The following is a 60949-nucleotide window of genomic DNA, read 5'->3' as shown; positions in this document are numbered from 1 at the left end:
ACTTTCACATTCGAGTAACTTTTACAGGAAAAAACAGACTAAGGTCATTATTCCTGCCATTTTCGAAAGCTATTTAACAAACATACTTTTCTTTGTGCTTTCAATACGCTCAGACCAGGCAGAAGATGAAATAGGGGCGGTACTAGGTATCTGAGCACTTTATCTTCAGGAGCGCACTTTCACTCTCATTCTAACCATGGAGTGCCGAGCAGCAGCCCTGGTTCTTCTCGTCCTGTGTGCCTTCATCTTCACATTCAGCGAAGGTAAGGGATTATTCTGCAATGTTTATCATGTTTATGTGTTAATAACCAGAAGAATTGGCCAGGGGAGCAGGACACCCCTAGAATGTATATTATAAATGCCTATAGTGCTTTTTTTATTTTATTTATTTTTTTAATAAGTCCTGTTAATGAAGCTGTTACAAACAGCTTTTATATTAAAAGTAATCCTTAAGCAACTCACTAGAAACAGACATATTAGATAAAACTATAAAAAATCCATAACCGAATAGAAAAGTTGTGGCATTTAGTAGCACAGCAAACATTTTGCTTATTTCAAACTCCTTTTAATATAGAAATCTGTATTCTGTTAATGCTCCATGTATTAAATCTTTAAAGACTGCATGTACTTGCTCTATTTATACATTAAATGCGCAATCACAACAGGTTGCACAGCTCTACTCATACAAAAGCACAAAAGACCAGGTGCTTCAATAATTGGGTACAGTAGCAAAACAGGTTATGTTACTGTCCTGTGCAGTTTCTCACAACTGGACAATCACCTGAACCTGCCTTACCCAAAGGTGTGTACCTTTGCATGAAAATTATAAAAGCATTCAAGCATTCATCTAACTAGCAATTATATATGTCTCAAGTTTATGTACTATTTTTAGTATTGTAAATTTCCATTATGCCATCTCTAATAAAGCCTACTGAAGAAACCTCACAGCAACAACAAGGGTCCGGCTAGGCTGGAAAGCTGTTTCCTGCTTTTACCCTATCTCAATAATGACACTATTAATACAATTTTTTTTTTTAAATAACAGAAATTAAGCAGTTTAAACACAACAGATGTAGGCAGCAATGGTCAGCTTATGACTCAATATAGAAGGCACACTCTTAGACACTCAGCATTTAAGATAAACAAGTAAGTAAATATAAAAAATGCATCTTAAAAAGAAGTGCTTAAGTTTGAAATACATCTAAAATAGATATTAAAAATGAATGCCTACACCTGCCAATCCCTAAGTGTTATTTGTTGAGACAAATCTGAGTGGCTATAGGAGATCAAAAATCAATTTAAATATATATAAATATGCTTTAAATAATGATCACAACGCAGAGGTTCTGAGGGAAAAAGCTTTGGACATCATGCATATCATGTTTCAGTCTGATCCTAAACTTAATAAAATGGAATGAAACTAGCTGCTGCATGTAAGCATTAATTATTTTTCCTTGATGGGGAAAATAACTGTATTCAGAATATTTGCAAAATGTATCACTCACTCACTCACTCACTCACTCTCTTAACTGCTTATCCAATTACGGTCTGCTGGAGCCTATCCCAGGTTTTCAATAGGCGCAAAGCACATATTAACACCCTGGACGGGGCGCCAGTCCATCGCAGGGCAGACACACACACACCCATTCACCTATAGGGCAATTCAGTGTTTCCAATTAACCTGACGTTCCAATTAACCTGATGTTTTTGGACTGTGGGAGGAAACCGGAGCTCCCGGAAGAAAACCCACGCAAACACAGGGAGAACATGCAAACTTCGCAAAGAAAGGATCCGGACCGCCTTGCTGTGAGGCGACAGTGCTACCCACCAAGCCACCATGCCGCCATAAAATGTATTTTGGACTGAATACTGCTTCTTTATTTTTATATTCTGAGTAAGTTTTTAAATACTTCCGATACTACTCAAGTCTTTGAGTCTCTTGACTGGTTCACCTGCAAAACAAATAGATAGTAAATAGTCCCTCCTATAAACAAAACTAGGAAGGTTAGTCTAGTCAATAGCTTCATGCTTGTTACTGATTATATTATTAAGACATGTGCTATTGTTTTCCAACAGGATACATCCCAAACTGCTGTCTGAACACTTCGAAAAGAATTTCCTATAGGGTATCGAAGAGAATTACACGATATGATGTTCAGACAGATACTGGATCTTGTGATATAAAGGCACTGATGTGAGTGATCTTGTTTTATTTGAGAATTTCTTATTATTTTTTACACTAGTGGATTTTCATATATTTAAATGGAGATCTGGATCCAGCTTTTCATTGTTCTACTGAACGTTTGCTTATTTTCAGCTTGCATGTGGGCAAGGAAAGACTCTGCATCGACCCGCAACTGGAAAAAAAGGTGCAACGAATATTAAAGTACAACAAAAAACGTGAAAGACTGCAGAGAATGCATGGAGGGATGCAGGATGAATAAAGATGGGATGAAGATGATGAGATGTGTTTATATCCAGCGTATCAGCTTTTTAAAATTTGTTTCTGAATAGCATGCTGTCTACATGTTATATAATATGCTGCACTTCTCTGTTTTACTCAGATCTGTCAGATTCCAGTCTATAATTGTTGATCTTTTATTGAATTGAATACAGTTTTACAGTTCTGTGTTTTATTAATTAACTGCCAAGGGTCAGAACTGTTGCCTTTACAAACAAAAATGTTGTAGCCTTTGTTTTATCATTTGTTCTATTAGACATGAGCTCATAATACTGTACAGGTTATATTCTGAATTAATAAAGCAGTAAAATAAACAACTATAAAAAGACCTGCTTGACCTTGTTTATAACTATTTTTGTATTTTAAAAATATTAAAAATAAAATGTTGTCAATTTAAAACATTTCAATACATTTCTTAAATATGTATAAAAAATATATAAAGACAAAATAATAAAAACCCACTATGTAACCATATAAACATTTATATATAATATAAAACAATTTTATTTAAACATTTAAAAAATAATCTATATCTTATAAACTACAGGTAGCACATCTTGATAGATCTGTATCTTATTATAAACTATAGGTAGCACATCTTTATAGATCTGTATCTTATTATAAACTATAGGTAGCACATCTCTATAGATCTGTATCTTATTATAAACTATAGGAGGCACATCTCTATAGATCTGTATCTTATTATAAACTATAGGTAGCCTGTTAGTGGGGGGGGGGGGTATATTAGGCAGCAAGTGAACATTTTATCCTCAAAGTTGATGTTAGAAGCAGGTAAAATGGACAAGTGTGAGGATTTGAGCGACTCTGACAAGGAACAAATTGTGATGGCTAGACGACTGGGTCAGAGCATCTCCAAACCTGCAGCTCTTGTGGGGTGTTCCCAGGCTTCAGTGGTCAGTATCTATCAAAAGTGGTCCAAGGAAGGAACAGTGTTAAAACGGCAACAGGGTCATGGGCAGCCAAGACTCATTGATGCACGTGGGGAGCAAAGGCTGGCCCAACAGACGAGCTACTGTAGCTTAAATTGCTGAAGAAGTTAATGCTGGTTCTGATAGAAAGGTGTCAGAATACACAGTGCATCACAGTTTGTTGTGTATGAGGCTGCACAGCCGCAGACCACTCAGGATGCCCATGCTGACCCCTGTCCACTGCTGAAAGCGCCAACAGTGGGCATTTGAGCATCGGAACTGGACCACGCAGCAATGGAAGAAGGTCTTTTACGTCACGTGGATGGCCGGGTGCGTGTGCGTCGCTTACCTGGGGAACACACGGCACCAGGATACACTATGGGAAGAAGGCAAGCCGGCGGAGGCAGTGTGATGCTTTGGGCAACGTTCTGCTGGGAAACCTCAGGTCCTGCCATCCATGTGGATGTTACTTTGACACGTAGCACCTACCTAAGCATTGTTGCAGACCATGTGCACCCTTTCATGTAAATGGTATCCCTGATGGTTGTGGCCTCTTTCAGCAGGATGATGCGCCCTGACACAGAGCTAAAATGCTTCAGGAACGGTTTGAGGAGCACAACAACCAGTTTGAGGTGTTGACTTGGCCTCCAAATTCCCCAGATCTCAATCCAATCGAGCATCTGTGGGATGTGCTGGACAAACAAGTCCGATTCATGAAGGCCCCACCTCACAACTTACAGGAGTTAAAGTAATCTGCTGCTGACATCCTGGTGCAAGCAGGGGCAAAACTACAGGAGGGGCAGGGGTGGGCAGGTGCACTGGGGCCCATGGCGGGGGGAGGGGGGGATTCTCCAGGACATGAACTCAACCACTCACCTCACTGCCCCCCATTGGCTGCACTCACCAGGTTTTTATTATTATATTACAATATTTTTGTTGTTACAATATTTTCGTTAAGTAAAATTAAAATAACTAAAATTGTGCATTCAAAATACCAGAGCCAGGAATTTGGACTTGAAGTCTATTGTAGATTGACTTCTAGCCATAGCCTAGTGGTTAAGGTACTGGACTAGTAATCAGAAGGTAGCTGGTTCAAGCCCCACCACTGCCAGGTTGCTGCTGTTGGGCCCTTAACCCTCAATTGCTCAGACTGTATACTGTAACTGTACTGTAAGTCGCTTTGGATAAAGGCGTCTGCTAAATGCCGAAAATGTAAATGTAGATGATTTGATATATGTATTTTTTGAGCTCTTAGTTATGCCACTGTGTTGCCAACTGTCCCGTAAAATACAGAATCGTTCCTAATTTAAAAACTAAACGACTGATACGGGACGCACTTTGTTCCGTATTTTTAAAAATGAGAAAGAAATGCTGCAGATTAGACTGAGACAGGGCAAGATGTATGAAACAGAAGGAAACTGCTGCTGTCGTGGGAATTAGAAAGCATTTGGTTATCATTTTAAGTAGTGTTCAGCATAACAATCTGTTTATTATTCCAATGTTTGAGTAGCGCAGTGGGCAGAGCACATCACGCATATATTTCAGCCCTAGGTTCAAATCCGACTTAGGGTGAAAATAAAGTAACACGAGCAGGGCTGGCGTTATGGGGGTGCTGGATTTTATAACTGCCCCCTAAGCAACGCAGTCCAGAACCGGGGCTGCATGTCAGTGTGAAGATGGATTATTTAAAAATGTTGTTTTCATTATTAAGAAAAAATGTTAAATGATGTTCTTTATGCATGTTGTTTTACCTACAATATGGTTCTGATTTATTATTATAAAGAATAAAATAATAAATGTTAAACAGCCTAAATAAAACATTTTGATAATGTTCCTATGACGGTGTAAGACCTGTTATATTTTTTTATAGGTGCAACCCTAACCGCCTGGACCCCAATGCTCAGGTAAACACCTGCCATCCCACCCCCCCACCCTATGCCTTACGCCAACCCGCCAGCCCAGGGTGTTCCTTATTTCCAGTTCTGAAAGTTGGCAACCCTAAGTGGAGTCCATGCCTCTACGGGTCAGAGCTGTTCTGGCAGCAAAAGGGGGACCAACACAATATTAGGAAGGTGGTCATAATGTTATGCCTCATCGGTGCATATGCTGACAGAATCGAGGAGTTAGTGAAACCTGAGAATGAGTAAAAGCATTTGGGGGAGGATTGAATTTTGTAGCCGTGGTAGGCTGCCACCTAGAGGCAGACTGGAATATTGCAATGTGTGTGATGAGGAAACGGCAGTAAGAGACATAGGGTGCTTACACAGTGAACGCTAAAACGGACAAGCGTTTATTATCAACAGACACTTCGTGTGTGTGTGTGTGTGTGTGTGTGTGTGTGTGTGGGTGTGGGTGTGGGTGTGTGTGTGTGTGTGTGTGTGTGTGTGTGTGTGTGTGGGGGACAGAGATTGGATGCAGTCGGATCAATGACACCAACATGTTAAGAAGAAGCTCCACTTTTAGTTCTTCCGCGCTGTCACCTGCTGCATCTTCACATTTGAGTTCTGTACAGAAGCAGAAGCAGCAGCAGATAATGAAGCTCTTCTCCGCTCTGTTTTACGCCACCAGCTCTTTTTTTATAGTGGCTGTCAACAAAACAGTTTTAACAACCTACCGGTAAGTGCAATATTCTGTTTTATTTATCACTTCCGTATTACCCAAGCCATGGCGGGGTCCTGATATGAATTCAGAGTGCACTAGGTGGGCTGTAGTGGAGATAGCTTATATATGTTCCCATCTAGTGCACTTGAGCAAAATAGAGAGAGATTTGGGATTTAGCCTGAATTCAGCTCATAGGCGAAATAAAATGCAATACATTAAAGGTTTTACTATTATACATATTGCAAATCTTTATTGTTTTACTGCTATACACTATAGTTATACTGCAAATCATTATTGTTTTAGTGTTATACACTATAGCCGTGCTGCAAATCTTTATGGGTTTACTGTTATACACTTTAGCTATGCTAAAAATTATTATTGTTTTAGTGATATACACTAGCTATACTGCAAATCATTATTGTTTAAGTGTTACACATTATAGCTATGCTGCAAATCATTATTGTTTTATTGTCATACACTATAGCTATACTGCAAATTATTATGGGTTTACTTTTATACACTATAGCTATGCTGCAAATTATTATTGTTTTAGTGTTATACACTATAGCTATGCTGAAAATTATTATTGTTTTAGTGATATACACTAGCTATACTGCAAATCATTATTGTTTAAGTGTTACACATTATAGCTATGCTGCAAATCATTATTGTTTTATTGTCATACACTATAGCTATACTGCAAATTATTATGGGTTTACTTTTATACACTATAGCTATGCTGCAAATTATTATTGTTTTAGTGTTATACACTATAGCTATGCTGAAAATTATTATTGTTTTAGTGTTATACACTATAGCTATGCTGAAAATTATTGTTTTAGTGATATACACTAGCTATACTGCAGTTCTCGTCAACTAGCGATACTCGTCATTCTTACAACAGACAAACTATTCATTCTTTTGACCACACAGTTTTAGTTTTGATTCATTACTCCATAGCACTTTGTCCCAGAACACAACTGGTCTATTCAAATCACTTTTGACATATTCCAGTCAATTCTTACTGTGCTTCTTAAGTCCGGCCACAAAGTCCTTGCTAATTAAGTGATCTTTGGTTGCCACAGAGACTTTTGTCCCAACCTTCATCAGATTATCTTGTGTTTTGTTGTCCCCTATGTCTGCTGCTTGACCTTGCTCTAATAAATTGCCTACTATAAAATTTTTAGGATAAAAGCAACCTGACGCTCAGTGTGTCGCTTTGTAAATAAATCCAGAATTTTTTACTCACTTTTTTACTCACTCTTTACTCTTCTTCATGTGGAGTTGCTGATTTAAAAACACTAAAGTGATTTCTTTTTTCCAGACCTTTATCAGCTCTTAGGAAACAAATATGAATGTAACACAGTTCTTTTGCTGACTTGTTGTTACAATTGCATTCATTTGACAGGTTTTTTTAATGTCCTGCTGCTTCTGTATAATTGTGTATTTGTGTGTATTGGGAGAAAGATAGATTGAAACTGAAGTGCTTTAGCAACAGTGCAATCAGCTAAATTAAGCTGATTACAGTGCTACTTTACTAACACGCTGGTGCTACACTGTAATGTGCATGTGGGTGTGAAGAGGCTATGTCCCATACAGCACCTCGACCACCCTGATTTTCTTTCCTGAGATGATATTTTCTTATTAAAAAGAGTGGTGTCCTACAAGTTCAAGGACGGTAAAACTGTAAAGCAACAATTTTTCAAGTTTCCTAAAGTATTTGTACACCTGCAGTAAATGTTTTTGTTATATATGCAGAGGTTGTGTTTACTTGTTGTGTGGCCAATAATTTCCCTTGGGATTAATCAAGTATCCATCCATAATTTCCCTTGGGATAAATCAAGTATCCATCCATCCATCCATCCATCCATCCATCCATCCATCCATCCATCCATCCATCCATCCATCCATCCATCCATCCATCCATCCATCCATCCATCCATCCATCCATCCATCCATCCATCCATCCATCCATCCATCCATCCATCCATCCATCCATCCATCCATCCATCCATCCATCCATCCATCCATCCATCCATCCATCCATCCATCCATCCATCCATCCATCCATCCATCCATCCATCCTACATTTCTTTCAGGATTTAATGAAAATAGTAAATCATAGTATGTACAGAATACACAATATGCTTATACTAAATAGTAATTCTAACAGTGTTAAAGCTCTAGTGCAACAAACCATGCTCACACCACAGCAGCAGTAACACTATTTACTGTGGATTCATTTGTAAATTACTTAAAACATTATATGTTTTTTCACACAGGTTTCCCTCGTACGCATTCCTTGGAATTGGACAGGTCAGTTTAAATCGCTGTTGTTTTTGTGGGTTTGATTTACTGTTAAAATCATGGCAGCCTTTTTAAATCCCGTTTTTTATGGTTGTTGTTTTTTTTTTTTATGTGCATCTTAGATGGCGTGTACAATCATCATTCTCTACATAGCCAAAATGTGCAAAGTCGTCACCTTTCAGGACTTTGATATGAGCTTGCACAGAAAGGTGATTTTTCACATGATTATTATACATTGAAAGTGACCCAAATAATTATACATTTTTATAGAGTTGTGTAAAATGTATACACCGACCAGGCATAACATTATGACTACTGACGGGTGAAATGAATAACATTGATTATCTCTTTATCACGGCACCTGTTAGTGGGTGGGAAATATTAGGCAGCGAGTGAACATTTTATCCTCAAAGTTGATGGAAAATTGGGCGAGCGTGAGGATCTGAGCGAGTTTGTCAAGGGCCCAATTGTGATGGCTTAGACGACTGGGTCAGAGCATCTCCAAAACTGTAGCTCTTGTGGGGTGTTCCCGGTCTGCAGTGGTCAGTATCTATCAAAAGTGGTCCAAGGAAGGAACAGGGGCAAACCAGCGACAGGGTCATGGGTGGCCAAGGTTTATTGATGCACATGGGAAGCGAAGGCTGGACCGTGTGGTTTGATCCAACAGACGAGCTGCTGTCTGCTTAAATTGCTGAAGAAGTTAGTTCTAGTTCTGACAGAAAGGTGTCAGACTCGACAGGTCAGGACTGTTTTGGCAGCAAAAGGGGGACAAACACAACTAGAGAGTGCATTTCCGGAGAAAATGCGAGTGTGATTGCCGTGTGGCGGTCGGCGGGCGTGCGCAGGTCGGGGGTGCGCATGTGTTTAGAAGTGGTGCGGTGCGTGGGGTGTGAATACTTTCTCCCAGACAGGCCACTGTATGTGTGCACAAGCTGTGGTATGAGCACAACTTCACTCTGGGTGTGTTTGAAATGCCAAACCTGTAAAAAAATGCAGTTCTGCACGTTTCTACTGCTTACAAATCAGTGCTCATTCATTTATATGTGATTATCACTGTAGGGGCCATGGTATTGCGCAATCTATGATCGGCTGTGTCTTATTTACAACTTTCAGGCACAGTGCACTTACACAGTGCTCACACTTCGGTACCTACTTTAGCATTTAGCCATTGCCATTGATTTCAATGCATTCGTTAGCCTTGAAGCTAACGGATATAAATATCTTTTTTTCTGTTGGTAATAATATATTGAAAACGAAAATAAGAATAACAATAGTGTGCTTGCATTCTGCAATCACACTAATATTAGAAAGGCGGTCATAATGTTATGCCTGATCAGTGTATGATGAAGTATTGGATTCTTGCATGACCCATCGATTTTAGATCATGCCACAACATACTTGGTACATTAACATCATCTTATCATTGGAATGGGGTTTTGGTGGTGTTGTGCAGTATTTTGCTTCAGCGTTGCACATTTTTGCTGTAAATGTTCAGTTTTCTTTAATCTATTAACATGCAATAACCTGTAGGTGTTTTTATAACCTTTATCTATGAGTGCAAACTTGACACATCTCAAACAGAAGTGTCACAAATTGTGGTTTTACACATTATTTAATACATTACACATTTTTCTGTGTAGTACCCATTTTCCAGTAATATACTGATTTAAAAATTCTATTTTTCTGGATTTCTTTGGGTCACTTTCCTAATATTTATGTTGTAATTATTTTTTTTAAGTTAAACTCTCTGTGATGACTTACTTTGTTTTAATGTTGTAATGTGCTGCTTTCCCCAGATTTTTCCTTTGCCATTACTCTATGTTGGCAATCACATAACAGGTCTAGGAAGCACAAAGAAATTAAGGTAAATTTTTAATGTTTAATATTTGGAGCCTTATCATGGAAGCAACCCATAAAAAGAAAATAAAAGATTTTTAAGATTTAATCCAATAGCAAAGTCATTTATTAGTGTGATTGCAGAATGCAAGCACACTATTGTTATTCTTATTTTCGTTTTCAATATATTATTACCATTCCGCCCGTTTTTTGTCTCCCTTTCTTCGTCCGCAATTTTCGAGATATCGACCCCGTTCCAGTGCCAAATCGTCCGGCCCATACGGGAATGGACTGCTTGTATACAGCTTTTGGATCGAACCAACACTGTGCCCACAGTGCCCGTTTTAAGGTGCCCGTTTTGCCCCATTGACTCCCATTCATTTTGAAAAAAATTTCGAGCTATCAACGCCGTTCCAACCCTTGATCGACCGGGTCATTAATTAGCGCCCAAATCCAAAAAATCATCCGGATATGCCCATCCGTGTGGCATTTATGCCCGTTTTTGCCCGAATTTTTGGACAAAAATGTTGACACCTTTGGCTTTCCATAGAACGTCAACGTGATGACGTAGGCGACATCTTCAGGCCGTTCTGAGAGCAGAAAATGGCCGCCGACAAAAAATCTGACTTATTTTGGTCTGTAACTAAAGTATTAGTGATTTTTAAGGTGAAAACGCTGCACAGAATGAAATTATAGACCGTTTCAAATGAATATTCATGAGTCCAGGAAGTGACGTTGATGTTCCTAAGACGCTTCCGCTTGGTGGTAAACAGCGCTCAGAACAACAGCGATTGACCACAACTGCTTCAATTCTTTTGCGCTAGTTCAGTTGTGATTTACTGACAGTATGTCTAAATTAAAGTTAGGACCATGTTGTTCGGTTGTCGGATGTTCCCTCAGGCCAGGTACAAACTTGCTTTCAGAAATTAAGGTGAACAGATTTCCAAAAGACAACGCACAGCGAAACGCTTGGATTGCTGCTGTAAATAGAGCCGGCTGGATACCCACCATCAACTCTTATAATAAATGTAATATATATTATTTCATAATAAAATATTGTGAACAAATGTACTCACTTAAACGCTGTTCTCTTGGTGTCTTGTCCCTGACGTTTAGCTTAAGTGTATTAAAATATGCAGGCGCTTAATATTTGTATTAATAGAACAGAATAAACATAAACCTAACATAAGCCTTAAAAAGTTTACATTTTCCTGAGAATACGATGTAAAAGCCATAACTTTATAGGACTATATTTTGGGGAAATGTCACTATATGGAATTATATTAACGGCTTAATTAGCTGTAATAATTAGCTTAGCTTAATTATTAAATGACACACAGACCTGTAAAGAAACATGGTTCTACTTTTGTAATACAAAAAGTAAACATTCTATTTATGAGTACATTGTGCTTACTGTAATATATTTCATGTATTTCCAGTTAGGCTATAAAAAAATCGTTTTAGCATTAGCTAATATGTTCTAATTCAGATGAGAAGTAATTCACTGTGGTTTGTCATATTTTTATCATATTATAACGGCTCTTAACTCAACAGACACAAAAGGGGAGATGACACAATAATGATTTTAATAAATAATTGTATGCGTCCAAACTGCGGTATGCTTTCACTGCCTCTCTGGTGTAAACACACTCCGTTTCAACAGGGTAGTGATACACGTCTGGGTATGTTACCTCAGGCAAACGTTTTAGGTCAGCGGAAAAACACTTCTTAAATTCTCCTCAAAAGGGTCCGGTACAGATACTTGATGATCTATCATTCATTTCTGCTAATATCGCGTTTGTTCCGCGTTCGGGAGACTCGCAAAGTACGAGCTCGTCATGTTGACAGCTGGATGGATGTTTAAAAGTGGCGCTACCGGAAAGGCGAAAGGAACAGACATGTGCAGTAGCGTTGTTATTGTTTACCCTCATTGAAACGGTCTATAGTGCAGTTACACTTAGCAGTGAGCGTCATATTGTTCGCGTTGCAACTGAAAAAAAGATATTTATATCCGTTAGCTTCAAGGCTAACGAATGCATTGAAATCAATGGCAATGGCTAAATGCTAAAGTAGGTACCGAAGTGTGAGCACTGTGTAAGTGCACTGTGCCTGAAAGCTGTAAATAAGACACAGCCGATCATAGATTGCGCAATACCATGGCCCCTACAGTGATAATCACATATAAATGAATGAGTACTGATTTGTAAGCAGTAGAAACGTGCAGAACTGCATTTTTTTACAGGTTTGGCGTCTCAAACACACCCAGAGTGAACTTGTGCTCATACCACAGCTTGTGCACACATACAGTGGCCTGTCTGGGAGAAAGTATTCACACCCCACGCACCGCACCACTTCTAAACACATGCGCACCCCCGACCTGCGCACGCCCGCCGACCGCCACACGGCAATCACACTCGCATTTTCTCCGGAAATGCACTCTCTAGTTAAATATTGCAATCTCATGCACAAAGGCTTTACAGACCTTTGTTTGGCGCTACAGGAAGTTAAGTTAGTTTATATTCCACTTGGGGCAATTTGAAGTAGCCATCTTTGGCATTTGTTTCGGAATATGGGAGCAAATTAAGAGATCCATGTAAACCAACAGCACAGACAATAACTACTGCACCTACTGTCACCCATTTTATAATTAAACACATACAATTTATTCAAAAATGGAGATAAAATTACAATTACAACTTTAAAGAGATTAAATTAACAACTCCTTCAGTGACACATGAGTGATGGGTAACATCTTAAGGATCTGTGACTTAATGGTTCAGTTAATTAATTAATGAATTTGCATTGACCTCATCTTAAATTGTGAAATAACGTTTTTTTCCGAGATAATAAACCCCTGATGAAATTTTTGGCCGCATTTTTTTACATAATGAATGTAGCTAAGAAATAGTTTGAGTCAGTTCTTTACAATCTGGTACCCTTGGGTCTTGTGCAGCTCTTAAAACACAAAAGGGCAGCCCACACTTCTCTGATATCATACTGCCTGATGTATGCGGCTCTTTAGATTTGCCTTTGATCACTGATGCATCCCTGTTAACAACCACATAGGCAGATGGTCAGTGAAATAAAAACAATGTTCTGAAAACCTTTAAGGAAAAAAAACTGACAACATGGTTTACACTGGAACAGAGTAATTCAAGCAATACTGTGGAAATAACTTTTCCAGCTATACTGGACAATAACATTACTGATATCTCTGTTAGCGTTGCAAGTTTTTATTATAAGCAGTAGTGTGGAAATTGTAAAATATTAATTCACAATGTTACAGCTTTAAAAACACAGAGAATAAATATCATCCACTAGTATGATTTTAATTTGGTGTTACTTTCTGTAGCTCCAAAACGTCATTGCTTTACATATTATAAAATCTGTTGTTCCAAAAAAACCTCCTGTTTCTTCATAAACGTTGTGTACAGTGTTCCCTCAGGTGTATCAGCTCTCTTGTATTTAATTCTATTTTATTTACTAATTCCTGTAATAAGAGCATTTTAAATTGAAACAAGCTTATAATTGCACACAATTCATTACAATCCAGTTATATTAGCTGGGTCTTGTGGTTAGCCAACTTGAATGTAATGTGATAATAACATCACTCTATAATTAGATTTAATTCAAAAACTCTTAGTAAATGTATTCTTGGTCTTTGTACCCCTATAGTGTTTTTTGTTTGTCTGTACAGTACCGAACTTTATGTTCTGTTTTTTGCAGTTTGCCCATGTTCACTGTGCTCCGAAAATTCACTATTTTGCTGACCATGATTTTGGAGACAAAAATATTAAGGTATGTGTCATATTCTGGCTGTTATATGAAAATGTATTTAGACCTAAATAAATAGTCATATCCATTTCATAAATAGTCAATAGTGTATTTAAAAATGCAACTTTTTATTCCACAAGAATTTTGGAAGACATAGTGTATTTAGAAAGTATTCAGACCCCTTTTATCACACTTACTGTGTTGTGGATTTTGGATGAATATAATTACCGTGTTTACCCATAAATATACACTTAATCACTGATAATGACAAATTGAAAACTTGTTCTTAAAGTTTTTCGAAAATGTATGAAAACAAACTGAAATCTCTTATTCAGAAAAGTATTCAGACCCTTCATTCAGTATTTGTAGAAGCCCCTTTAGGAGCTATTACAGCTGCAAGTCTTCTGGGAATACTTCTTCACAAGTTTTACATTACTGGATTTGCCCAGCGTACCCCACTGTTCATGGAAGTATCTTTTAAGCGCCATCAGATTGGATGGTGAGAATCTGTGAACAGCCATCTTTAGGTCTCTCTCGAATTTGCCGGCATTTATCTATCCCTCAGTTCCTACCAGTGTCCCTTATTATTCCTGCCTGAGAAACACCTGAATAGCTTAATGCTGCCACCACCATGTTTCACTGTCATTACATTTACATTTACATTTTCGGCATTTAGCAGACGTTTTTTATCCAAAGCAACTTACAGTACTGTGGCAGTATACAGTCTAAGCAATTGAGGGTTAAGGGTCTTGCTCAAGGGCCCAACAGTGGCAACCTGGCAGTGGTGGGGCTTGAACCGGCAACCTTTCGGTTACTAGTCCAGTACCTTAACCGCTAGGCTACAACTGCCCATCACTGCCATTACGGCATTAAGTTTTTGGGTGCCAAGAAATGATTGATGTTATTGTGGTCGTACAATACTCAAAGCATTATATATGGTTTTTTATACAACAGTTAGTTCCGACCTTACAATCTGATTGGTTGAGAAGTGTTTTAACTAGAGATGGGACGATCGATCGGCTACGAATCGGTATCGGCCGATTTTTAATCAAAATATGCTATCGGCGATCGGCGATATTTCCTAAAAGTGGATCAGCTCAGTGGATTGATCCAGACTTTGAGCTACGAAGCGCCAACCATCACATCACCATTCATCAACAATCGTACAGAAACCATCGTGAAAGCTCTTACGATGTAATTTTGCTGATTGTAATATTTACTTTAAAAAGATAATTCAACCCGGTCACATCTGAGTCGATTCTATCAGCACGTTATATAAACTCCTGGTTCACTTTGGTAAATCGTGAGCGGTTCTTACTTGTGATGTAGATGAGAACAGAAAACGTTACAGAGCCAATCAGAGGCAAAAGTTTATTTATTACCAAATTTGTTAGTTCAGGATCATCTGCTGAACTTTTAGAAAACTTTTAGCTCCTTAGACGGAACGAGTCTGACTCGGTTACAGATCTGTGGTAACAGCAGTTTAATTAAGCTTTTTAATTAAGCTTTTTAATGTAAGAGAGTCACACAAAATGTTCTGTAGTAGCTGGTGTTTATTTAAAACCACGACATTTAATTAATAACAGTAAACACGGAGAGATAACTGAGAAGAGAAACTTACGCTTCACATAAAAACGAATCAACTCATGAATCAATGAATCACTTATAGCGATACTGTGAACAAAGCGTCTCTTCTAAAGGCACAAACACACACACACACGCTGCTCCGGTTTATCTTTACTGTGAGGCTCTTTTTAAGTTTATTTACTGCTAATCTCCCCCCCCCCCCCCCCCCCCCCGATCAGAATCGGCTATCGGCCGATGTCCCTGAAAGGAGATCGGAGATCGGAATCGGTGCCAAAAACCCCGATCGGTCCATCTCTAGTTTTAACTGTGCTGATATTCATGATAACAGCACGGCCTTTTCACACCACAACTGTATTATTCCGCTGACGCGTTGCCAGTAACGACAAGCTTCATGCACACAAACGCGCACGCAGGCGACACACACCTGTTTTAAATCCGTTATCTGATATACAATCTAGCGCACTGTGTAGGGAACATAAATCTGCGATCTGATGCACAGTCTAGTGCACTGTGTAGGGAACATAAATCCGCGATCTGATGCACAATCTAGTGCACTATGTAGGGAACATAAATCCGCGATCTGATACACAATCTAGTGCACTATGTAGGGAACATAAATCCGCGATCTGATACACAAGCTAGTGCACTATGTAGGGAACCTAAATCCGCGATCTGATACACAATCTAGTGCACTATGTAGGGAACCTAAATCCGCGATCTGATACACAATCTAGTGCACTATGTAGGGAACATTAATGTGTTTGTGACGCGAACAGTTAGCTTAATAGCCCAGTTAGCCTAAGAGTTCTGTTATCACCAATATCCTTTGGTGTGTGCAAGAGGTTTTTTATTTCTTTTTTTCCCTTCGGAGGTTCTTGCCTTCTTCTTCTTCATCTTGTTCTTACCTCCCTAAAATGAGTTTTTGCAACTTGGGATGTCTACTTTGTAGTGTTAAACTTTATATTCGTTGTGGAACTACTTTTTGGCGGAAGGTATTGTCAATATTAAAGCATATTTAATATGAAATTCAGGGCTTCTTTGATTTATTTTCTTTCTTTATTTTGTAAAAACTGTTGTATAAAAGCAATAGAACACTCGAGGTCGTGTGTTATCGCGTGTCTGATCCACTCATACCAGCACAACACACACTAACACACCACCACCATGTCAGTGTCACTGCAGTGCTGAGAATGATCCACCACTTAAATAATATCTTCTCTGTGGTGGTCCTGTGGGGGTCCTGACCATTAAAGAACAGCATGAAAGGGGGTTAACAAAGCATGCAGAGAAACAGATGGACTACAGTCAGTAATTGTAGAACTAAAAAAGTGCTTTTGTATGGTAAGTGGGGCTGATAAAATGGACAGTTAGTGTAGAAACAAGGAGGTGGTTTTAATGTTATGACTGATTGGTGTATGTAGACACTCTTTTGTATAAGCATACTAGTTATATCTGTTAAAACTGACAACAGGTTCATCTTCCAGAAAATCCTTTTCACCTCAGCTGGTGTGCAGTGTGATGGCTATTGTGTTTGGAGCGCTGATTGCTGCAAGGTACAGTCATCCAATCATTGTAAATCATAATATGAGTCTACATGTTATTATTGCTATTATTATAATTATAATTGTTATTATTAGCATTAACATCATGGGGTGTTTCACTGGAGATCAGACAATCTACAGCAATGTACTTTTTGCTGAGGATCTTGTGGGTTTTATATATAATTATATACTATACGTATATATAATCCACCTCCTAATTGTATTGACCATTTTTGGTTTGAAATTTACATTCATAGAAGATTAGAAACACTTAAATATTCACTATTTCTGGACTAATCTATCATGTAGTATTTAGTTTCTGTACCATGTTAATAGAAGCCTATCCAAAATTGAAATGACCCTTACTCTAAAAGGACATGTAAACCTAAACCCTAAACTATGGCACCTGAATGCTTTCCACATCAACATAACAGAACCACCAGGCCGTGTTATCAGCCTGCATTGTTCTCTTGTTGTACTCCGCACACACCCTTGTTTACTTGTCTAAAACATGACCTGTTAAATCTAAACATCACTTAAATAGAACCTGTTCGTCAATGTGAAGCAGTGAATCAGGCTAAAAGGTCTCAAAAAGCAGCACATTATGCCACGTTCTAAACAGAATTTAAATACAGATGCAAAACAAAGTCATTCAAATCTACCAGCCTGGAAAGGGTTACAGAGCCATTGCTAAAGCTCGGGGACAAACCACTGCTGGCTAAAAAGAACAGAAATGTTTGACTCATGTTTGCCAAACAACATCTAGATGTTTCTCAAGACTTTTGGGATAATATTCTGTGGACTAATGAGCCAAAAGTGGAACTTTTTGAAAGACCTAAAATCCTGTCACATCAAGCATAACGCTGGTCAAACATGGTGCTAATGTGTTGGTCTGGGGGTGCTATGCTTTCACAAGACCTTGACGACTTGTCACAATTTATGGAACCATGAATTCTGCTCTTTATTAGAAAAACCTGAAGGAGAATGTTTGCTGTTGGATTATGCAGCAGGACAATGATTTGAAGTACACAAGTAAAACCACCTCTGATTGTCTCAAAAAAAAAAAAAAGATAAAAATAAGGTTTTCGAGTGGCCGAGTCAAAGTCCTGACTTGAATCCTATTGAGATGCCATAGCAAGGCCTCAAAAAGGCAGTTCATGCTCAAACACCTCCAATGTAACCAAATAAAAAAGAAAAGTAAACCAAAAATCCTTTACAGTGATGTAAAAGACTCATCGCAAGTTCATGCAAACGTTTGATTGCAGTTGTTACTGCCAAGAGCGGCAAAACCAGTTATCAAGTTATGGGGGCAATTACTTGTTCTCATGGGTGATAGACATTATGAATATGTGATAGACATTATGAATATCACCTCGTATGTGTAACATACCTGGCGAAATAAAGTGATTCTGATTCTAAATAAATTATGTGGAATGATCATTTAAAGCTACATTTTGTGTTTACTGGTCTCACCTTTATCTTAAATTAATATTAGAAGATCTGAAACTAATAAAAGTGACAAATTAGGCACATCTAAATGTGACAAAAAAAACGGGTAGGGGGCGCATACATTTTATAGCATCTTTTTAATTTGTCACTCATCTATAAATTGCCCTTCAAACATGAACATAAATGTAATTTCTTAGCTCTGTCTTATCTGATTTAGCTCTGACCTAGCCTTCGATGCAGAAGGATACGTTTTTGTTCTGCTCAATGACGTCTTCACAGCTGCCAACGGCGTCTTCACCAAGCAGAAAATTGGAATTGAGGTATGTGCCTAACGTGTTATTAATTTACATTATGCTGTTTACTGATTATGATTATTATTATTATCATCATCATCTAATGTTATGTGGCCACAGTGCTGTGCATAAAATGTTAGACATCGTTCAGAGCTACAGCTAACATTCAAATCAACCATCAGAATTAGGAAAATTTAATCTAATACCTTAACTATGTTACTAACAGCTTGTAAAATATAGGACTCAAAATGTATTCACATTCAGCAAATGTTCAAAGGGCAGGGGTAGCTCAGCGGTTAAGGTACAGGACTAGTAATCAGAAGGTTGCTGGTTCAGGCCCCACATCTGCCAGCTTGTCACTGTCGGGTTCTTGACCCTCAATTGCTTGCAATGTACAGTATACTGTCTCAATTGTAAGACACTTTGGATAAAAGGTATCTGTTAAATGCTGAAAATGTAAAAATGAATTAATATCTGATGACTAAGGAGGCCATAAAGTATACTTAACTAATGTTATTTAATCTAGCTTGAGATGACTGGTGCTTTTAGTCATGACACAAGGAAAATAGTGGCCATAAAGTGATTACATGGTCATTAAAACTGATCTTAATTGGTATTAGGAAGCTAATACTATTACACCACCAACCTGAAACGTTAAAACAAAGCAGCTTGGGTTCATGAATTAATGAATCTTCAAGTTGCAGCTTCTCCAAGATTTCGACCAAGGGAAATTTTCCAATCTTATACTAATACTGTCTAAACCGGTGATCCTGTAGCCTTAGATTCCACTTCTTAGATGACACAAATAAAGTAGTGTTTGACTTGGCACCTCAGGGTTTGACATGTTTTGCATTTTGCACATACTTTTCATGCAGAACTTAAACTCATATGATTTTCTTTATTATCCTGCTACTCTAAAATACTACACCATTAATTTGGTTTGTTCATTTGCTGCATCATTCAACTGATACATTAATTCATTTTCTTATCCGCTTATCCAGTTAGGGTCGTGGGGGGGGGGGGGTGCTGGAGCCTATCCCAGCTTTTCAATGGGCGCAAGGCACACAGTAACACCCTGGACTTCCCGTCAGTAACGCCAGTCCATCGCAGGGCAGACACACACACACATACACACACCCATCCACCTATAGGGCAATTCAGTGTCTCTAATGAACCTGACTGCATGTTTTTGGACTGTGGGAGGAAACCGGAGCCCCCGGAGTAAACCCACACAGACACAGGGAGAACGTGCAAACTCCACACAGAAAGGAACCCGGACCGCCCAGCTTGGGGATCGAACCCAGGACCTTCTTGCTGTGAGGTGACAGTGCTACTCACTGAGCCACCGTGCCGCCCTGCCACCCTAAACTGATACAGACTTCATTTAAAGCAAAAGCTAGGTCTGCAGAAAGGTTTAGATTTATAAATCCCTTTATCTTGGTTATATATTTTAGTTATAACTGTTAATGTCTTTTCCCTAGAGTTTTATTTTTTTACAGATTGTTAAAAATGTATTTCTCTTTTCCTCCTGCTAATGATTTATTTCTGTTTTTAAACAGAGCCTTGGCAAGTATGGAGTTTTGTTCTACAATGCATTAATCATTATAATACCCACTACTTTAGGAAGTGCCTACACAGGAGATTTAGAAAAGGTAAATGACTGAAGTTTTATGAATGAATGACTGAATTGGTAATTAAATAATAAGTAAATGTAAATCAGTGATAAAGTACACTGATCAGCCATAACATTAAAACCACCTCCTTGTTTCTACCCTCACTGTCCATTTTATCAGCTCCACTTACCATATAGAAGCACTTTGGAGTTCTACAATTACTGACTGTAGTCCATCTGTTTCTCTACATGCTTTTTTAACCTGCTTTCACCCTGTTCTTCAGTGGTCAGGACCACCACTGGACCACCACAAAGCAGGTATTATTTAGGTGGTGGATCATTCTCAGCACTGCAGTGACACTGACATGGTGGTGGTGTGTTAGTGTGTGTTGTGCTGGTATGAGTGGATCAGACACAGCAGCGCTGCTGGAGTTTTTAAATACCGTGTCCACTCACTGTCCACTCTATTAGACACTCCTACCTAGTTGGTCCACCTTGTAGATGTAAAGTCAGAGACGATCGCTCATCTATTGCTGCTGTTTGAGTCGGTCATCTTCTTGACCTTCAGCAGTGGTCACAGGACGCTGCCCATGGGGCAATGTTGGCTGGCTATGTTTTTGGTTGGTGGACTATTCTCAGTCCAGCAGGGACAGTGAGGTGTTTAGTGAGTGTCAATTTCACTGCAGTGTTGAGAATGATCCACCACCTAAATAATACCTGCTCTGTAGTGGTCCTGTGGGGGTCCTGACCATTGAAGAACAGCATGAATGGGGGCTAACAAAGTGTGCAGAGAAACAGATGGACTACAGTCAGTAATTGTAGAACTACAAAGTGCTTCTATGGTAAGTGCAGCTGATAAATTGGACAGTGAGTGTAAAAACAAGGAGGTGGTTTTTATTTTATGGCTGATCTGTGTACATTGGTAATTAAAAGTCATAATGTCAGTGTATTTGCTGTGTTTTAAATTTAGGCTATTAACTTTGAAGGCTGGACATCATTTAGTTTTATTTTCTATTTTCTGCTGTCATCTGTAATGGGGTAAGTCACACCTGATTTTGTCACTTTTCAACATTCATTCATTGTTTGTTTACCACTGTTTTATCCTTGTTACCCTGGTTTGTCATTTCATCGGCCAAAAAACCGGATTGACTACTCTAGATTGCTCTTAAGTTTAAGGAAGTGAATGCATACAGTGTATCACAAAAGTGAGTACACCCCTCACATTTCTGCAAATATTTCATTATATCTTTTCATGGGACAACACTATAGACATGAAACTTGGATATAACTTAGAGTAGTCAGTGTACAACTTGTATAGCAGTGTAGATTTACTGTCTTCTGAAAATAACTCAACACACAGCCATTAATGTCTAAATAGCTGGCAACATAAGTGAGTACACCCCACAGTGAACATGTCCAAATTGTGCCCAAATGTGTCGTTGTCCCTCCCTGGTGTCATGTGTCAAGGTCCCAGGTGTAAATGGGGAGCAGGGCTGTTAAATTTGGTGTTTTGGGTACAATTCTCTCATACTGGCCACTGGATATTCAACATGGCACCTCATGGCAAAGAACTCTCTGAGGATGTGAGAAATAGAATTGTTGCTCTCCACAAAGATGGCCTGGGCTATAAGAAGATTGCTAACACCCTGAAACTGAGCTACAGCATGGTGGCCAAGGTCATACAGCGGTTTTCCAGGACAGGTTCCACTCGGAACAGGCTTCGCCAGGGTCGACCAAAGAAGTTGAGTCCACGTGTTCGGCGTCATATCCAGAGGTTGGCTTTAAAAAATAGACACATGAGTGCTGCCAGCATTGCTGCAGAGGTTGAAGACGTGGGAGGTCAGCCTGTCAGTGCTCAGACCATACGCCGCACACTGCATCAACTCGGTCTGCATGGTCGTCATCCCAGAAGGAAGCTGACGCACAAGAAAGCCCGCAAACAGTTTGCTGAAAACAAGCTGTCCAAGAACATGGATTACTGGAATGCCCTGTGGTCTGACGAGACCAAGATAAACTTGTTTGGCTCAGATGGTGTCCAGCATGTGTGGCGGCGCCCTGGTGAGAAGTACCAAGACAACTGTATCTTGCCTACAGTCAAGCATGGTGGTGGTAGCATCATGGTCTTGGGCTGCATGAGTGTTGCTGGCACTGGGGAGCTGCAGTTCATTGAGGGAAACATGAATTCCAACATGTACTGTGACATTCTGAAACAGAGCATGATCCCCTCCCTTCGAAAACTGGGCCTCATGGCAGTTTTCCAACAGGATAACGACCCCAAACACAACCTCCAAGATGACAACTGCCTTGCTGAGGAAGCTGAAGGTAAAGGTGATGGACTAAACCCAACTGAGCACCTGTGGCGCATCCTCAAGTGGAAGGTGGAGGAGTTCAAGGTGTCTAACATCCACCAGCTCCATGATGTCATCATGGAGGAGTGGAAGAGGATTCCAGTAGCAACCTGTGCAGCTCTGGTGAATTCCATGCCCAGGAGGGTTAAGGCAGTGCTGGATAATAATGGTGGTCACACAAAATATTGACACTTTGGGCACAATTTGGACATGTTCACTGTGGGGTGTACTCACTTATGTTGCCAGCCATTTAGACATTAATGGCTGTGTGTTGAGTTATTTTCAGAAGACAGTAAATCTACACTGCTATACAAGTTGTACACTGACTACTCTAAGTTATATCCAAGTTTTATTTCTATAGTGTTGTCCCATGAAAAGATATAATAAAATATCTGCAGAAATGTGAGGGGTGTACTCACTTTTGTGATACACTGTATATTTGCAGAGTGTTGCCCTGCAGTGAATTGTAACCCTGTCCAGGGTGGGTCCACATGTGTGTTTCCGCATGCTTTCAGACTCACCATGACTTTGACCAGAATGAAGCTTTTCTGATTATTAATCTTTAATTTGTTTCTTGTTGTGACAGATTTATTTTGATGTACTCCATTGTTCTGTGCAGTCATTACAACAGTGCCTTAACCACCACAGTTATTGGGGCCATTAAGGTTTGTAGGCTTTTATTTATATCTTTATTTATTTTTATAGGGTGTTTTCAATCAAATAAAATTTTTGCAAAAAATGATCAATTTGCCTGTTAGTATCTGTGTGACGTCTGACAAATATACACTGCCTGGCCAAAAAAAAGGTCACCACCTGAATTTAACTAAGCAAATAGGTAAGAGCCTCCCATTGGATAATTACTGCATGGGTGATTATGTTTCAGCTGGCAACAAGTTATTTAATCCTAACTGATGCAGTGAGTAGCTTCTCATTTGTTAAACGACCATGTCAAAAGACACATCCTGTGGTCGTGGAAAAGATGTTAATCTGTTTCAGAAGGGTCAAATTATTGGCATGCATCAAGCAGAGTAAACATCTAAGGAGAAGCTGAAACTACTAAAATCAGGTTAAGAACTGTCCAACGCATTATTAAAAAGTGGAAGGACGGTGGGAAATTATCATCTTCGAGGAAGGAATGTGGTCGGAAAAAAATCTTAAATGATCGTGATCGCGATCACTTAAACGTTTGGTAAAATCAAATGGTAGAAAAACTTCAGTAGAACTCAGGGATGTTTAATAGTGAAAGTAGGAGCATTTCCACATGCACAGTGTGAAGGGAACTCAAGGGATTGGGACTAGACAGCTGTGTAGCCTTAAGAAAACCACTTGTCAGTGAGGCTAACCGGCAAAAACGGCTTCAATTTGCTAGGGAGCATAAAGATTGGACTCTGGAGCAATGGAAGAAGGTCATGTGGTCTGATGAGTCCAGATTTTCCCTGTTCCAGAGTGATGGGCTCATCAGGGTAAGAAGAGAGGCAGCTGAAGTGATGCACCCATCATGCCTAGTGCCTACCGTACAAGCCTGTGGGGGCAGTGCTGTGATCTGGGGTCGCTGCAGTCGGTCAGGTCTAGGTTCAGCAAAGTTATGTGCCCAAGTAAAGAGGTCAGCTGACTACCTGAATATACTGAACCACCAGGTTATTCCATCCATGGATTTTTTCTTCCCTGATGGCACGGTCATATTCCAAGATGACAATGCCAGGATTCATTGGGCTCAGATTGTGAAAGAGTGGTTCAGGGAGCATGAGGCATCATTTTCACACATGGATTGGCCACCACAGAGTCCAGACCTGAACCCTATTGAGAATCGTTGGGATGTGCTGGAGAAGACTTTGTGCAGTGGTCCAAATCTCCCATCATCAATACAAGATCTTGGGGAAAAATAAATGCAACTCTGTACAGAAATAAATGTTGTGACATTGCAGAAGCTTGTGGAAACGATGCCACAGCGAATGCGTGCCGTAATCAAAGCTAAAGGCGGTCCAACCAAATATTAGAGTGTGTGACCTTTTTTTTGGCCAGGCAGTATATGTGTGTCATTAATTTAGTTAGCAACTATAAATTGCCTATTTGTTTTTGGTAAGTACAAAAATTGTATACGTGGCCGCTCAGGTGGCGCAGCGGTAAAAACACACACTGGAACCAGAGCTGGGCTCTTGAATACATCGTATCGAAACTCAGCTCTGCCTGCCGGCTAAGGCTGAGCGGCCACATGATTGGCCTGTTGTTCAGATATGGGCGGGACTAAGCCGGGTCTCTCTCTCATAACTAATGCAATTACGACCTCTGCTGGCTGATTAATGATGCCTGCACAGAGATGAGAAAAGAGTGCTCTTAGGGTGTGTCTCTCCGTACACAACGCTGAGCTGCACTGCACTCGTCAAAGTGTAGGTGATAAGATGCATATGGCTGCTGCCCACATGTCGGAGGCCCCCTGGGTTAGCTTCGTTCTCCTCAAACGGAGTGGGGATCGGCATTGGTGGAGAGGAAGCATGACGCAATCGGGCAATTGGATGCTCTAAAAAGGGGAGAAAAGCATAAAGAAAATATGAAAAAAAAAATTTGTATATGTGATGACCTGCAATGAAATAGACCCTGTGCTGCTCTGCGTTCTTTGTTTTTCATATTGTCACATACACATCATGTATAACTAAGGCCCTACCTATTTCACGGCCGTGTAAATCACGTCAATGAGCCGTTTCCCGTGTAATATGCAATTTGCTGTAAAAGTCAAAATTTAAGGTTTGTGCTTAGCGATTTAACATTTTAATTCATTTTAACATTTTAATTCATGTAACGTATGGATTATGAGGTGCAATATGAGGCGGTCCTAGCATTCATATGGTAATTAAGTAAGTGTAGTGTGCTGACAGTGTTTGATGTATGTGTTTACGTATTGAATGCATTTTGTTCCTTTGTGGATTCCATAGTTATTGGTCTGCTTCTCTACACACGTGATCATCTCTGTGCTGTGATAGTTTGTGTACAGTTTATTTATTTCTTTATAAACGCAACAAACTCTAAAGATGCTCAGTACACTAGAAATCGGTTTGACAAAATGTTCAAGATGTCAAAGTCTAAAGCCCCAAACGATTCTGTAGACGTCAAAACACGGACGAGACGGACATCTTTGAGAGGGAGCTACTAAGGGAGCTGTGCTGTGTATTGTAGCTTCCATTGATTCTATAATTTAATTTCTGACTGTTATTTAATGACTGCCGTGAAAAATTGCACTTTTGGTTAAAGAAATCAGTAAATCCTGTGCTTTCTGTAAAACTAGGTTCGTGAAATTAAGCACATTTTGCCGTGAATTTAGTAGAGCCTTATGTATAATGTATGACCTACACTGCCTGCGGTTCCGATCTCTCTCCTGTTTAAAATTTTTGGCACATTATGCAGAGGAGAATCAGACAGATTGTACTTGCTAAACTTCAACAATTCATATTCTCAGTTCCCAAACTATTAAAAAGTGTAATTAATAGGAAAGGTGATGTAATACAGTGGTAAACACACCTATGTGTCAACCTTTTGAGTGTGTTGCAGCATCATATTCTACATTTGTTTTTATGTATTTACAAAATGCAGTGAGGTTTTTCAGTGAAAACACAGGGAATCTTTTCTTCGTACCTTTGTTAGTAAAATAAAGATTTAAGAGATTAAACAAATCACAGATTCTTGTTTTTATTGTGTATTACAAAATGTCCTTACTGACGTGATGAGCAAATGTCTGAAAAATGTACCCATCTTAAAGAGTCGATTTGAATATGTGACATTTGCCTCAATATTTTTTGGGCTGACTTAGATTTCATCCTATTGTTTTCCTGCAGAGATTTTGTGGTTGGTTGTGATTTTAAGAGATTAGGAATGTCTTCTTTTTGTAAGTTTCTTATCCCTAAACGGGACTGATTTTGTTATTTATTATTTTGGCAGAATGTTGCTGTAGCCTACATTGGCATGTTCATCGGGGGAGATTATATATTCTCCTGGCCAAACTTTATAGGGCTAAACATATGGTAAGATTATCATTACAAACCCTTCTTTACTAAAACTGTTACATGTGATGCCTTTCATCTTTCATGTTTGATTAATTTTATTTCTTTTACTCTTCTATTTCATTGTTTTAGTATCACAGGTGGCCTGTTGTATTCTTACCTGACATTTCGCAGCAGCAGCAGCAGCAGCAGCAGCTCCTCCACATGCACAACAAAACAAGATGAAGAACTGAGACATGTGGTCGAGGAGCCCCATCAGATGCCTGAAAAAAGACCTCTTTAATGTACGAGCAACCTTAAAAGTAAATCTGCACTTTTTATATTCCATTGTTTGCAAGTTTTGGATAATAGTGCATTAATAATAATAATAATAATAGTGTATTAATAATAAAAATAGTGCATTATTAACAATAATAATAATAATAATAGAGTATTAATAATAAAAATAGTGCATTATTAACAATAATAATAATAGTGTAATAATAATAATAGTAATAATAATAGTGCATTCTTAATAATAATATTATTAATAGTAATAGTGCATTATTATTAATAATAAAAATAATAGTGTAATAATAGTAATAATAATAGTGCATTATTAACAATAATAATAGTGTAATAATAATAGTAATAATAATAGTGCATTATTAATAATAATAATAATAATAATAGTAGTGTATTAATAATAAATTAATAATAATGTGTAATAATAATAAAAAATAGTGCATTATTAATAATAATAATAATAAAAGTGTAATAATAGTAATAATAATAGTGCATTATTAATAATAATATTATTAATAATAATAATGTATTATTATTATCATTAGTGTCATCGTCAATTTAAACTGGAAATTATGCATTTATAGTTACGCTGTATTTACATTCCATATAATAAAACAAGACGACACATTTTCTACAGGAAACACCTAAATATGGCCTTATTTTCAAATTGATCAAAATTGTTGTTTATTAATTAAATATAAAACATTAATTCAGTAAATTACCAGTTAGTTGAAATGTGCGGAAGTTTAACAGGAGACTGTATTTATCTTTTAACTACAACACAGTGAGCCTTAAGCATTTTACTTTGTTTGGAATAGTTTTAGAAACATGTTCCCTGGTATTTTTTAAACATTTTATAATTCATATTTTAATATTTTATTTAAAAGTTACCCTGACTGCTCATGGGTCTGATTTTAAGTTTTTAACAAAACCCACCATATTCAAAACCCAACAACCAGAGATGCTGTAACCATGAAAGATATAGGTGAATAATGACTGTCTATTTTTTCATTCCATTCCAAGGCCTGGAATATGAGTTCATGTTAGCATTATCTGTTCTTTAGTTTTATTATGGCAGCAGTAGTGTTCTGTGTAAAAGACAGGTTTAGATTAACAGATTTCTTGCACAGGAATGTGGAAGCTTATCCAAGGACAGTGTAGCTGAAGGCTTTTATTCTGCACAAGCTGCATCTAGATCATTCAGTGATTTTTCACTGCTTTTTCAATACTACAAACAAACAGTTTCCAAAAGTTAGAATAGCAGGAACAATAAAGCCGTTTGTTGAGAAATTTGTACCCTTATACTCAAAGTGTTCAGTTTGTTTTTAAAAAATATATTTATTTAATTTTAAATTAACAATGAACAGTCGCTTTGTTTAGGGCTCGGCTTGAACGGTAAAACGTCATCGAAGTGCGAATATGAGATGAATCTGCATTTGTGTGGAATAACCATCAGATCCAGTCTGAAAGCTCCGCATGTATCTGTGTTTATCTGGATTTTCCTCCCTGTTTCACTTTTAAACTTGTGTTACAACTCAAGGTTCTGAGAAATCAGAATCAGCTTTTTATTTCAGTGTTTTTATATTATATTCGTGTTATTGTCAGTGTATAAGTGTCAAAAACAACCCCATTATTTACATTAGCCTAAAATATATGCAAGTCCACGGGACCATGGAACGCATTAACAGGTTTCCCAAACATCCTTATGGGAAAAAATCTTGAAACTCAACGCCTTTTAAACTCAGCGCCAGTCCCAGAACTAATTGACGTTGAGTTTCAAGGTACCACAAATAATAATAAATGTGGGGAAAACTCCAAACAAAGATTTAAAACAGCCAACCAACCAAACCAGGAGGGAGGCAAATACGTTTTTACAGCACAGTACTGTTTGGTATAGGGTGTGATATTTCTGCTCCATATGCACAGTATGTTTAGGTGAATGTTTAATGCTAGAATCTGCATGAACTGTGTTGCATTTCATACTTACATTTTTATCTGCATATTTACTGGGGTTTTTTTGTTCTCTTTTTGACTGTTTGTGATTGTTTAGGTTGCCATTAGATTCTGGAAAGTGCACTTCATGACTGTTGGGGATTTTAAACATGCTGGACGACATCTTTGGCTTACTGACTGGTCAGTGACCGGAGAAATCCTCAGTGGGGTTTAACCAGTGACTTATGCAACTTTTTTACTGCTCCGTACCCTCTGGTATGGTATGTTTTTAAATCACTTATCCCACATTTTGTGGTTGTTTTTATTGCCTAGTGAACCATACTGGACCTTAGTACCCGTGGTAAATTTGGTTATCCTTCTTGATTAGGAGCCAAGCGTACCGAAGCAGGTAGTACAGTGACAATCGTCACTGGAGTCAGACAATACCAGTGCCATATTTACAACCCAACTGCAATAGATTTTACTACAAACAGAAACAGGGCTAAAGAGCAGAACACCCACAATGGGGCAAACCCAAAAACATCTGGTTTTTGCTACTGCCATTGTTTACACTTACTGCGGCGTATTTGCTCTTAGCGTATGGTGGAGAATGCCATCACAGCCTCACCCTCAGCAAACTCTTCCTACTTTCATGACTACCTTTATGCAAAAGGACAATAGCACATTAAGTACAGTAGGAATAGAGCTGGACTTGCACGTGTATCTTACTGTTCTGTAGGGAATCGTGCAATGACAAAGGGGTTTCAGTAGTAGGTGGAGGCTGGCGAATTATTTAGGTTTATTAAACCAAAACCTCGGGCAGCTACAGATCTAATTTTATTATTTTCAGTTTGTTAAAACTTTTGATTGTTTAAAATTTCTATGGATGATATACACTGATCACCTCCTTGTTTCTACACACGTTGTCCATTTTATCAGCTCCACTTACCATATAGAAGCACTTTGTAGTTCTACAATTACTGACTGTAGTCCATCTGTTTCTCTGCATGCTTTGTTAGCCCCCTTTCATGCTGTTCTTCAATGGTCAGGACCACCACAGAGCAGGTATTATTTAGGTGGTGGATCATTCTCAGCACTGCAGTGACACTGATATGGTGGTGGTGTGTTAGTGTGTGTTGTGCTGGTATGAGTGGATCAGACACAGCAGCGCTGCTGGAGTTTTTTAAATACCGTGTCCACTCACTGTCCACTCTATTAGACACTCCTACCTAGTTGGTCCACCTTGTAGATGTAAAGTCAGAGACGATCACTCATCTATTGCTGCTGTTTGAGTTGGTCATCTTCTAGACCTTCACAGCCACAGAGCGCTGTTGGCTGGATATTTTTGTGGGTGGACTATTCTCAGTCCAGCAGTGACAGTGAGGTGTTTAAAAACTCCAGCAGCGCTGCTGTGTCTGATCCACTCATACCAGCACAACACACACTAACACACCACCACCATGTCAGTGTCACTGCAGTGCTGAGAATGATCCACCACCTAAATAATACCTGCTCTGTGGTGGTCCTGTGGGGGTCCTGACCATTGAAGAACAGGGTGAAAGGAGGCTAACAAAGCATGCAGAGAAACAGATGGACTACAGTCAGTAATTGTAGAACTTCAAAGTGCTTCTATATGGTAAGTGGAGCTGATAAAATGGACAGTGAGTGTAGAAAGAAGGAGGTGGTTTTAATGTTATGGCTGATCAGTGTATATGAAGATGTAAATTAACTCTTAAAACCTGAGCTGCTAAAACAGTGGACATTCATTGATTAGTGGTTTAACAGGATGGGGAACGGGAAATTAATATTTTATGATGTTTGATTGACATTTATATATTTTAAACATACAGTGTGTGGAAACAGTAATCAGTAAAGTGGAGGGCAGGGATCTTCAAATAATGTACAATTGTCTATTTTTCTGATACTGACTGATCTGTCGAGAGGCTGAGCCAAATGTATAAAAAAAAAATTTTTTAATGCATTTTCTCCCCATTTTCCTCCTGATTACTGCACTTAATTTTGTCTTCCGCTGCTACCAGAGATACCAGATTGCATCCGAGGAGAGCACGTCACTGTACACGCCTCTTCCAACACCGAGTCTCGAACCGAGGAGTTCAGAAACTCGGTGCTGGTGTGCAAGCGGAATATCCCGCTGCGCCACCTGGGCGCCATATGAATATTAATATGAACATGCTTGAATGTATTTATAATAAAGCATTTGTATAAGGTAGTTCAGTATGTGTGAAGGTTTACATGCTGTACGTTTACAAATTCGGTATATAAATACAAATACAAAAAACATAAACCATAAAGCCAATTACTTTTTGAATGGGGATAATTGGGGTTTAATTACATGTAGTGTTGGGTATTTTATTGTGAGTTTTATTGTATGAATTGAAGCATTGAATTGTGGATCATGGTTAAGTGATCAAGTGTTATTGCGGTTGTTTTCGTGGTTAACGCTGGATTGTTTATGTCTGCAGTTTATTTTATGTTTGGAACTAATGTCATGTTTGATTCTGATGTGTTGAGTTTATCTACGTCCAATGATGTACGTGTTTATAGCTTATGTGGGTTTAGTTTTTAATAGAGAATAAATTTTACTGAAGATTTTTGTTGATTGTGTTATTTATGCCTTCTTTAAGCCAATACTGAAAATACTTGTGAACTTTTATGCTGTAATGTTTTTAATGAGGTCAAAATGCTATGCACAATCTGTTAATTTATCACTATCCTAAACTGGATGGATTTTCTTTGAGTTTATATTGCTAATTTAACGTCATGTTTTACACTTTGGTTACATTCATGACAGGAGCGTTAGTTACTCATTACACAAGATTCATCAGTTCTATTCATCAAGGTTATATCGAACAGTTATGGACAATTTTGTATCTCCAATTCACCTCACTTGCACATCTTTGGACTGTGGGAGGAAACCGGAGCACCCGGAGGAAACCCACGCAGACACGGGGAGAGCGTGCAAACTCCACACAGAAAGGACCCGGACCGCCCCACCTGGGGATCGAACCCAGGACCTTCTTTGTGAGGCGACAGTGCTACCCACATAGCCACCGTGCCGCCCTGTTGTGTATATTGTTATCGATAGTGTTTTATTTATAATAATTTTAAATTGTTGTTGGTTTTTTGGTTTTATTGTGTTTTTTGTTTGATTGTGTCTATAACATCAATTTCTGTCATTGAACTTAAAATCATTTTTCATCTTGGGTTTATGGTGTTTGTCCAACACCAAATTAGACAATTACAAAAAAATTTGCCAATTTTGGACCATAGTCTTCTTTCTTGTACATTGGCCTCTAGGAATATTGCACTGTAAAGCCTGCGTGACCATGAACAGTGGTAGCCATGTTCCAAAAGCTTATTGGTGATTCTTAAATTTCATTTGACCATCCAGACAAATTTAATCTCAGCAAAGGTGAAAGTTTTGGTTTTCTTTCTGACCTTGGCAGGAGACCACTTGTACACCCATGTACTTTTAATAGGTGCAGGCAAACTAAGAGTTACATGAGCACAGAGACGTCACCAGCTATAGTTAATCATTAATAAAGAGCAGTTATGCTGCTAAATTCAGTGACATTTTAGAACTTTCTACTCCAGCAACATTTAAAAAAAATATGATATATGTTTTAGTCATTTAGAAAGAAGTGATTTGTAAATTCTTTTTAACCTATATTAAACTGAAAATGCTGAAAAACAATATTTGATGTTTTACCTGAATACATCAATTAATTTAATTTTAAAAGCAAAACTATTTAAGAGTTTTCAGCTATGCAAGTGTACATGGCTTTGTTGTCGTGTTTTGGACTTGTTTTGAAATAACATGCAACTAACTGCAGGCAGGCCATTCTAGCGGCTGCACTCTCATTATACCTCCATTATGATTTTACAATAAGCATAGGCATCCCTAAAAAAGACATCCAAGTCAGTATTTGTTCTCCCCATTGTGTCAGGGCTGCACCTTTTCTGATTGCTTTTGTGTATTCAAATGTGTGATTGATTTTCCTGCCTAAAAGTACAAAGAGGCACAAAGCAATTACTTTTGATGTTTTGACTGACCAACGTATTTGTATTTTGTAAATAAACAAAGTTTAAATTTGATGCATGTGACAAACTCAAACAAAAAGTTGGGACAGGGAAAAATAAAAGTGAAACATTTTTAGAATTTTCACATTACACAATAAACTGTTTGTTTATTAGGATTTTAACGTCATGTTTTACACTCTTTAGTTACATTCATGACAGGAACGGTAGTTACTCATTACACAAGGTTAATCAGTTCTCAAGGTTATATCGAACACAGTCATGGACAGTTTAGTGTCTCCAATTCACTTCACTTGCACATCTTTGGACTGTGGGAGGAAACCGGAGCACCCGGAGTAAACCCACACAGACACAGGGAGAACATGCAAACTCCACACAGAAAGGACCCGGACCACTCCACCTGGGGATCGAACCCAGGACCTCCTTGCTGTGAGGCGAACACAATAAGCAAATGAATTGGTAAAACCTTAATGACAGTATGATGTTTGATCTTGAACTGTTTAATCGACAGAATATTATCTCAAAAGTATAGCCAGGTGGCGCAGCGGTAATATACGCTAGCACACCAGACCTGGGATTTCGAATACATCGTATCGAATCTCAGCTCTGTTGTTCATCCAGGGAGGGAGCCGGATAGGATTCCTCATAACTGATGCAATTACGACCTCTGCTGGCTGATTGATGTGGTGCCATGGTACATGGTAGTCTATGTTATACAGGTAAGTGTGTATCAGGTGGAGCAGTGTTGTTTTCGATTGATGAATGTTGTATTTTGGAGGGGTTGACAAAGTGTACAGAGCAAAACACGAACTACAGTCAGTAACTAAAAACCCACAAAGTTTATCTGTATGACTGGTGTAGCTTATAAAATAATCAATGTATATTCATATCAGATCGGTGTATCTAGTGCCTAAGTGCTTGGTAGGTGAATAAAACAAGCCTGTACAGCTCTGAGTCCAAGATTTGTAGGCAAATAAAATGTAAAAGAGCACAATAAAATAATGGGAGTGTCCTGAATGTTTTGGGGACTAAACACACTAGATGCTGTGATAGATAGAAAATGTGAAAGATACTTTACATGAAATGCATTTCAAAGAACTCTTTTAAATATAAGTAAATGATTACACTTAATGAATTGTAATAGAGGGATATTTTAACATTATTTTTACACCAATCAGCCATAACATTAAAACCACCTCCTTGTTTCTACACTCACTGTCCATTTTATCAGCTCCACTTACCATATAGAAGCACTTTGTAGTTCTACAATTACTGACTGTAGTCCATGCTTTTCTTGCTGTTCTTCAATGGTCAGGACCCCCACAGGACCACTACAGAGCAGGTATTATTTAGGTGGTGGATGATTCTCAGCACTGCAGTGACACTGACATGGTGGTGGTGTGTTAGTGTGTGTTGTGCTGGTATGAGTGGATCAGACACAGCAATGCTGATGGGGTTTTAAACACCTCACTGTCGCTGCTGGACTGAGAATAGTCCACCAACCAAAAATATCCAGCCAGCAGTGCCCCGTGGGCAGCGTCCTGTGACCACTGATGAAGGTCTAGAAGATGACCGACTCAAACAGCAGCAATAGATGAGCGATCGTCTCTGACTTTACATCTACAAGGTGGACCAACTAGGTAGGAGTGTCTAATAGAGTGGACAGTGAGTGGACACGGTATTTAAAAACTCCAGCAGCGCTGCTGTGTCTGATCCACTCATGCCAGCACAACACACACTAACACACCACCACCATGTCAGTGTCACTGCAGTGCTGAGAATGACCCACCACCCAAATAATACCTGCTCTGTGGTGGTCCTGTGGGGGTCCTGACCACTAAAGAACAGAGTGAAAGCAGGCTAAAAGGTATGTAGAGAAATAGATAGACTACAGTCAGTAATTGTAGAACTACAAAGTGCTACTATATGGTAAGTGGAGCTGATAAAATGGACAGTGAGTGTAGAAACAAGGTGGTTTTAATGTTATGGCTGATCAGTGTACTGTATATTGTTTATTATAATTAAACATTCACTATTTGGTCTAAGGTATGTGGACGGCCTTTTACTAATTAGTAAGTTCAGATCTTTCAGCCACACCCATTGCTAACAGATGTACAAAAACAATTAGATGAAAAACATCATATTCATCTGGAATAGATCTGTAAATGTATGGCAGTCCTTCAAATATCGTGGAAATTCAACACAGGCTTGAGTAAGGCACTAATTATACAGTCACCTTAACAAGGAAAGGTCTATAAACCTCTGCTGTGGTCGCCACTATCCACTTGCAATAGGACCAGCTGGATGGTAAAAACAATGCTAGGAGTAACTCAAAAGTAGCTGGAATAGAAAAATAACCTTTGGCCATGCTAAAAGAGTGGAATTCAAATGTTTGGAATCAGGAAAAGAAGGATTCAATTCAGGTTTTACTGGAAGAGTGATACAGTGACATAACACTGAAGCACTGAGTACAACAAAGCTACAGATCAGAAGAGAGTTAAAACAACACTCCTGTGTTCGGGATATTTGCCAACTCATTTAAATGTCAGCCATTAATCATAATTTGACATCAAACGACCTATATTTTATATTTTATTATGTTTACACACACCGAGACCTGAGTAACTGCATTTCGTTCTAATCATGTACATGGTTTTGAATGACAATAAAGCTGAGTCTGAGTCTGAGTCTGAAAAGGAATGACAAAGGGCAGCTGGGGTAAAGGGCAAAGCAAGGGTGGTTCATAACAGGCTCTTGGGGGCGGGGCTGAAGTCGAGCAAAGCTGTAATGATCAATGAGAAGCCGAGAAAAGCCAGGCTGAAGTTTGCAGAAGAATAAAAACAGGAATAAGGTCATTTCTGGTCTGTCTATTTTTCAGCTTGGCCCAGCACCTTGTCTAATGGTTTGACAGAGATCTGGTGAGGCCTACAAGCCACAGTGTTTCGCACCCACTGTGAAATTTGGTGCAGGATTGGTGATGATCTGCGGTTTCCTTCAGCAATGCTGTAATAAGGCAGATTTGTCTTCATATGGCATGAATTAAGCCACGTGTAAGATCATCCCAAGAAACTTACAATGTTTTCCAACTCTGAGGATTTTTTTTCTCCATGCCGCATAGCCAGATCAATCAAGGTGTAGAGAACCATGACTACCCCAATCTACAGACTTGAACCCCATTGAAAATGTGATCAAAAGGAAGCTGGATGGTCACAAACCATCAAACAAAGCCAAGAATTGCTTGAATTTTTGTACTAGGAGTGTCCATGACACAAGCTGTGATTTAAAATTGGGATTAGTCTACCGAATATTGATTTCTGAACCCGTCCTAAGTTAAAACATTAGTTTTGTGTTCTTGATAAACAAACATCAACTTGTGTTTCTTTGCATTATTTTAGGCCTCCATCGTTTTCATTATTTTTTACCAGCTCTGCATTCTTTGCAAACAAATTCTCTCAGTGACCTTGGAATACTTGGAATTTGTGAAAAACATATTCAGTAGTTTACGTAATAGAATTAACATGTTCATTTTACTTAAATACTTTTGCTAACACCAGAGAAACTGGTCATTTCGCTGTGGTCTCTTATTTTTTTCCTAAAGATGTATATACTGTATATCATTATCATTAAAAGCTATAGAACATAAAAATGCAGATTAAAAACCTTAAAACTGAACATTTTAAACGTTTTTTCAAAACAATTCTAAAACAGGTACCTTAAAACAAGTACTAACACAAGTATGTTGTACTATCTGTAATGGCCAATCTGCATGGCAAAAAATACCAAAACTACCAGAAAATGCCAATTACAGTAATTTAATGTACATTTTTGGTGGTCAACAAGTATGTGTTGGAGGGTTAAAAATAATTTAAAAATACAAGATTGATTTTCCACATTATTGACCATATTTTTAAACGAATACAGCAGGTGCCACACAGCTTCTGCAACTATGCTTAATTTCCATCTCCAGTAACCTGTCAGTGTGAAGTTTGGCATGTTTTTTTTTCCTGTACCCCTTTTATAAGGGTACTTGACGGCACGGTGGCTCAGTGGGTAGCACTGTTGCCTCACAGCAAAAAGGTTCCAGATTTGATCCCCAGGTGGGAGTTTGCATGTTCTCCTCATGTCTGTGTGGGTTTCCTACCACAGCACAAATACGTGCAAGTGAGGTGAATTGGAGGTGAAATTGTCCATGACTGTGTTTGACATGTGTAACCAGTAACTACCGTTCCTGTCCAGACTGTAAACAGTGTGTAAAACATGACGTTAAAATCCTAATAAATAAAAATAATTATAAGGGTACTTGTTTTCCTTCACATCTTAAAAGGTTGCCAGATGGATCTGCTTTTCTACAAAGCCATGAAGTAGAAATGTAAACAAATTTTGTTTTTTTAGGATTTACTTTGATTCCATTCATGACAGGACAGGTAGTTACAGGTTACCCATGATTCATCAGTTCTGTGGACAGTGGTGGCCTAGTGGGTAGGGCTATCAACTGAAAGGTTGAGAGTTCGAATCCCGGATTTATTTATTTATTTATTTATTTATTTATTTATTTAACAGGGACAATGTACATTAATCAACATTTTTGTTTCCACATCAATGTAAATGTACCAGAGTTAGCTATAAAGCTAATTTCCATCTGTAGTCCCTAGGCAGGTTATTGTTGTAGGGTTGGAAGCAGTGTCAATAGCTCAGTAAAACATTATACACAGAAGAAGCTATTAAAATACACACATACAGTATATACACATAAACGTACAGTACATACATATAACATCACAAACAGTAGATAAAAATATATGTGATTATCAATGATAACAGGTTTGATTTGCTTTCAGCCATGTCTTCAATTTATATTTAACAGTCTGATAATTTGTGCTCGCTCTTAACTCGATTGGTAAGCTGTTCCAGTATTGAGTGGCTCTAACTGAGAAGACTGCTTGCCCAAATTTGCTTTGTCTGTATTGTACAATACAGTCCCCTCTAGTAATTGCTCTTGTTATCCTACTACCTCTACTATCTTTTTGTGCTATAAACTGATTCAAGGGAGGAGGAGCAAGCCCATTTAAAATCTTGAAAATGAGACAAGCATCTGCAAAATGTTTGAAGTTATCAAAACTAAATAAATTATGCTTTTTTACAATATGACAGTGATGATAGCTATTGGGCTTCCGGTCTAATACCTTTAGTGCCTGTTTATAAAGAGACTCAATAGGTTTTAAGATTGTAGAGCTTGTTTGTGACCAACTTGTAAAGCAGTACGATATATGAGAAAAAATCATTGCGTGCATGAAGAGTTTGGCTGTAGCAGCTGTTAGATATGGTCGTATGTGTCTAAAATTAGCTAAGTTCAGTTTAACAGTACTTTTTACCTTTTTAACATGCTTTTTAAATGACATGTTTGAGTCTAAGATGATTCCAAGATATTTAGTATCAGACACTACTTTGAGTTTTTCTCCTCTGACCAGAACATCATCTTGAAACGTTTCTGTCAGTTTTTGCGAGAAAAACATACAAACAGTTTTATTTACATTCAAGTGTAAGCATGAATTAGTCAACCAATTAGATACAGGGATCATGGCTGCAGTTAACTCACTTGCAGCTTGCTGTTTATTTTTAGCATGTACATAAATAACGGTATCATCAGCATACATCTGTATGTTGGCAGATGAACAGACCGATGGCAGGTCATTAATGTACAGGCTAAACAGAATAGGGCCTAATACTGACCCTTGTGGGACACCTGTATTACAATTTAAATATGTTGACTGAGTTTTCCCAATACGTACACTTTGTGTCCTATTTGATAGATATGAATTCATCCATTTAATAGCATCAATAGAAAAGTTAAAATTAGATAATTTAGACAAAAGTACCTCATGGTTTACAGTGTCAAACGCCCGCTTTAAATCCAGGAATACCGCTCCAATTACTCCACCTTTATCTAGTTTTGATTTTACGCTTTCAAGAAAATAGCAAATAGCTGTTTCTGTTGAGTGCTTAGCACGAAATCCAAACTGCATCGGGTGCAGAGGAGCATAACCCTTGTTCAAGTGAGCAGTCAGCTGCTCTACCACCCATTTTTCAGCCACCTTGGAAACCACAGGTAAAATACTAATAGGTCTGTAGTTTTCCACAGCTGTTTGATCACCTGCCTTGAAAATGGGTGTTATAACAGCCGACTTCCATGCTCTTGGAAAAACTCCTTGCTTAATTGAGTGATTAATCAAATTAGCAATGGGGCTAGCCAAGATATCCTTATATGATTTTATAAAATTTGTGTCCAAACCATAAGCATCTTTTGCTTTAGAGTCTCTTATCGAACTCATAATGTTTAATACTGTAGATTCAGATATTTCTGCTATTCTAAAAATGGGTTTGGCATCATCAATAAGAGTATGTAAAGAAATCTGCGTGGAATAATTCTTGCTCAGTTGCTCAACTGAGTTTATGAAGAAATTGTTAAAAGTATTTGCTATCATTTCATGATCCTGAGTTAAGATACCGTTCACTTTAAGTTCATGTTCCTTTATTCGCTGGTTATCATTCCTTCCAGTTAATTTATTAAGATTTTTCCAAATGAGTTTTCCGTTTCCCCTTGCATCATCAATTATCTTAATAAAGAACTCAGCTTTAGCCTTTCTTATATTACTTACTACCTTATTTCGAAGAGAGGTAAAGATTAGCCTGTCGGTACTCAAACCTGACTTCAGTGTTCTTTTTAGTGCAGAATCTCGATCTTTCATTTGTTGCAAAAGAGCATCGTTAAGCCATGGCAAGGTACTCCTTTGTCTAGGTTTAGACTGCACCAACCTAGCAAAGGAGGACATTACCTTGTTAATAGTTGCCAGAAAGATGTCACAGTTGTTCTCAATATCTTCACAAGACAAAATATTAAGCCAATCAATTTGTTTTAAAGCAGATTCGAGATTACACATTTCACTTTTGGGGATTCTCTGATGATAATGTTTTATTTTAATTTGCCATGCAGCCACTGTTGGGCCCTTGAGCAAGGCCTCTAACCCTCACTGCTCCAGGGGCGCCGTAAGGTGACTGACCCTGCGCTCTGACCCCAGCTTCCAAACAAGCTGGGATACACGAAGAAAGAATTTCATTCTACTGTACAACTGTATATGTATATATGATAAATAAAGACATTCTTCTTCTTCTTCAAGTTCAATGTCAAACATCATCACTGCCAATTTTGTATCCCCAATTACTGTGACTGTGAGAGAAAACCCACACTGACACGGAGAGAACATGCAAACTCCACACAGAAAGGACCTGGGAATTAAACCCAGGACCTTATCACTGTGAATAAAATGTATGATACCGTGTATATTGAAATGAATGAACTGAAGCAAGAAGCGCATGTCAGTCATTTATGGTGTTTATTGAAAACCAGCCGTGCTAACACAGGGTTATCTATGAGAAAATGCCTGCTTCATACATTACAATGTCCTTTTCACACAACAAACTGTCCACATCGGAAACGGAACAACCTAATTTACATTCAGTTGTCACAAAAAGAAGGAATTAAAAAAAAAAAGGACACTTCTTAAAATTGAACTTGTAGGTATAACTCGTGCAGCTTTCCAAACGACTTAATGGAATATTATATTAATTTACATTTATATATATTACACACATATAAGGAAACAATACAATAATTAGGTGTATTTTGTATAAACCAGTTTCCAGTTTTGCACATTTTCTCCACATTGGGCATCTGAGTTCATACAAGGTAGCACGGTTTTCTGTACGAATTATGCAATCCTATCAACCAGATTAGAAAAGTGTTTACGTTTTGGGGGGAAAAAATAAAAAAATAAGTAAAATAATTAACATTTAATGTAGTGTCAGACTGTAATTATTTAATCAGCGCAACTTTTCAACATTAAACTCTTTTCATTGTTAAAACAAGTGCTGTTTGTTGAAAACCTTCTTTGAAAGCTGACCCAACCATTACCAAAGACCCGCTCTTAAACTGCTTCTGTAGAAGTAACAATAAAAGCAAATGTGATTTATTTTTGTTAGTCATGTGACCATGAATGCTGTAAGCTATAAGCTAATATAGTATTGCATGTTGTAAAGCATAAAATCCTTTATATGTTCTCCAAGCTTGTTAGTTGACGTTACTAAGCTAAAACCTTACATTTATGACTGAACAGTGTACTGAATATACGTCGCAAATGCTAGCGCTTTGTTAACTCAGGCGCAGCTTATCAAAGAGTGTCCTCTCATCTGTCACCTCCTGCTTTTAGCTTTGTGGCCTACATACAGAGCCCATGCTGGTTTTATCTCGACCGAACTGGTTTCATCACCAAATGAGTGCTGCATGTGAACGCACCCTAAAACTCAACCCGAATCCATTCATTTACATGATACAAACACACGCGGATAAAACTCGTTACCGTAAAAAAAAGTGCACAGCAAAACCCAAAACATTAAAACGATCATCTGTCTTTGATAAGCCGAAGAAAAACAAACATTCTTCATATAGAACAAATCTACCACAGTAGCAGCCTAACGTTAAAACTGGAAGCAAATAAGGTGCTTTTAGCTTATATCGACCTTTGCAGGCCAGAAATCCTAAGATTGCAAATGTGAGGAAAGAAATCTCTTAGTAATGTCAACTATTGACCAAAAATCTCTCAGCTGTTTAAAGATTTTGCTCATCATTTTCCCCAGCATAATGCAATCCTAAGCTCTAGTTTATGCAGACAAGTTGTTGGCCAGCTCAATAAGAGCCATGGCTCCATGGAGCCGCTCTCTCTGCTCCTGGAGGCGCCGACGAGACGTCCCTTCTCCTGCACTGCTGCTCTTCCCCTCGTCGAGCTCCTCCTCTTCACCCTCATCAGATGGCAGAAAGTCCATGGGGTCTTGCTGCTCCTGGTCCACTGCGACTTTGTTCAGGGTCTTGCCTTTACTCGGGACGGGGGCACGCTGCTCACGCGTCTGCCAGTATCTGCGAGAATAAAATATTGATTTATTTCCATATCTTCGTTTGTTTACTAAGTTGTGTAGTAGTTATTTACTGATGATTTCTACTTGTATTTTATTACTGGTTTATAATTGTTTCCATCATGTTAAATGAGTATGATACACAGACAAATGTGGGCTGGTGTTGGACGCTGCAGAATTATGTGCAATTTTACATTCAGCCACCAGATGCCGCCACAAATTCACTTTTTTCAGTAATATTTAAAACGTTCTGTATAAAATCCTTAAATGTTTTGAACTGTACATTTGAGATTGGACAAAGATGAGGCAAAGAGTCAATAACTAATAGTAATTGGGTTATATTCCTAGTTTAAAATAAAGCAAAATAAAGTCAAAACTTTTATTTGAAGCAGTGTTCGTGTTCAACTCTGCATTCAAGCATTGCTGGCATAATTTAATAATAATAATAATAATAATAATAATAATCATTGTCCTCTTGATATTATAATATAGACATAAGGATATTTTCCCCTAGGAATTCCAACTGCTTTGTCAAACGGGCAACAAACAATTTCCAGAGCATTTAATTAAAACTTGAGTATGTTCTCTATGAACTAAGCATCTGTATTTTCTAAAGTTTTAAAAAAATATAAATTTCTGTGTGCAAACTAAACACAGAAAGGTCCCTGGCCGCCCAGCTGGGGAATCGAACCCAGGCCCTTCTTGCTGTGAAGCGACATTCCAATAAGGCATGGTTTTATAATGTAGAAATTATTTTATATGCATAGATCATTAAATTCTAATTTATTTAAATTGTCCTCCAGGCCACCCAAGGAGGTTAGTTCCCTGTTGAGTCAGGGTCCTCTCTTTCTTTTCCTCTTCCTTGCAATTTTAAGGAAGTTTTTCTTGCCACTGTTGCCCTCCGCTTGCTCAATAAGGGGGTTTTTGGTTTTCGGGCATGGATTCTGTAAAGCTGCTTTGAGACAATGTCTATTATAAAAAGCGCTATATAAATAAAAACAATTGAATTTAAAATTTTTGTCTGAAATCTTTAAAACTAAGAACATAAAGCTGGACATTATAAAGATATTTACCTACTGACTTTATAAATTAAAATTACATAAATAGTTGCCAAATGTATTACATAAAAATGTATTTATAAATTACTGTATGTACTGTCCTCCTAGGAAAGATTAACTGCTCTGAACAACCCTGTGTTTTATAGCTAAGTAAGTAGGTGAGTATGTAAACAAAGCTTCTTTAATACTGTCCAGGTCAATTCATAGAAATTAAAAGCAAAAAATAATTAATTGCTAATTGTTGAAATCCTTTTTTTGCAAGTGCTTGTCACAGAAAACATGATTTTGCTTACTTTGCTAACCACTCAGCCACAGCCTTGTTGTCAACACCCTGTGATTTGCCAGGTTCACCAGTAGGCTCCTCTCTCTTCAGTCGGGCATATGGGTGTTTGGGGCAGTGTCTGTTGGCATGAGTGAAGCGGCTACCACAGCCTAGGAGGAAAGGAGAAATAAAAGACATTAACTGCTGTTTTCTTTTTAAATAAAACTAAAACTAGATCATTTTATAAACATTTACCTGTCTGTATTATTCTAAAAACATTATCAGATTGGATCAATAAGCAACAAACAGTCAAAACTAGTAATAAAACAGTTATAAATACAAGCTAAATTACTTATCAACGATATGTTAATGACTATTCAATAGGTTCTAGTTCCTGTACCATACTGGTACAGCTGTTTATCTCAGACATTCTTTTATTTGCCAGAAATTCCTCCCCACCTTTTTCTGAGCAAACAAACGGCTTCTCTCCGGTGTGGAGACGCTGATGGGTTTTCAGCTGGCCACTCTGGACGAAAGCCTTTCCGCAGTCTGGATAATCACACAGGTATGGCCTCTCCCCTGAGACAGGAAGTATTATACAGCGTTATCATTCTGCTCTGTGCACAGGTTAACGCGGTGGACGTTGATGTAGCGGGATTTACCTGTGTGTGTGCGTTTGTGGGCCTGCAGCGACTTCTCTCGGGGGAACACGCGATTGCAGACGTTGCAGCGAATGCGGCTGGTGGAATTCTCACCCTCGTTGATGAGCTCTCGCACGGTCGCAGCACGCGGGCGGCCACGCCGGATGCCGTCCTACACGAATTAGAAACAATGAGAGTTTAAATATCTGTACAGCATATTACTGTGCGGATACTGTGTCAGTGCTAAGTAAACATAATTACATGTAAATATATTTTCTACCAACTTTTACCCCAAATTCACTTCATTTTCTGGAAAAGATTGTTTTAGCACAAACTGACTTAAAAAATCTACATACTTTTATACACATTGTTCATCTGTAACACTTCTTTTAGTGTTTTTGGTGTCGTCTATTTGTTCTACTACAGACCATGAGCACATACGTAGGTGGTAGAAGAGATAACATTATTTACTGTTGATTCTAACAAGTAATTATATTTTATACAATTGTAAATTCAATTGTAAGTTGCAAATTTAGCAGTAAATAAAGTACATCAAACAATTATTTTTTTACCCACAGGAGACATATTTCATTAGTCTAACTGACCACACACACACGCAGGTTTAATGTTATCCAGTTCAGTCTGAAAAAACCTTAAAAAGAGCCTCACAGTGAAGATAAACCGGAGCAGCGTGTGTGTGTGTGTGTGTGTGTGTGTGTGTGTGTGTGTGTGTTTGTGCCTTTAAGAGAAATGATCTGTTCACTGTATCGCTTAAAGTGATTCACGAGTCGATTCATTTTTCGCGAAGCGTAAGTTTCTCTTCTCGGTTATCTCTCCGTGTTTACTGTTATTAATTAAATGTCGTGGTTTTAAATAAACACCAGCTACTACAGAACATTCTGTGTGACTCTCTTACATTAAAAAGCTTCATTAAACTGCTATTACCACAGATCTGTAACCGAGTCAGACTCGTTCCATCTAAGGAGCTAAAAGTTTTCTGATCCTAAAAGTTCAGCAGATGATCCTGAACTAACGAATTTGGTAATGAATAAACTTTTGCCTCTGATTGGCTCTGTAACGTTTTCTGTTCTCATCTACATCACAAGTAAGAACCGCTCACGATTTACCAAAGTGAACCAGGAGTTTATATAACGTGCTGATAGAATCCACTCAGATGTGACCGGGTTGAATTATCTTTTTAAAGTAAATATTACAAACAGCAAAATTACATCGTATGTATGATGCACAACGTTAATGATGTTATTTTAGGTCATGAAGAGCTTTCACGATGGTTTCTGTACGATGGTTGATGAATGGTGATGTGATGGTTGGTGCTTCGTAGCTCAAAGTCTGGATCGATCCACAGAGCTGTTAACTTAACGTGATCTTTATATATCACACGATCGGATCGGCTACTTTTAGGAGATATCGGCCGATCGCCGATAGCATATTTTGATTAAAAATCGGCCGATACCGATTCGTAGCCGATCGATCGTCCCATCTCTAAAATAAATACATTTGAATTTGAAATATATGTCTAAAACCTTTAAAACTAAGAAACTAAAGCTGGACATTATATAAATATATACCTCCTGACTATATAAATGAGTCTACTTTAAAAGATTCAGCTATTCTATTTACATTAACAACATTTAGCAGATGCTTTTAATCAAAGCAACTTGCTTTGTACCTCTCATAGTTAACATTTCCTAACATATTCCAGCTCAAATAGACAACATTCTTTGAATGCAGATCTGAAAACATATACCTTGGTACAGATTTTAGCTAAATTGAACGGAGTAGATTATATATACAGGATTTCCTACTCAGTTTGAGTATAAATGTGTATATATTTGGTTTATTTTAAAAAGCACAGCTACTGTTTCCCCTCCCAAACACCCCATGTCGGGTGTATCTTAAATATTCCAGAATAATTGTAAACGATTGTATTATTAGTACTCCGGGTTGCCCAGATGTTGCCCAGCATGTATTTAGGTTGTTATCTGATTGGCACACATTCACACGTGTCACAACATAACAGTGTTTACTTGATATGAACTCCTGTATCATGCAACCTGGTGCCAACATAGCCAAATACGTTCTGACGTTCTGACTACATGGCACAGATTCAGTCATGTGCCCACCTTTCTGGAACGTTCTGGAGCAGTGACAACAACAAACTGGCTGCTCGTCTTATATTAAAAACTATAAAAGGACTTGAAACATAGATGCATGTAATGGTACATTTAAAAAAAAAGTTAAATTACGTTATCATTAACAAAAGTTGATGCTGGCATGCACGTCATGAAATCGGCATGGGTGATTAGAGGAGAACTTTGGTGGTGGGGCTTGAACCATGAACCTTCTGATTATCACTCCCCATCATGGACAATGTGAACCACCCCCTGCACACTGTTATTATAAAACAGATGAGGAGTATGTTCAGTGACAGACTGCTGTCACTGAGCTGCTCCACGGACAGATTGAAAAGGTCCTTCGTCCCCAGAGCCATTAGGCTGTATAACTCCAGCATTCGTGGACAGCGGGTGATCACTGAGGACTGAGGGTCCTACATGTAGCCATGTATGTATGTGTATATACATTTATATATATGTACACAAGTATATTCATACACATGCATATGTATGTTGATGTATATATAGATACGGCTATTGGCCCAATTCAATGTGCAATACTCATCACATCACTTTATATTTAATATTTAATCTATATTTAACCACATACTGTGGAACTGCACCTTCCTGCACTTTTAATTCCATTTCATTTGTTTATTTACACTCAATCCATCCTCATCATTAATAACTGCTCTATAGTTATTCCATATATGTTAAACTCAGGTTACCTTCAGTCTTGGTTATGTTAGTGCTGGGTTTTTTTTCGAATTTATATTGTTGAATGTTATAGTGTGTATTTGATGTATAATGCTACTGGGACTTTAATTTCCTTCGGGATCAATAAAGTACCTACCTACCTACTGTACCTCCTACCTACCAACCTTAACCACCAAGCTACTACTGCATTCCAGTAGTGACTTGAGGCAAAATATACTTTTTTATCCATTCTTAAGCTGACTGACACATGCTAAAACATTGCAGGTCAGAAAATGAATATGAAATATTAATAGTTTTACAGTGCACACTATAATATTTACATTTTCAGCATTTAGCAGACGCTTTTATCCAAAGGGACTTACAGAACTGTGACAGTATATTGTCTATGCAATTGACGGTTAAGGGCCTTGCTCAAGGGCCCAACAGCGGCAACCTGGCAGTGGTGGGGCTTGAATCAACGACCTTTTGATTACTAGTCCAGTACCTTAACCGCTAGGCTGCAATACACATTATAACATTGCAAAACAAAGTTGTTCCAATCATTTTAACAACTTTCTAACTTTTGAGTGTCCAAAATGTGCAGCAAAATGAGCACTTTTAACAGCTTGTTACCAAAAAATCCCAATAAGCATTGTTTATATCTCATTATTAGATAGCTAGATAGATAGATAGATAGATAGATAGATAGATAGATAGATAGATAGATAGATAGATAGATAGATAGATAGATCTAGAAAACAGAAAAACTAGAACTGAGTATTTCTTGTAATTTACATAAAATGAATAACTGGTAACTGTAATGATGCATGAGGTATAGTTTTAGTGTAAAGATTGAATAGCAATTAAATTATTAAATAGTAAAGTGACATGTGACAATATTGCACAATGAGGCCAATATAGCCATATACAGTGTATCACAAAAGTGAGTACACCCCTCACATTTCTGCAGATATTTAAGTATATCTTTTCATGGGACAACACTGACAAAATGACACTTTGACACAATGAAAAGTAGTCTGTGTGCAGCTTATATAACAGTGTAAATTTATTCTTCCCTCAAAATAACTCAATATACAGCCATTAATGTCTAAACCACCGGCAACAAAAGTGATTACACCCCTAAGAGACTACACCCCTAAATGTCCAAATTGAGCACTGCTTGTCATTTTCCCTCCAAAATGTCATGTGATTTGTTAGTGTTACTAGGTCTCAGGTGTGCATAGGGAGCAGGTGTGTTCAATTTAGTAGTACAGCTCTCACACTCTCTCATACTGGCCACTGAAAGTTCCAACATGGCACCTCATGGCAAAGAACTCTCTGAGGATCTTAAAAGACGAATTGTTGCGCTACATGAAGATGGCCAAGGCTACAAGAAGATTGCCAACACCCTGAAACTGAGCTGCAGAACAGTGGCCAAGATCATCCAGCGTTTTAAAAGAGCAGGGTCCACTCAGAACAGACCTCGCGTTGGTCGTCCAAAGAAGCTGAGTGCACGTGCTCAGCGTCACATCCAACTGCTGTCTTTGAAAGATAGGCGCAGGAGTGCTGTCAGCATTGCTGCAGAGATTGAAAAGGTGGGGGGTCAGCCTGTCAGTGCTCAGACCATACGCCGCACACTACATCAAATTGGTCTGCATGGCTGTCACCCCAGAAGGAAGCCTCTTCTGAAGTCTCTACACAAGAAAGCCCGCAAACAGTTTGCTGAAGACATGTCAACAAAGGACATGGATTACTGGAACCATGTCCTATGGTCTGATGAGACCAAGATTAATTTGTTTGGTTCAGATGGTCTCAAGCATGTGTGGCGGCAATCAGGTGAGGAGTACAAAGATAAGTGTGTCATGCCTACAGTCAAGCATGGTGGTGGGAATGCCATGGTCTGGGGCTGCATGAGTGCAGCAGGTGTTGGGGAGTTACATTTCATTGAGGGACACATGAACTCCAATATGTACTGTGAAATACAGAAGCAGAGCATGATCCCCTCCCTCCAGAAACTGGGTCGCAGGGCAGTGTTCCAGCATGATAATGACCCCAAACACACCTCTAAGACGACCACTGCTTCATTGAAGAGGCTGAGGGTAAAGGTGATGGACTGGCCAAGCATGTCTCCAGACCTAAACCCAATAGAACATCTTTGGGGCATCCTCAAGCGGAAGGTGGAAAAGCGCAAAGTCTCGAATATCCGCCAGCTCCGTGATGTCGTCATGGAGGAGTGGAAAAGCATTCCAGTGGCAACCTGTGAAGCTCTGGTAAACTCCATGCCCAGGAGAGTTAAGGCAGTTCTGGGAAATAATGGTGGCCACACAAAATATTGACACTTCAGGAACTTTCACTAAGGGGTGTACTCACTTTTGTTGCCAGTGGTTTAGACATTAATGGCTGTATATTGAGTTATTTTGAGGGAAGAATAAATTTACACTGTTATATAAGCTGCACACAGACTACTTTTCATTGTGTCAAAGTGTCATTTTGTCAGTGTTGTCCCATGAAAAGATATACTTAAATATCTGCAGAAATGTGAGGGGTGTACTCACTTTTGTGATACACTGTATATACACACGCATATTTACCCATATACATACATATACACATACAGTATATACACATATACACACACATATACATACACATTTACATACATATACACATACACATACATATATATATATACACATATACATACATATACACATATATACCAGGGTTTGGACAATGAAACTGAAACACCTGGTTTTAGACCACAATAATTTATTAGTATGGTGTAGGGCCTCCTTTTGCGGTCAATACAGCATCAATTCGTCTTGGAAATGACATATACAAGTCCTGCACAGTGGTCAGAGGGATTTTAAGCCATTCTTCTTGCAGGATAGTGGCCAGGTCACTACGTGATGCTGGTGGAGGAAAACGTTTCCTGACTCGCTTCTCCAAAACACCCCAAAGTGGCTCAATAATATTTAGATCTGGTGACTGTGCAGGCCATGGGAGATGTTCAACTTCACTTTCATGTTCATCAAACCAATCTTTCACCAGTCTTGCTGTGTGTATTGGTGCATTGTCATCCTGATACACGGCACCGCCATTGGATGCACATGGTCCTCCAGAATGGTTCGGTAGTCCTCGGCAGTGACGCGCCCATCTAGCACAAGTATTGGGCCAAGGGAATGCCATGATATGGCAGCCCAAACCATCACTGATCCACCCCCATGCTTCACTCTGGGCATGCAACAGTCTGGGTGGTAAGCTTCTTTGGGGCTTCTCCACACCGTAACTCTCCCGGATGTGGGGAAAACAGTAAAGGTGGACTCATCAGAGAACAATACATGTTTCACATTGTCCACAGCCCAAGATTTGCGCTCCTTGCACCATTGAAACCGACGTTTGGCATTGGCACGAGTGACCAAAGGTTTGGCTATAGCAGCCCGGCCGTGTATATTGACCCTGTGGAGCTCCCGACGGACAGTTCTGGTGGAAACAGGAGAGTTGAGGTGCACATTTAATTCTGCCGTGATTTGGGCAGCCGTGGTTTTATGTTTTTTGGATACAATCCGGGTTAGCACCCGAACATCCCTTTCAGACAGCTTCCTCTTGCGTCCACAGTTAATCCTGTTGGATGTGGTTTGTCCTTCTTGGTGGTATGCTGACATTACCCTGGATACCGTGGCTCTTGATACATCACAAAGACTTGCTGTCTTGGTCACAGATGCGCCAGCAAGACGTGCACCAACAATTTGTCCTCTTTTGAACTCTGGTATGTCACCCATAATGTTGAGTGCATTGCAATATTTTGAGCAAAACTGTGCTCTTACCCTGCTAATTGAACCTTCACACTCTGCTCTTACTGGTGCAATGTGCAATTAATGAAGATTGGCCACCAGACTGGTCCAATTTAGCCATGAAACCTCCCACACTAAAATGACAGGTGTTTCAGTTATTTTGTCCAACCCCTGTATATATACACATATACATACATATACACATATATATACACATATACATACATATACACATATATATACACATATACATACATATACGCATATACATACATATACACATACAGTGTATCACGAAAGTGAGTACACCCCTCACATTTCTGCAAATATTTCATTATATCTTTTCATGGGACAACACTATAGACATGAAACTTGGATATAACTTAGAGTAGTCAGTGTACAGCTTGTATAGCAGTGTAGATTTACTGTCTTCTGAAAATAACTCAACACACAGCCATTAATGTCTAAATAGCTGGCAACATAAGTGAGTACACCCCACAGTGAACATGTCCAAATTGTGCCCAAATGTGTCGTTGTCCCTCCCTGGTGTCATGTGTCAAGGTCCCAGGTGTAAATGGGGAGCAGGGCTGTTAAATTTGGTGTTTTGGGTACAATTCTCTCATACTGGCCACTGGATATTCAACATGGCACCTCATGGCAAAGAACTCTCTGAGGATGTGAGAAATAGAATTGTTGCTCTCCACAAAGATGGCCTGGGCTATAAGAAGATTGCTAACACCCTGAAACTGAGCTACAGCATGGTGGCCAAGGTCATACAGCGGTTTTCCAGGACAGGTTCCACTCGGAAGAGGCTTCGCCAGGGTCGACCAAAGAAGTTGAGTCCACGTGTTCGGCGACATATCTAGAGGTTGGCTTTAAAAAATAGACACATGAGTGCTGCCAGCATTGCTGCAGAGGTTGAAGACGTGGGAGGTCAGCCTGTCAGTGCTCAGACCATACGCCGCACACTGCATCAACTCGGTCTGCATGGTCGTCATCCCAGAAGGAAGCTGACGTACAAGAAAGCCAGCAAACAGTTTGCTGAAAACAAGCAGTCCAAGAACATGGATTACTGGAATGCCCTGTGGTCTGACGAGACCAAGATAAACTTGTTTGGCTCAGATGGTGTCCAGCATGTGTGGCGGCGCCCTGGTGAGAAGTACCAAGACAACTGTATCTTGCCTACAGTCAAGCATGGTGGTGGTAGCATCATGGTCTTGGGCTGCATGAGTGTTGCTGGCACTGGGGAGCTGCAGTTCATTGAGGGAAACATGAATTCCAACATGTACTGTGACATTCTGAAACAGAGCATGATCCCCTCCCTTCGAAAACTGGGCCTCATGGCAGTTTTCCAACAGGATAACGACCCCAAACACAACCTCCAAGATGACAACTGCCTTGCTGAGGAAGCTGAAGGTAAAGGTGATGGACTAAACCCAACTGAGCACCTGTGGCGCATCCTCAAGTGGAAGGTGGAGGAGTTCAAGGTGTCTAACATCCACCAGCTCCGTGATGTCATCATGGAGGAGTGGAAGAGGATTCCAGTAGCAACCTGTGCAGCTCTGGTGAATTCCATGCCCAGGAGGGTTAAGGCAGTGATAATAATGGTGGTCACACAAAATATTGACACTTTAGGCACAATTTGGACATGTTCACTGTGGGGTGTACTCACTTATGTTGCCAGCTATTTAGACATTAATGGCTGTGTGTTGAGTTATTTTCAGAAGACAGTAAATCTACACTGCTATACAAGTTGTACACTGACTACTCTAAGTTATATCCAAGTTTCATGTCTATAGTGTCGTCCCATGAAAAGATATAATAAAATATTTGCAGAAATGTGAGGGGTGTACTCACTTTTGTGATACACTGTATATATACACATATACATACATATACACATATACATACATATACACATATATATACACATATACATACATATACGCATATACATACATATACACATATATATACACATATACATACATATACACATATACATACATATACACATATATATACACATATACATACATATACACATATATATACACATATATACACATATACATACATATACACATATATACACATATACATACATATACACATATATATACACATATACATACATATACGCATATACATACATATACACATATATATACACATATACATACATATACGCATATACATACATATACACATATATATATACACATATCCATACATATACACATATATATACACATATACATACATATACACATATATATACACATATACATACATATACACATATATATACACATATACATACATATACGCATATACATACATATACACATATATATACACATATACATACATATACGCATATACATACATATACACATATATATACACATATACATACATATACACATATATATACACATATACATACATATACACATATATATACACATATACATACATATACACATATACATACATATATACATATATATACACATATACATACATATACACATATATATACACATACACGTATATATACACATATATACACATATACATACATATACACATATATACACATATACATACATATACACATATATATACACATATACATACATATACACATATATATACACATATACATACATATACACATATATACACATATACATACATATACACATATATACACATATACATACATATACGCATATACATACATATACACATATACATACATACATATACACATATATATACACATATACATACATATACGCATATATATACACATATACATACATATACACATATATATACACATATACATACATATACACATATATATACACATATACATACATATACGCATATACATACATATACACATACATATACACATATATATACACATATACATACATATACACATATATATACACATATACATACATATACACATATACATACATATACACATATATATACACATATACATACATATACACATATATATACACATATACATACATATACACATATACATACATATACACATATATATACACATATACATACATATACGCATATATATACACATATACATACATATACACATATATATACACATATACATCCATATACACATATATATACACATATACATACATATACACATATATACACATATACATACATATACACATATATATACACATATACATACATATACACATATATATACACATATACATACATATACACATATATATACACATATACATACATATACACATATATATACACATATACACATATATATACACATATACATACATATATATACACATATACATACATATACACATATATATATACATATACACATATATACATACATATAGACATATATATACATATACATACATATGCATACATGCAAATACATACACATATATAATTTACTCCTTCTGCTTGGCTTAATAAGTGAAATCAATGAAGTTTCATACCAAAAAATACTTTGAACTATATATACTATATCTTTTTAGATTTTGAAACATTAAGACGGGTCAATTTGAGCCGTAAACATAACAGGAGGGTTAAGAGTGGCTTTTTTGTAATTGCCGGTCATTTTTTGGCGCGCAGGACGTCATTCAGGGAGCAGCTGCTGCAGTCGGAAGTGAAAGTTTAAAATCCATCATGTTCCACCTTAAACGCGGGCGATTCACAAACGCTGCTCTGTTTCATCTGGTTTGATCTATATGCGCGTATATGCATATATATCCTATATGCGCGTTACTTATCTAAAGGCATTTTAGTTACAATGTCACCAATATAAAAGATCAAACGCATCATGTGCGACTTGGATACAAAGTATCAATCATAAGTTGTTACATTTAAGTTACATTGTAACTCATGCGCTACAGATGAAAGGATTTTTTTCCTTTTAGTTCACACACAGTTTACAAACGATTAAAGTGAAATAAGATCAAAGTGAAATAAGTTGCAGTACTGGTGTTACCTTTAAATCAGAGCATGCTGAGGTGTCCGCTTCTGTAGCTGAGCTGTTCTGGGGTGGAGAAGCTCCTCCGGTGCCTGATCCAGGACTGAGAGTCACATTATGGGCATTTTCACCCCATCGCCACGGATACACCATAAAATCACTGAACCCGGGACTGGTGGGCATGAGCGACTCCACGGCTTTCGGTTTGATCGGAGTGGTGGTCTTGATGACAGACACCAGGACTCTTTTAGGAGAGTCGTTGCAAAAGATCACATGCGGGTGTTTTCCGTCTGTCATCCTGAAAAAAACTGATACAAATCTCAACTCAAGGCTGACTTCTTTTATAATTGCTTTAAAAAAATAATACGTGCCAATTAAAACGCGCTCAAAAACACAACCACAAGAGCCAGAACTTGCAATTAAGGCTGAATAATAGCTTCTGTAGGAGTTAGTTCTCTAATAATCCATTCATTTCTAAAGTACAAAAAAGTAAAAATCCGCGCCCGGTAAAACGAGGTACTTTCCACTCAGCTCCGCGTCTCCTGGTCTGATGTACCGACCGACCTGACTCGACCCGACTGCAACTTTTCCCGCGTTAGAAATCGCGCCCGTACCGACCCATCCAATCACGAGTGAGAATATTAAAGCCCGCTCGCTGAGTGCAAGTCAAACCACCAATAGCATCAGATAAAGAGGAGAACCAAAGCACAGTAGCCAATGACAGGTCCTGTACAACTCGCATCACTCGGATTGGTATAGAGTCTCTTTTTAAACCGGTCCGCACGCGCCCCCGTGTGATGGACACGCGCACGGGCCAATCGGTGCGCCAACGAGCGCGCGTACCGTATAACGGCTATGGTTTGTGAAATCGGTCCGGTTTAAAGGGAAAGAGGAGGAGGAGGAGGAGGGTTACATAATCCAAACCGCCAAAACACATAATAAAGTACAGATGTGCTTCATTACAGGGTTATAATGCCTGTATTATTCCTGAGGTGGGTTTATAACATGACCAGAGTTTTGTGGTAATACAGATGTGCTTCATTACAGGGTTATAATGCCTGTATTATTCCTGAGGTGGGCTTATAACATGACCAGAGTTTTGTGGTTATACAGATGTGCTTCATTACAGGGTTATAATGCCTGTATTATTCCTGAGGTGGGTCTATAACATGACCAGAGTTTTGTAGTAATACAGATGTGCTTCATTACAGGGTTATAATGCCTGTATTATTCCTGAGGTGGGCTTATAACATGACCAAAGTATTGTAGTAATACAGATGTGCTTCATTACAGGGTTATAATGCCTGTATTATTCCTGAGGTGGGTTTATAACATGTTCAGAGTTTTGTGGTTATACAGATGTGCTTCATTACAGGGTTATAATGCCTGTACTATTCCTGAGGTGGGTTTATAACATGACCAGAGTTTTGTGGTAATACAGATGTGCTTCATTACAGGGTTATAATGCCTGTATTATTCCTGAGGTGGGCTTATAACATGACCAAAGTATTGTAGTAATACAGATGTGCTTCATTACAGGGTTATAATGCCTGTATTATTCCTGAGGTGGGTTTATAACATGACCAGAGTTTTGTGGTAATACAGATGTGCTTCATTACAGGGTTATAATGCCTGTATTATTCCTGAGGTGGGTTTATAACATGACCAGAGTTTTGTAGTAATACAGATGTGCTTCATTACAGGGTTATAATGCCTGTATTATTCCTGAGGTGGGTTTATAACATGACCAGAGTTTTGTAGTAATACAGATGTGCTTCATTACAGGGTTATAATGCCTGTATTATTCCTGAGGTGGGTTTATAACATGACCAGAGTTTTGTGGTAATACAGATGTGCTTCATTACAGGGTTATAATGCCTGTATTATTCCTGAGGTGGGTTTATAACATGACCAGAGTTTTGTGGTAATACAGATGTGCTTCATTACAGGGTTATAATGCCTGTATTATTCCTGAGGTGGGTTTATAACATGACCAGAGTTTTGTGGTAATACAGATGTGTTTCATTACAGGCTTATAATGCCTGTATTATTACTGAGGTGGGTTTATAACATGACCAGAGTTTTGTGGTAATACAGATGTGCTTCATTACAGGGTTATAATGCCTGTATTATTACTGAGGTGGGTTTATAACATGACCAGAGTTTTGTGGTAATACAGATGTGCTTCATTACAGGGTTATAATGCCTGTATTATTCCTGAGGTGGGCTTATAACATGACCAGAGTTTTGTGGTTATACAGATGTGCTTCATTACAGGGTTATAATGCCTGTATTATTCCTGAGGTGGGTCTATAACATGACCAGAGTTTTGTAGTAATACAGATGTGCTTCATTACAGGGTTATAATGCCTGTATTATTCCTGAGGTGGGCTTATAACATGACCAAAGTATTGTAGTAATACAGATGTGCTTCATTACAGGGTTATAATGCCTGTATTATTCCTGAGGTGGGTTTATAACATGTTCAGAGTTTTGTGGTTATACAGATGTGCTTCATTACAGGGTTATAATGCCTGTACTATTCCTGAGGTGGGTTTATAACATGACCAGAGTTTTGTGGTAATACAGATGTGCTTCATTACAGGGTTATAATGCCTGTATTATTCCTGAGGTGGGCTTATAACATGACCAAAGTATTGTAGTAATACAGATGTGCTTCATTACAGGGTTATAATGCCTGTATTATTCATGAGGTGGGTCTATAACATGACCAGAGTTTTGTGGTAATACAGATGTGCTTCATTACAGGGTTATAATGCCTGTATTATTCCTGAGGTGGGCTTATAACATGACCAAAGTATTGTAGTAATACAGATGTGCTTCATTACAGGGTTATAATGCCTGTATTATTCCTGAGGTGGGTTTATAACATGTTCAGAGTTTTGTGGTTATACAGATGTGCTTCATTACAGGGTTATAATGCCTGTATTATTCCTGCATAACATGACTGGAACTTGTGGTAGGCTAATACAGATGTTGAGGTTGCAGTTTAAGTGTAAATAATTAAATAAAATCACCATCTACTGTACATAACGCTGTGAAAAGCTTACTGAGAATCAGAAGAAATCTAGGGCATGCACCACACAAACTGCTGATCAGTTCAGCCAAACAGTGGCAGTTTTGTATAATACGGTAGACCCTTGACTTACGATTGTAATTGGTTCTGAAGGGCTGTTCTTAAGTCAAAATATTTGTTAGTTAAACCTATTTTTCCCATAAGAAATAATGTAAACAGAATTAATCCGTGCCAGACCTCCCAAACCCCCCCTTACCTAACCTCTCTAACCTCTCTTAAATGCTCTTTTTTGTTATAAATACAAGTTTATTTTCCTTAAATCTTAAAATTATAGAATAGACATTACTGTAATAAATAATAATAAACAACAATACACAGTAGTACTGTACCTGAACACACATCACATTTCAGTACAGTACGTGTGCTGCACCATACGCCATAATACATTTCCTTCTTTTTATATAAAATGTATCTACCAGAAACAACAATAACTCTCATATTTCTCTATTATTTCTTTCTTTATTTCAGTAATGTTGTATTTTGTAGGTGTAATTGCATGAAAGAATAATTTCCTTCTTCTCTCTCTCATTCACTGCCCCTTCTGTCTGATACACAGTGACACCTACTGGCAGGAGTAATTATACAACAACAAATAAAAATACATTTTTTTATTTTCTCAACACTGTGCTTTCTCAGAACATTCTTTGAGGACATTTTAATATAGAATTTTACAAAATATAAAGAAAACACCGAAAAAACACAGTCTGTTGTCCGAATGTTCGCTCACTATATATATAGAGAGAGAGAGAGAGACAGTCGGAGTCAACTTGTTCGTGACGTCACGTGTATTTCGCAAATTTCTGTTCGTAATCCGAAATTTGTTCGTACGTTAAGTTGAAAAAGATCGTTTGTACGTTATGTTGAAAAAAGTTTGTTCGTAACCCAAAATGTTTGTATGTTATGTTGAAAAAAGATAGTTCGTAACCCAAAATGTTTGTGTTAAGTTGAAAAAGGTCGTTCGTAACCCAAAATGTTTGTACGTTAAGTTGAAAAAAGATAGTTCGTAACCCAAAATGTTTGTGTTAAGTTGAAAAAAGATCGTTCGTAACCCAAAATGTTTGTACGTTAAGTTGAAAAAAGATCGTTTGTAACCCAAAATGTTTGTATGTTAAGTTGAAAAAGATCGTTCGTAATCCAAAATGTTTGTATGTTAAGTTGAAAAAAGATCGTTCGTAACCCAAAATGTTTGTATGTTAAGTTGAAAAAGATCGTTCGTAACCCAAAATGTTTGTATGTTAAATTGAAAAAGATCGTTCGTAAGCCCAAATGTTCATACGTTAAGTTGAAAAAAGATCGTTCGTAACCCAAAATGTTTGTATGTTAAATTGAAAAAGATCGTTCGTAACCCCAAATGTTTGTATGTTAAGTTGAAAAAAGATCGTTCGTAACCCAAAATGTTTGTACGTTAAGTTGAAAAAAGATCGTTTGTAACCCAAAATGTTTGTATGTTAAGTTGAAAAAGATCGTTCGTAATCCAAAATGTTTGTATGTTAAGTTGAAAAAAGATCGTTCGTAACCCAAAATGTTTGTACGTTAAGTTGAAAAAAGATCGTTTGTAACCCAAAATGTTTGTATGTTAAGTTGAAAAAGATCGTTCGTAATCCAAAATGTTTGTATGTTAAGTTGAAAAAAGATCGTTCGTAACCCAAAATGTTTGTATGTTAAGTTGAAAAAGATCGTTCGTAACCCAAAATGTTTGTATGTTAAATTGAAAAAGATCGTTCGTAAGCCCAAATGTTCGTACGTTAAGTTGAAAAAAGATCGTTCGTAACCCAAAATGTTTGTATGTTAAATTGAAAAAGATCGTTCGTAACCCAAAATGTTTGTATGTTAAGTTGAAAAAGATCGTTCGTAACCCAAAATGTTTGTACGTTAAATTGAAAAGGATCGTTCGTAACCCCAAATGTTCGTACGTTAAGTTGAAAAAAGATTGTTCGGAACCCAAAATGTTTGTATGTTAAGTTGAAAAAGATCGTTCGTAATCCAAAATGTTTGTATGTTAAATTGAAAAAGATCGTTCGTAACCCAAAATGTTTGTATGTTAAGTTGAAAAAGATCGTTCGTAACCCAAAATGTTTGTATGTTAAGTTGAAAAAGATCGTTCGTAACCCAAAATGTTTGTATGTTAAGTTGAAAAAGATCGTTCGTAACCCAAAATGTTTGTGTTAAGGTGAAAAAGGTCGTTCGTAACCCAAAATGTTCGTACGTTACGTTGAAAAAGATCGTTCGTAACCCAAAATGTTTGTATGTTAAGTTGAGAAAAGATCGTTCGTAACCCAAAATGTTCGTATGGTAAACGGTTCGTAACTCAAGGGTCCACTGTATAAATAATTGTTCACTTTTGTTATTTATTGGCTGCCTCATTTAATTGATATGTTTTATTTAAAGCAAAATCTACATCTGAAGAAACGCACGGCTGTACACAAATTAATGTAAATTGAAGCCACATGGGTTTAGAATCACTTCATAAACCAAAGTTTTGATTCTTTTCTTGGTCAATAAAATAGGTGACTTACATGTGAACACTACGAGAATTAAAAAGTAGTTTTTCAACCCAACTGAAAAGTAAACGGCTCATCACACCATAAAAGTAGACTGATTTACTCATGTAAACTTAAGAGATTCATCATAATCTGATCACGAAAACGGTAATCTAGTTATCATAATGTGTGTATGTACACACACACATTACATTTTAATGTTTCTGTTATGATCAATTGTTCATTTACTGTCTGTTTGTGAAATAAACTATTGCAGCTTTATAAATATTTATGAAGGTGTGTTACTTTTACTGAAGTGGGAACATTTTCATCAAGTCTAGGTGAGTTGTGTATTTAGCGACTCACCTATTCCAAAGCGACTTACAGTACAGAGACAGTATATTGTCTAAGCAATTGAAGGCCTTGCTCAAGAGCCCAACAGTTGTGACCTGGCAGTGGTGGGGCTTGAACCAGCAACCTTTGGATTACTAGTCCAGTACCTTAACCACTAGGCCACAACTGTCCCCTCTTAAACATAACCTGCAAAGTGACCTTGGTGGTGCAGTTAAGTAGCTCTTCTACAAATACTGCAGTAAAAGCACCTTTTTCAGTTTAAGTAATATCCCATTCTATAACCCACCACCTCTGACACTAACCATGTTTTTTAATTCACCGACAGATGGCGTACTTTTTTTGTTTACAGAGACTACAGTTCCCTGTATACATTGAGAGCTCATTGCAGGCACCTCGTCCGGGCAGTAGGAGTCACTGCTGCAGTGGGAGGCA

At 38.1% G+C, this 60949-nt stretch overlaps 3 protein-coding genes across 3 annotated transcripts; 2 read left to right on the top strand and 1 right to left on the bottom strand.

Moving 5' to 3' along the window:
- The first annotated feature begins 196 nt into the window (after positions 1-196).
- On the top strand, positions 197-2524 carry ccl27a (chemokine (C-C motif) ligand 27a). The gene is made up of 3 exons (XM_062998725.1): positions 197-263; positions 2077-2194; positions 2318-2524. Exons 1-3 carry the CDS (start codon positions 197-199, stop codon positions 2442-2444), a joined length of 312 nt encoding a protein of 103 aa, XP_062854795.1. The 3' UTR covers positions 2445-2524.
- A 3399-nt stretch (positions 2525-5923) lies between these two features.
- slc35d2 (solute carrier family 35 member D2) lies at positions 5924-29091 on the top strand. The gene is made up of 13 exons (XM_062998265.1): positions 5924-6006; positions 8274-8307; positions 8421-8507; positions 10095-10162; positions 13861-13932; positions 16980-17048; positions 18703-18805; positions 20338-20430; positions 21361-21428; positions 23325-23403; positions 26669-26751; positions 26863-27014; positions 29066-29091. Exons 1-12 carry the CDS (start codon positions 5924-5926, stop codon positions 27011-27013), a joined length of 990 nt encoding a protein of 329 aa, XP_062854335.1. The 3' UTR covers position 27014; positions 29066-29091.
- Positions 29092-41536: 12445 nt separating this feature from the next.
- znf367 (zinc finger protein 367) lies at positions 41537-54905 on the bottom strand. The gene is made up of 5 exons (XM_062998264.1): positions 54605-54905; positions 43953-44103; positions 43750-43869; positions 43322-43460; positions 41537-41974 (listed from the first exon to the last, which is right to left on the bottom strand). Exons 1-5 carry the CDS (start codon positions 54881-54883, stop codon positions 41722-41724), a joined length of 942 nt encoding a protein of 313 aa, XP_062854334.1. The 5' UTR covers positions 54884-54905; the 3' UTR covers positions 41537-41721.
- Between the last annotated feature and the right edge of the window lie 6044 nt (positions 54906-60949).

The sequence above is a fragment of the Trichomycterus rosablanca genome, chromosome 7 (genome assembly GCF_030014385.1).
Source record: "Trichomycterus rosablanca isolate fTriRos1 chromosome 7, fTriRos1.hap1, whole genome shotgun sequence".
Classification (NCBI taxonomy): Eukaryota; Metazoa; Chordata; class Actinopteri; order Siluriformes; family Trichomycteridae; genus Trichomycterus; species Trichomycterus rosablanca.
The sequence above is the reverse complement of the archived record's forward strand: the minus strand, read 5'-3'. Positions and strand labels throughout refer to the sequence as shown.

Excerpts from the sequence above, each read along its gene's own strand:
- znf367 (XM_062998264.1), bottom strand. The coding sequence starts at position 54,883 with ATGACAGACGGAAAACACCCGCATGTGATCTTTTGCAACGACTCTCCT. Across the intron at positions 43,870-43,952 it reads CCACAAACGCACACACACAG|GGGAGAGGCCATACCTGTGT; the intron begins GTAAATCCCGCT and ends TTCCTGTCTCAG. Across the intron at positions 43,461-43,749 it reads GTTTGTTTGCTCAGAAAAAG|GCTGTGGTAGCCGCTTCACT; the intron begins GTGGGGAGGAAT and ends CTTTCCTCCTAG.
- slc35d2 (XM_062998265.1), top strand. The coding sequence starts at position 5,924 with ATGAAGCTCTTCTCCGCTCTGTTTTACGCCACCAGCTCTTTTTTTATA. Across the intron at positions 10,163-13,860 it reads GGAAGCACAAAGAAATTAAG|TTTGCCCATGTTCACTGTGC; the intron begins GTAAATTTTTAA and ends TGTTTTTTGCAG. Across the intron at positions 21,429-23,324 it reads CTGCTGTCATCTGTAATGGG|ATTTATTTTGATGTACTCCA; the intron begins GTAAGTCACACC and ends TTGTTGTGACAG.
- ccl27a (XM_062998725.1), top strand. The coding sequence starts at position 197 with ATGGAGTGCCGAGCAGCAGCCCTGGTTCTTCTCGTCCTGTGTGCCTTC. Across the intron at positions 264-2,076 it reads CATCTTCACATTCAGCGAAG|GATACATCCCAAACTGCTGT; the intron begins GTAAGGGATTAT and ends GTTTTCCAACAG. Across the intron at positions 2,195-2,317 it reads TGTGATATAAAGGCACTGAT|CTTGCATGTGGGCAAGGAAA; the intron begins GTGAGTGATCTT and ends GCTTATTTTCAG.